Source organism: Thamnophis elegans, chromosome 16 (genome assembly GCF_009769535.1).
Source record: "Thamnophis elegans isolate rThaEle1 chromosome 16, rThaEle1.pri, whole genome shotgun sequence".
Taxonomy (NCBI): Eukaryota; Metazoa; Chordata; class Lepidosauria; order Squamata; family Colubridae; genus Thamnophis; species Thamnophis elegans.
In genome coordinates, this window is record NC_045556.1 from 6,778,048 (window position 1) to 6,848,673 (window position 70,626).

Here is a 70,626-nt window from a genome sequence, read left to right on the forward strand (position 1 = left end):
CTGGCGCTTCAGTGAGTGGCGCACGAAACTTCGGACGGGTTCCTCAAAAGTAAAGTTTGCAGGGGGCTGATCAAAGCAAACATTCATTCTTGGCTGTATTTGAGATTCCTAGCTGCAGCGGACAGCAAACCCAGGGGTGACCCCAGGTGCTTCTCTCCGCTAACAGGCGGCCAAACTAAGCGCCTGAAGGACCCCATCCCGACACTAATTCATATTAGTGGTCTGCGGGATTTAAAATTACAAATTTAATGGTTCCTTGAAGTCCGAAATTTGGCAACCCCTGAATCTTTGAGAAATAGGAATCTCCTGGCTCCACAGGATCATAAATAGGCTTTTGGGTGGATAATTTGTCCGCAAGAGCCTCTGTTTTGAGCCCAAGACAGAAACTTCCCTAGCCCCAAAGGAAGCAAGGAGGTGAGGCCACAATCTGACCAGGTGTTAAGAATCCGAAATGCACCTCTTCATCAACAGCAATTCACGGGAAAGGAGGAGGATCCATTCCTAGATATTATTATCTGATAAGCACACACTGGACCAGAGTTTGGAACACTGGTAGTCTCCCAGATGAAATATTGTGTAGGCCGGTCTTCCTCAATCTGGACCACAGTGGACTTCCACTCCCAGAATATCCCCAGCCAACATTCTGGGAGCGGAAGTCCACTCGTCTTAAAAGTAGCCCGGGTTGAGGAACGCTGGTCTAGAACCTCTTCTGCTTGACGTCAACTTTGTCCCTTATTTATTTTTTATTTTTTGCTCCAGGGTCTGTCTAGGGCAGGGGTAGTCAACCTTTTTATACCTACCGCCCACTTTTGTATCTCTGTTAGTAGTAAAATTTTCTAACTGCCCACCGGTTCCACAGTAATGGTGATTTTATGAAGTAGGGAAGTCAATTAAATTTGAAAAAAGGAAAGTGCTTCAGTATCGGACAAAACCCGTACCGCCCACCATGAAAGCTGGAATGCCCACTAGTGGGCGGTAGGGACAGTTCCACCACAAAACCGCGCTCGACTAAATCGCGTCACTGACGTCATCAACAGGGCGACAATAGCGCGGAGACAGAAGCACGCTGTAAATTCTAACCTAAAATTAATCCCTAACCCTAACCCTAACCCTAATCCTAAACCTAATCCTAAACCTAACCCTTAACCTAACCCTAACCCTAACCCTAACCCTAACCCTAACCCTAACCCTTAACCTAACCCTAACCCTAAAGCTAACCCTAAAGCTAACCCTTACCTTAAGTTGAATCGGCTTGCTTTCAAAGTGCTATTTAAAGCGCCCTTCTCTCTCCGCACTGGCTGTTGTCGCCCTGTTGATGACGTCAGCTACGCGGTTTAATCAGGCGCGGTTTAGTCGAGCGCGGTTTTGACGGGTTACAGGTAGGGACCAGGTTGACTACCACTGGTCTAGCTTATGAGGACTGGATTCCAGGTTCTTACCCCCCCCCCAAATTCCTAACACCACAACTTTTTCCCCTGAAAAATCTGAATTATCTCTCTTCCATCTTTCGTTTTCTTTCCTATCGGCCCTTCCTAAGACAGCATAGAGCACAGCAGGCAATCGTAAGTGGGAGGGGGAAGATCCAGGAGCCAAAGGGGTACAGGGACCATAACGGCATCTTCTCCTCATCCAAAAGTCCAAAACATACAAAGAACAGTTGCAGGATTTGGGCTTGGCTAGTCTAGAGGAAAGAAGGACCAGGGGGGGACATGATAACCAGTATTCCGGTATTTGTGAGGCTGCCACAAAGAAGAGAGGGTTAATTTATTTTCCAAAGCACCAGAAGGCGGGACAAGAAACAATGGAAACTAACCCAAGGAGAGACGTAACCTGGAATGAAGGAGAAACTTCCTAACAGGGAGGACAATTAACCGGTGGAACTGCTTGCCTGAAGAAGTTATCGGTGCTTCATCACTGGAGGTTTTTAAGAAGAGACTGTCTGAAATAGCATTGGGTTTCCTGCTTGAGCAGGGGCTGGACTAGAAGACCTCCAAGGCCCCTTCCAACAGTATTCTGATTCTGAAGTGGGCAACCTGCAGCCCCAAAGAACCATGCTAATTATGTTGGCTGAAACCCCATCGTGTTTTTTCTGCCATTTGCAGCAAATAAATCAAGTTGTCACAGTTCAGAAACAGCCAGATTCCCACCTCCCACACTGATAGGTTCATCAATATATGTGATACGGCCACTCCTCCTTCCCTCCCTCCAACCTGCCACCCCCCCCACCCCCCCAAAATGGTCAAATGCAGCCTTGGGTTTCCCAAAGATGGATTCCCCAGTCCATCTGGGCAGAGGGAGGTAGATTTCTATAGGGGGAGGAGGAATATATGTGAATAGAGTCCTTTTTTTCACGCACTCTGATAAAAGTGGAGAACAACAGGAATCCAGATCTTGGTATATCCTAAATCTTAAATCTGAATGAAAAACCGGATTGTTCGAAGGGCTGAGAGTACAATTGCAACAACCACAAAAACACCTAGTACCACTCTTATAAAACCCTAGTAAGGCCACACCTAGAGTACTGCATCCCGTTATGGTCACACCACTATAAAAAAGATGTTGAGACTCTGGAAAGAGTGCAGAGAAGAGCAACCAGGATGATGAGGGGACTGGAGGCTAAAACATACGATGGACGGTTGCAGGAACTGGGCAGGGCTAGTCTAGGGAAGAGAAGGACCAGAGGAGACAGGAGAGCATCTTCCAATATTTGAGGGGCTGCCACAGAGAGGAAGGGTCAAGCTATTTGGTCATTACACTATAAAAAATACGTGGAGACTCTGGAAAGAGTGCAGAGAAGAGTAACCAGGATGAGGAGACTGGAGGCTAAAACATATGATGGACAGTTGCAGGAACTGGGCATGGCTATCTAGGGAAGAGAAGGACCAGGGGAGACAGGAGAGCATCTTCCAATATTTGAGGGGCTGCCACAGAGAGGAGGCGGGGGGGTCAAGCTATTTCCCAAGGCCAGACGATAGAAACTGAACAAGGAGAGATTCAACCTAGAAATAAGGAATTTTCTGACAAGGAGAACAATCAACCCATGGAACAGAAGTTGCCTTCGGAAGTTGTGGAGGCTTCATCCCTGGAGGCTTTCAAGAAGAGGCTGGACTGCCTATCTGTCAGAAATGGTGTAGGGTCTCCTGCTTGGGTGGGAGGGGGGTTGGACTAGATGACCTACAAAGTCCCTTCCAACTCTGGTATTCTGTATTCAATGGAACAGGAGTTGCCTTCAGAAGTTGTGGGAGCTTCATCCCTGGAGGCTTTCAAGAAGAGGCTGGACTGCCTATCTGTCAGAAATCGTGTAAGGTCTCCTGCTTGGGTGGGAGGGGGGGGTTGGACTAGATGACCTACAAGGTCCCTTCCAACTCTTGATATTATTCTGTTATTCAGAAGTTGTGGGAGCGTCATCTCTGGAAGCCTTCAAGAAGAGACTGGACTGCATTTGTCAGAAGTGGCATAGGGTCTCCTGCTTGAGCGAGGGTTGGACTAGATGACCTCGAAGGTTCCTTCCAACTCTGATATTATTCCGTTATTCAGAAGTTGTGGGAGCTTCATCCCTGGAGGCTTTCAAGAAGAGGCTGGACTGCCTATCTGTCAGAAATGGTGTAGGGTCTCCAGCTTGGGAAGATGGGGGGGGGGGGGCTGGACTAGATGACCTATAAGATCCCTTCCAACTGTAATCTGTTAAACCTATTACACACACACACACACACACAGACACACACACAGACGGAGAAAGAGCGTGCAAAGGGAAGTGCGGCGCCGTTCTGCATAAACAAACGAGGAAAAAACCGCAACATCTGTTGGCGGCTTTTGAAAAAGGACGGGCGCAGGTGACACCGAGCATTGCTTCTTTTTTTTCCAAGAGAATTTTAATAAGCTAAAACCGCTTGCTTGCACGCGTGCGTACACTCTCTCTCTCTCTCCCTCTCTCTCCGGGGCTCTGTATCATTGTGGGGTGTGGGGTGGTTTCGTTTTTTTGCTCGTTTTCGCGGTTCAAAACGCCGCCGACGCCGCCAACGTGGGCATGCAAACTCTTCAACCATTCCGTTCGCAGGAATTGGTCCGGGTTCCTCCCACGCAACTCTACGGACGGGGAGGATGGAGCTGCCGCGCTTCCCCCCTCCAGGGCTGTCGTCCGTCCGTTCCCTCCCACCACACCCCTCCGCTCCCGGCATCCGCAGTCCAGGCGTTGTCAGTGGTTGCTCCCTCCGCTGGGTCTCGGTCTTCAGCCGGGCAGAGTCCCTTTATGGTCTCCAACAACGGTCCCTTTTCCTGCCCCCCGGGGACAGCGCCAGCACAGTCTGAAGGGAGGGGCTCCTCCACCCCCTCAGTTTGTATAGACCTGAGTGCCGATTACACGCATGATCTCCTTCTGAATTTTAGGGTCCTGAGTATTGATGTTGGCGTCCCCGACTTGGCCGTCTTCGTACCTGTGAGGATTGGCGGGAGGGGTGGGGGGAGAGAACTATGAAACGGTCTCTTTTCGGGGAGGGGAGGTTTTCCCGCCTTCCCATCAAGCCCGCTGCTGGGGATCTGGGCTCCCGAGCCATCCCACGGAGGGAGGGAGGGAGGGAGGGAGGGAGGGAGGGAGAGAGAGAGAGAGTGGGCCCTCCTCCCACGTGGTTAAGGAGACCGAGCTTTTACTCACACAAAGAAAAAGCGAGTGCAGACGTGGTCGGAGACAGGACAAACCCAGATGTTGCCATGCTTCTGGAGATCCTTTGATGTGATCACTGCAAGGGAAGAAGGTGGGTTCAACAAGGGAGCAGGGAGAAGTTGACAATGCTCGCAACCGTTGGCCCCTTTGTGGAATCGGGGTAGGAATCGCACTTAAGACTTGTATACCGCTTCACGGTGCTTTTACAGCCCTCTCTAAGCAGTTTACAGAGTCAGCATATTTTCCCCCAACAATCTGGGTCCTCATTTTACCCAGCTCGGAAGGATGGAAGGCTGAGTCGACCTTGAGCCAGTCAGGATCGAACTCCAGGCTGTGGGCAGAGTTTACCTCCAATACTGCATTCTAAGCACTGTGCCATTATGATCCCCCCTTCCTTCCTTCCTTCCCTCCCTCCTTCCCACTTAGCAATAGACTTATATACCGCTTCATAATGCTTAAGAGCCCTGTTTAAGCAGTTTACAGAGTCAGCATATTTTCCCCCAACAATCTGGGTCCTCATTTCACCCACCTCCGAAGGATGGAAGACCAAGTCAACCTTGAGCCATTCAGGATCAAACTCCAGGCTGTGGGCAGTTTGCCTGCAATACAGCATTCTAAGCACTGTGCCATCATGGTCCGTCCTTCCTTCCTTCCCTCCCACTTAGCAATAGCACTGAGACTTATATACCACTTCATAATGCTTAACAGCCCTCTCTAAGTGGTTTGCAGTCAGCGTATTTCCCCCAAGAATCTGGGTCCTCATTTTAGTGACCTCAGAAGGATGGAAGGCTGAGTCGACCTTGAGCGGGTCAGGATCGAACTCCAGGTTGTGGGCAGAGTTTACCTGCAATACTGCATTCTAAGCACTGCGCCATTATGATCCTTCCTTCCTTCCCACCTAACAATAGCACTGAAGACTTATATACTGCTTCACAGTGCTTTTACAGCCCTCTCTAAGCGGTTTACAGAGTCAGCCTCTTGCCCCCTACAATTTGGGTCCTCATTTTACCCACAAGGATGCAAGGCTGAGTCAACTTTTGAGCAGGTGAGATTTGAACTGCCGAACTGCAGCTAGCAGTCAGCTGAAGTAGCCCGCAGTACTGCACTCTAACCACTGTGCCACCTTGGCTCTATGACCTGCCCACTGTTATAATGGACTGCTGGAATAATTGGGACTTCAGATTAACTCAGCAAAGCCTGCATGATGCCCCAAAGGTTATTTTTTCCAAAGACAACTGGACTTCCTTGGTATTTCCCTTGAAAAGAACTGAAGAAGCTCATTGGATGAGAAGCGAAATGTTTTCAAGGGGGGGGGGGAAACTCCCCCAAGAAAGCTCCGTTGCCTTGTTGTCTGATGATTGAGAATCTCCATGGACAAGATTTTTTTCCACCTCTTTTCTTTCTGCGAATAATCCCATCGATTAGCATTTGCGCGAACAAGGAAGTCAGTTGACCGCGGTGTGTGAGTGGAGAGGCATGATGATCTCACAGGAGTGAACTCACCTTCACAAAGTGCGATGCAGTTCAGATTGCGACTCTGCAGGAATCTGGACTGGATGGATCGCGTCTGGGGACGAGAGCAGAGATCCAGAAATCAGCCCCCCCTCCCCCACCTTGCTTGGGCCTTGCCCCCAATTTCCTCACCCTGCCCTCCTTGAGTGCCTGTCCCTGAGCCCCCACAGGTGCTCTCTCTAAAGAAATGGGCGTCTCCATCACAACAAACGTGCAATGAGGAGAGAGCGTGGGAAATCGGGAAATCCAGGCGGTTCAAACAAATAGAAGGGTTTGATTTGCAAGCTTAAGTTCTCTACAAGAATCTGACCTACTAACGGTCAAAGCATATTGGCGGTAGAGAACTCAACGGAATTCAAGGTGGGCTGGACTTAAGATCTCTTGTGGGCCTGAAGGGGCTGGTGATTTGGCTGGCCCCCTCCTTTGGACTCGGCCAGGTCTCCTCCTACATTTGCTTAGGACACTCAATGTGGCAGGTCCACGGCAGATCCAAAGATCAGCATAACGGCAATCCGTTACCTGGGCAATCCGTTACCTGGGGAATCGTGTTCATTCTGTTGTACCTCTGAACCAGCTCATCCTTGGAGGGCATCCGGTGCTGCCCTTTCCCCATCCCTGCATGGGACAATAAAGGGGGTAAGAAGAAGCCGCCATGGGGAAACGCCAGGATTCGGTTGTTCTCCTAGCCCCGTGATGGCCAACCTATGGCACGCGTGCCCGAAGTGGCATGCGAAGCCATGTTGCCCGGCACATGCGGCCTTGCCTGTTTGTCTTCCGTGTTTCGGGCACGCACGCACGGACGACGATCAGCTATCCCTCACGCGTGCAGCAGTGCCGAAAACCGGACTGTGCGTATGTGCAGAGCCAGCTGATCATCGGGTGCACATGCACGCTAGAACTTGGGACTTTGGCTTTTCCGGAGCACAGCCCCGTTGAGCATGTGTGTGCGAGCGCGACATTTCCGCAGGACCTATTTGGCACTTGGTGCTGAAAAGGTTCGCTATCCCTGTCCTAGCACTCATGCGAGCTTTGTGGAGAGCAGAGTGATGCAAACAGTGAACATGATCAAAAGTGATCCCACATATCAAGAGAGCAGTGAGTCAAGCGCCCTTGATCTCACATGTGGCTTCGCAACAGATTCCTTGCTGCCTGCCAAGTTTCCCCCCCCCCTTTTTTTTTCTTCTTTTAATCCTTCCATTAAAAGAACATGAGCTCGAAGATAACACGCTGCAAAGCTAAACCCCAGCCTCACGGATATATTTTGTATCTCAGAAAGACTTCAGATTTTTAGAAAACAAAAGACATCATAAATGGCCACCAAGAAACAGGTTCATCGCAACTATTCTCAACTTAAGTTGTAAGGCAAGGTCTAAACCAGAGGTCTTCAAACTTGGCAACTTTAAGACTTGTGGACTTCAACTCCCAGAATTCTCCAGCCAAGTTTGCTGGCTGGAGAATTCTGGGAGTTGAGGTCCACAAGTCTTAAAAGTTGCCAAGTTTGGGGACCTCTGGTCTAAACATTCATTTGATGCCTGGTTGGTACCCAACTGCCTTCTTCAATTCCTACTCAGGAAGAGACCTCAAAGTCTGCATTCATCAAGCATATGTAACCTGGTTACCGAATTAACCCTTGTTCAGGCTTTGCACAATACATTAAACTTTAAAACTAATCAACAAGATGAGTTCACGCAGCGTGTATTTTGCACCTCTAACATCGGGCAGAAGACAACGAAGCATAGCTTAAATAGGTTTAAAAATAGTTTCTATCCTTGGGCTGTCAGTTTTAAACACAACCACAATCACTCCACACACACACGGGGAAACAAATGACTAGCTTTTTCTTTTTCTCCTAATTACTTGCATAGCGATTATTCTTTATGCTATTTATGTTGTTTGTATTTGTTGTCATGGATTTCACCAGTGAGGCTAAAACCAATTTTGTTGTATACATGATGTACAATGACAATAAAGGCTGTACTCTACTCTATTCTCGTACATAGTATATAGTATATGCCATACTATAGTATATACTACACTATAGTATATATTATATATTATATTCAGCTACAAAAAAAAGGTTAAAAATTAATTTAACACGTTGCCACCTGCAACCCTTTGAGCCCCTCACCTCCTCACTCCAGAACCACATCATGTCATTGCTGTGAAACAAAAAGCAGAAGATATCTATCTGTAGGTCTCCATTCTTGGGAGGATGAAGGGCATTTTAAAAAATAAAAATAATTAAAAGGACTTTGTGACACTGTCACAGTCGGTGTTTTTCAATTTTCATCCCTCTGCTTCAAGAGCCAGCCCACAGAAGGAGGAGGTTATCGCGTCTATTACCTCCAATAGGCCGATTAGATCCCACAGATTAGGCCTCCTCCGAATTCCATCTACTGGCCAATGCCGACTGGCGACCACCCGGAGGAGGGCCTTCTCTGTGGCTGCCCCGGCCCTTTGGAACGAGCTCCCCGTGGAGATTCGGACCCTCACCACCCTCCAGGCCTTCTGCAAAGCCCTTAAAACCTGGCTTTTCCGACAGGCCTGGGGCTAATGAGTTTTTTGTCCCCCCTCGAATGGTATGGTTGTTGAGTGTTTTAAATTGTGGTATTGTTTTGTTCGTTTTCTTTTCTTATTTGTACCCCCCCCCCCCTGACTTGGTTGTGAGCCGCCCTGAGTCCCCTTCGGGGAATAGGGTGGCATAGAAATATAATAAACTCAACTCAAACTCAACTCAACTCAACTATTCTTAATTTTTAAATAAATAAATAAATCGGAGGATAAAACAAAGGAGCATGAGGTCAACCCCAGCTTTTCCCTCCTGTTCTTGTTCCGTTAACTGCATTCCAAATGCGTTTCTCTCAGTTGCGGAGGGAAGAGTTTGGGGGAACCCAACCTATCTATAGGACATCGATTTCAGGAAGCTGGAGACGACCTCCTGGCAGCCAGCAGAATAGAAACGGTAAAAAGCAGGAAGTTCTAGGAGAGTCAAAGGCCAACCGCGTCTCACTTGAAAAATAAAGTCTCTGTGGCAAACGTGCACATTAAGGCGGTCCCCGGGTGCATGATGCAACTGTGACAGGGATCACACCTGTCCCGATTGTGCACCTGGGTTACTTGGGACGTTTACTGGCCGTCTTCAAACAAGCTTTACGCCAATCCACGCCGTATCCCCAACTTCATGACAAGCCGTTGCGGCAACACGGCAGAAAACCCACCCCTCCCGATGGTCTCAAGCTAGCAACCTGCTCCGCGCGAACGCAACCGTCTCAGGCCACAGCGGAGGGAAATCCTTCTCAACCTTTTCAGAAGGACAGAGAGCCCTATTGGGGGGGGGGGTCAGGCTCCCCAACACAAAAGAGAGAGTGGGGGGAGGAGGAGAAGATAGAGCCAAGGTTAGTACCGGCTGCCACCCCCAGTTCGAGACGCTCGAGATGCCCGCCAAAGGAATCGACCCCAGATGCGTGGCGTGAATGGTCCCTTCCCCGCCCTTGGGAGCATGTGGATGAAGAACACAGGGGGGGTGGGGAGGGGAGGGAGGGGAGAGGGGTGAGAGCGGCTCTTGGATGCAAGGCAAGCGCATGTGCAGGACATGAGGTGCACTGACAGATGGAGGGGACGACGGGAGAGCCGCTTACCTGAGTATCCAAAGGAAATACTGGAGATGGGGCTCAGATAGATGCCTTTGCCATAGGCTGCTCCATGCAGCTTGCAGAAAAACACCAATGTGAGCCAGAAAAAACAGAACAAAACAAAACAAAAACAAAACAAAAAAACAAAACAAAAAAACAAAACAAAAAAACAAAACAAAAACAAAACAAAACAGGCTAGGGCAGGGGTGTCAAACTTGATTTCCTGGAGGGCCGTCATCAGGGCTGTGGCTGACTGGGTGGGCGTGGCCAGCTTGACGCCTCTCCTCAAACTGCTGGCACGTTTCCTCTTTGCACTGGGTAGATTGGGCCGAAGCCACGCCGGCCCGATCTTTCCTCCTCGCATTGGGTAGATAGACCAGGACGGCCCCGTGGGCTGTATCCGACCACATTGCGGCCATGGGCCGTGAGTTTGACACCCCCGGGTTAGGGGAAATAGGACCCAAAATGGTCTGGTCCCTGAGAAACTGCAATGTTGTCTCCCTCTCTCTCTCTCTGGAATTATCTAGAAAGAATGGCATTCCTCCAGCCTGGCTGTGGATTTCCCCTGCCGAGACTAGAACTGTACTTTCCAGACTATAAGACGCATCGGTGTGTAAGACACACCAAGATTTCAAAGTGGTTAAGTAACAAAAAAAAAGTTTTTGGCTCCCCTCAGCGCCCAGCAGCACTCAGAAGGCTTCAGGAGGGCCGAGGGGAGGCAAAAACACCGCCGTTTTTGCAAAAAACGCCTCCGTTTTTGCAAAAAAACGCCCCCCCCCTTTTTTGCAAAAACAGGGAGCAGGGCTTCAGGAGGCCAAAAATGGCTGTATTTGGTGTATAAGATGCACCGACATTTCCACGCTTTTTTAGGGGAGGAAAGTGCGTCTTATACTCCGAAAAATATGGTAAGTTCCATTCTGTGCAGTAGCCAATCACTGGTCAGATCTTCCGATGCGGGGCTCTTCCCCCAGGCTACCTTATCTAGAGAAAGTCGGCTGCAACTGAGTCAGCCTTCCAGGCGGGGGCCCGGGATGGTGCATCCCAGCCCACCCCTCCCAGAGACAGATGTGGAGCAGGGCTCCCCTCCAAGGCCGCTGCTCCCTCTCAGCATATAAGCACGTTAAGGGCATGGCTTCGATCTGCTTGATGATAGAGCCGGCCCTGGGCACTGAGCTCTTCAAATTAGACGGGGATGGGGGGAAGCACGCACGGAAAAGGAAGAGTTAAAAACCTTTAGGGGAGGGTGGCTGAAACGGCCTCCTTCCCCTAGTATTTCCTTCTTCGCTCTGTCCCCTTTTAAAATAGTCAAGTCAAGAGTCTGTTCTTGGACACACAACCCCCTACCCCCGAATTACTTGGGTCTTTCCAGGTCTCCTTTTATGAACACAGAATCATCGCTTCCCCCCCCCCCAAATCTCCCCCCCCCAAATGCCTGCTGCAGCTATTCACTGTCTCATAATCAGAAGAAATTGTCCCTCCAACTGAACGGATTCCGTGGTTTAAAGAGAGATAGTTGCTGCAAGGAACTATTTAAACTATTTAAAGTTGTTGTTGTTATTATCGTGTTTCCCCCAAAAAATAAGACAGGGTCTTATTTTCTTTTGACCCCCGAAATAAGAACTTGGCCTTATTTTCGGGGAGGTCTTATTATCTTTGAGGTGCAGGAGGCGGTGAGTGTGGTCACCTCCTGGCTGCTACCGCATTGCAATATTTTTTTTGGGGGGGGGCTTATTTTAGCGCATGCGCTCAAAAACCCGATTGGGCTTATTATCCAGGGAGGTCTTATTTTCAGGGGAACAGGGTATTATTATTATTATTTTTAAGAACAGGGAGAACGACGTGTCCTCTTGAATTCCTCAGAAGAAAGGGTACACAGAATAAGACCAGATTTTTTAAGGCCATAACGCACTTGTATGGAAGAACTTGCATGCCTGTAGGTATGCGGGTGTGTTTATTTCAACGAACACAACCAGGAGGTGTGAAGTGCCACAGCATTACCTCCAAGAAACACCATTAGGGATGCGATGCAGTTAATCCACGCTGAGTTGCCGGCCTCAGGACGGGCACAAATGGCCCTGTTGCATTGAGCCGCATGATGCTACTTCCCCATGGCACCGAGGGGATTGAAGCTGGCTGTGCAGCCCAGCACACGGAGCCCTTATGCTCTACCAGGGGGAGTCAGACTTCTGAAGGGCTGGGAAGGAGAGGTCAGTATCCAAAGGGTCATTCCGAGAGAATCTTGGGAGGGGGGCAGGAGTACCACGGGGGCAGGACTGGGGGTAGATATCTAGAGCTGCCTGTAGCCAATTGGACAGGAAGAGATCCTAGATGAAGCAGGACAAGTCAGTGTCAGGCCTGCAATTGCATTCCTTTTAGAATTTTGGCCTGCCACACTTTCTCTTATTTCGTTATGCTGTTTCTTTAGTATATTTGATGGGAGGGGGGAATAGACAGGAGTAGGATTGTGGAATGTATTGTTTTCATTCTTTACTAGAAGCCAAGATCATCCTTTTGTCTCCACATCAGTACACCTGACCGGAAGAAGCTGGGTGTGGATGCCAGCGTGGAAGAAGAAGATTGGACCATGTGATGGATTGTGGGTTTGGGGACAAGATCATAAACTTTTAACTGGGTGGGATTCTGATGTCATTTCCAATATTGGGATTAACACAGATGTGCTAAGATGTCTGCTTTATTAAATTGGAACTTTAAGGATCGTTTTGCCTTTGATTCTGATTTAATTCTACATGATACTTGGAACGCTGACAGTCAGCTGGCTAGCTGTGATTATCATTTGAAGAATTGGGGTGGGGGGGAGTTTGTTGTTAGCCCAGGAAGCCGATAGCCTCCTGTGTTTTGAGCTGTCCCGCTGAGAACGTCAGGAGCCCGCCACAATCTCTTACCTGCAATTTGGTGTAGGATGCATTGACCAGGCCATTGCGCAGAATGGAATGCCAATTCTCAATGTGAGAGCCACTGGGTGGGTGGGGAAGAAGGGGGGTGGGGGGAAGAGAGAAAGAAACTAGTCACTTGCCAGTCCTGTCTGCTGCCACAGATAATCAAGTGAGCATCAATATTAAGACCTTGTGGCAGAGACCACCCCCCCTCCCCAGGCTAAGTGAATCTGCAGAAATTGCTTGCAAAACCACTGCGTTTCTCAAAGCAAAGGCAAAAAATGAGGAGAGAAAAAGAGGAAAAAGGAAAGATAAAAGGAATGGAAAGGAAAAAGGAAAGGAACGATAGAAGGAAAGGAAAGGGAAGGGAAGATAGAAGGGGAGAAAACAAAATGAAACAAAAGAAAGAAAAAAAAGAAAAGAAAAAAGGAAAGAGAAAAAGAAAGAGGAAAAAGGAAAGAGAAAAGGAACGGAAAGGAACGATAGAAGGAAAGGAGAGGGAAGGGAAGGGAAGATAGAAGGGAAGGAAAGGAGAGGGAAGGGAAGAAAACGAAACAAAATGAAAGAAAGAAAAGAAAAAAAAGAAAAGAAAAAAGGAAAGAGAAAAAGAAAAGAGGAAAAAGGAAAGATAAAAGGAATGGAAAGGAAAAAGGAAAGGAACGATAGAAGGAAAGGAGAGGAAAGGGAAGGGAAGATAGAAGGGAAGGAGAGGAAAGGGAAGGGAAGAAAACGAAACGAAACAAAAGAAAAAAGGAGAAAGGAAAAACCTAAACAGTCTCTTGCCAAAGCCCCCCCCCCCCACATCCCCCCTTCTCATCCTGGATAGACTGGGAGGGGGACTGGGAAACGGAGCCGGGAGACTTACTGAAAGGCGAAGGTGCTGCCGTACAGTTTCTTGGCCGTCCGAAAGCGAGCCTCCTTGGCAGGAGGACTGCTCAGCAGGAGAAATTGGTGTGAGGTGTGCATGAATTTCAGCTGCTACCAAGGGAAACGGACCCACGTGAAAAAGAGAAAGGGGGGGGGGGAAAGGGGCACAACAGCAGAGAGAGAGAGAGAGAGAGAGAGAAAGAGAAAAAGAAGGACCATCATGCAAGGTAGTTTTTTTGCCGACGAACTCCAGTTCCGATTAAACAGCCTGCCTTTTCCTAATCCAGGGGTGGTGGTTGTTGTTTTTAAAAAAGAGGTTTTAATGAGCATTTTGGAAGTCTTTTTACAAACGGTAAATTACTCTGGCTCATAAGATAGGACTTCCAAGCGGGTGCCCTCCCCTCCAACACGTTCGTTGACTCTTACTTTAAAAACCGTCATGTAACCGTGCTGTTCCGGGAGAGAAAGCTAGCCATAACTTAAAGATAATTAGCAATAAAATAACGAATCATTGGGAAGGATCCCAGACCCTTCCCAATGAAACTCAATTAACAAAGGCCATTGATACTGGCAAACTTACAAGCTCGTTATAAGAATGCTAACTCCAAAGGTGTGGGAGGCAGTGGTGGGATTCAATTTTTTTTTACTACCGGTTCTGTGGGCGTGGCTTGGTTTGGTGGGCGTGGCAGGGGAAGGATACTGCAAAATCTGCATTCCCTCCCACTCCAGGGGAAGGATACTGCAAAATCTCCATTTCCACTCCACTCCAGGGGAAGGATACTGCAAAATCTACATTCCCTCCCACTCCAGGGGAAGGATACTGCAAAATCTGCATTCCCTCTACACTCCAGGGGAAGGATACTGCAAAATCTCCATTTCCACTCCACTCCAGGGGAAGGATACTGCAAAATCTCCATTCCCTCCCACTCCAGGGGAAGGATACTGCAAAATCTCCATTCCCTCCCCATTCCTGGGGGAAGGATACTGTAAAGTCTCTATTCCCTCTCCACTCCAGGGGAAGGATACTGCAAAATCTCCATTTCCACTCCACTCCAGGGGAAGGATACTGCAAAATCTCCATTCCCTCCCGCTCCAGGGGAAGGATACTGCAAAATCTCCATTCCCTCCCACTCCAGGGGAAGGATACTGCAAAATCTCCATTCCCTCCCCACTCCAGGGGAAGGATACTGCAAAATCCTGATTCCCTCCTGATCAGCTGGGACTCGGGAGGCAGAGAATAGATGGGGGTGGGGCCAATGGGAGATGGTATTTGCCTGTTCTCTGAAGTACTCAAAATTTCTGCTACCGGTTCTCCAGAACTGGTCAGAACCGGCTGAATGCCACATCTGGGTGGAGTGGATGGGGGTTGGTCCCCAGGAAGTGGCTACAGGATGACGGCTTAAGGGGGTCTAACTTCACAGCATTTAAAAGGTCTGGATGTTTAGGGAGCCAGGTGGGATGGTGGCAAGGTAAGCAGTTGGCGGCATCCTTTTAACTGGGAGAGGTAGGAAAGGAACGCGGGACCAGCTGCCTGCGAAATCTGCCATTTACTACTGAGTTGCAGGGTGCTTGGCTGCTCTGATGCTTCGGCGTTGAGCGGGTTGGCTGCAAGCGAAGGAGTGGAGGCTGGAGACATACCCTGCTGAGAGGTAGCTTGACAATGTGAGATCTGTTGCTGGAAATGATCCTAGGAAGAGCAGAGAGAGAGAAAGTCAGAACAGGGAAAAGGCTAGAGATCATTTCATCCAGGGGTCTCCAGCCTTGCCAACTTTAAGGCTTGTGGACTTCAACTCCCAGAGTTCCTCAGCCAGCTTTGCTTTAAGGCTTGTGGACTTCAACTCCGCACACGCACACAAAAAATGGCGTGGCAGGGGAAATCGCCGTGGCTGTTTTTATTCGGCACCAGAGGAGGCCATGCCTACAGAGGTGGTTCCAAAAATTTTTGAAACCCACCACTGACACACACACACACAGACTCACAGAGAGAGAGAAAAAAAAAAGAGAAAGGAAGAAAGAAAAAAAGAAAGAGTGAGAGAAAGATGAAAGAAAAAAAGGAAAAAGGGACAGAGAGACAAAAGGAAGGAAAGAGAGAGAGAGAGAGACAGAGAGAGAGAGAGAAAACACATGGCCGGCAAGCCACTCCCACCAGGTCACATGGCCGGCAAGCCGCTCCCACATAGGAGGCCACACCCACAGAGTAGGTTTGAAAATTTTTTGAAATCCACCACTGATAGATAGATAGATAGATAGATAGATAGATAGATAGATAGATGATAGATATATATATATGGGGGGGCGCACGTGTGTGTGTGTGTGTGTGTGTGTGTGTGTATGTATATATGTATTAAATATATAAATATATAAACATATATTAATATAAACAATCCATCTTCCATTACAGTTTCTGGGTACAAATATTTTCTGCAATAACGGTTAAAATGTACAATTATATTCATGATTTAATCTATTCCTAGCTTAATACCAATACCTTAAATGTCTAATACTATAGCAATCCTCTCCTTGATTTATTGAACTCTATTAATACATTTTCTATATTTTACTCATTTACTTTTACTTCTAATTCTTATATTTATTCTCTAACCATCGATAAAACGATTCCCTTATAATATAATCACCATTTCGTTCTTTCTCTTTAATTGCCTATCTGTTCATTTCTGCACATTCTAATAATTTTCCTCGTCGCATTCTCCTCTGTAGGGAGGAGCCAAAACAATAAAATTTTCCTATGGGAACCAAGGACACGCTCACAGGGGGCTGGCCAGAGGAGGAGCAAAGACACCAAGCAACCAGCCAGCACTTTGATTGGAAGCATGACTAGTACTTGGGGGAAACCTTTACTTTTTTAATTAGGCGAAAGCTGCGGGAACTCTCAGAGTCGGCTTTCTCCAGTTGTGCCAATAGGATGTTTCCAATGAAACTGTCCTTTGAGGAATTTGCCTGCCTCAGAGTTCTGCTCTCTATGGGTGCGTTACTTGCAAGGCTGACATACCGCAGAGATAACTTTGCTTACTATATACCAGTGGTGGGTTGCTAATCCCGTTCCAACCGGTTCGGTTGGAACGGGGCCGGCGGTGTCCTCGTGCACGCGCGCAGTTCACGCATGCGTCTTAGCGCCTGTGCGATGCTCCAGCTGCTCGCGGAGAATTGCGCAGGCGCTGTATGTGCCATCCAGCTGCTCGTGGAGCATCGCGCAGGCGCTGTATGTGCCATGCGCCTGTGTGGAAGCGCAGAAGCCTTCAAAGACCGGTAAGGAGAGCGGGCGGGCGGGTGGGCCCTTCGCCGTTCCCGGAAGTTACTTACTTCCGGGTTCGCCGACCAACCGGTTCGCAGGGACCGTCGCGAACCGGTTGAAACCCACCCCTGCTATATACCAAGTCCAGTCTCATGCCTTACTCTTAGTTGGCTTCCCAGCAGTCTCTGCACCATAGTTGCGAACTGCTTGCTTACCACTGTAGGAGGGGATGGGCCAAAGGATCTAACTTGTCCATTTGCTTCTTGATCTCCAGGTAAGAACCCTGAAAAAAAAAAAAAGAAAAAGGAAAGCAGCCAATTCAAAGGGACGGCAAGGCTCCCTCCGAATGAGCCAACGTACTGATTTCACATCTCTACACAGGAATGTGTGCATGTACCAATTCCGTTGTATTTAAGTACAATGACAATAAAGATTACACTTATGTACAAACCTATGTCAACACATACGGGGATTCGTGTGCTCTAGTTTGCACAATTTCTACGCATCCCATCCAGTGGTGGGATTCAAATTTTTTTTTACTACCAGTTCTGTGGGTGTGGCTTGGTAGGGCGTGGCAGAGGAATGCTGTAAAATCTCCATTCCCTCCCCACCCCACTAACCTGCTTCCCAGCTCCCTTCTCCTGTGCAGAGCAACAGAAGAAGACCCAGCCGATCAGCTGGGACTCTGATCTGCTGGGACTCGGGAAGCAGCAAATGGATGGGGGTGAGGCCATTCAGAGATGGCATTTGCCAGTTCTCCAAACTACTCAAAATCTCCACTACCGGTTCTCCAGAACCGGCTGAATTACCACCTCTGATCCCATCAAGGTCAGAGCTCCACCCTGACGAGATGGGCTTAATCTAACCCAGACATAAAAGTGTGAATGCCTACTTGAGTCATCTCACGGATGGACATGACGCTGTCCAGGGCCTTCTGCAGCCTCTCGTAATTCTTTTTCTACGGGTCAACGAAAGAGATGCGGATCAAAAATACAAATAAAACACTCTTACAGTTATTTGCCCATAGCAAGAAAGCTCTGAGAACCAAAATGCTACAAGGATTCTGGTTCAACTGGTGGTTGAATTGCTGATAGGCTACAAAGTTCCTGTTGCTGACCATGGGCTTTGAGCCTCCTAGCTCAAGGCTTCTCATTCGTGACAGCTTTAATATAGCAATAGCAACAGCACTTAGCCTTATATGCCACTTCACAGTCCTTTACAGCCCTCTCTAAGCGGTTAACAGAGTCAGCCTCTTCCCCCAACAATCTGGGTCCTCCTTTTACCCACCTCGGAAGGATGGAAGGCTGAGTCAATTTTGAGCCTGGGAAGATTCAAATTCATGTCAGTGGGCAGAATGAGCCTGCAATACTGCATTCTAACCACTGGGAGGGAAGGAAGGAAGGAAGGAAGGAAGGAAGGAAGGAAGGAAGGAAGGAAGGAAGGAAGGAAGGAAGGAAGGAAGGAAGAGCACTTATACACTGCTTCGCAGTGCTTCACAGCCCTCTCTAAGCGGTTTACAGAGTCAGCCTCTTGGCCCCAACAATCTGGGTCCTCATTTTACCCACCTCAGAAGGATGGAAGGCTGAGTCAACCTTGAGTCGACGAGGCTCAAACTACTGACTGTGGGTAATACTGGATTCTAACCACTGGAAGGGAATGAATGAATGAATGAATGAGGGAGGGAGGGAGGGAGGGAGGGAAGGAATTGCCCCCAACAATCTGGGTCCTCATTTTACTGACCTCAGAAGGATGGAAGACTGGGTTAACCTTGAGCCTGGTGAGAGCTGAACTGCCAAATTGCAGGCAGCCGGTAGTTAGCAGAAGTAGCCTGCAGTACTGCATTCTAACCACTGGGCCACCACGGCTCATATGTGGACTTCAACTCCGAGAACCCCCAGCCAGCCTAGGTGGGAAATTCTGGGAGCTGAAATCCAGCCGTCTCTGATTTCAATTTTAGGAGTTGGTCCACCCACCCTAAAGCTTCCATGGTTGGAAGAGGCCACTCCAGCTAAACCATAAAGCAACAGGTGAGTGGCTTCTATAATGGGGACACTGGATTTGTAGCGTGAATGTTATTGGCGACTGTAAACCCTGTGGCAGATAAGAAGGCTTTATGCCGAAGAATCGCACCAACCTTGGGGTTGAAGGCAAGGGTCTTGGGGTCGCTGGGATCCACAACAGACGGGTAAGGCTCAAAGATGATGCTCTTGCGTGGGGATTCCAAAGCCGCCCGGCACATGGCCACCAGCAGGTCGACTACCTGAAGGAAAGGAGACATGGAGGAAAGACTGGGATAGGCTCATCTCCATTATAACATCTCTCCGACTCTGGCATTGTCAACTGATTGTTGTCCAGATTGTGAGCTGCCAAGGGGAGGGAAAGAAAGAAAGAAAGTAAGAAAGAAAGAGAAAGAAAGAGAAAGAAAGAAAGAAAAAGAGAAAGAAATAGAAAGTAAGAAAGAGAAAGAAAGAGGGAGGAAAGAAAGAAAGAGAGAAAGAGAAAAAGAAAAAGAAAGAGAAAGAAAGAGAAAGAAGGAAAGAAAGAAAGAGAAAAAGAAAGAAAGAAAGAAAGAAAGAAAGAGAAAGGAAGAAAGAGAAAGAAATAGAATGAAATAGCAAGAAAGAAAGAAAGAGAAAAAGAAAGAAAGAAAGAAAAAAAGAAAAAAAAGGAAGAGAGAAGGAGGGAGGGAGGATCTGATATTTCATTTCTATCATAAATATAGATGATGATTAGACAGAGCCAGACAGACAGACAGACAATGAAGAAGAAATAGATTCATGAATAGACAGATATAGATCAAAGAGAAAGATAGAAAATGATAGAGAATATGAGGGAGAGCGAGAGAGAGAGAGCAAGGGAGGGGGGGGAGAGAGAGAGAGATGATAGATGGATGGGATGGAATGGGATAGGATAGATAGAGCCAATCTGATATTTCATTTCCATCCTGATAAGCAAGAATTATGCAGAAAGATTAGGGACCCCCGTATGGAAATGAATATGTATCAGAATCACACCCTGAATTTTCTTCCCTGCTGTATACCAGGAGTGAATTTTTTTCCCCAGTCCTTTTATTTCTCTTTCTATTTCGCACATGACATCAATATTTGGGGAAACGATATTCAAATTCAAACTTCCGGAGGTGCTGTCACACTATTGGGTGGGTGGATACAGCATGTTTGAGTGAGGGCTTCATAAGAGACGAGGCCTAATGGAACTTGATGTTAGGCCTGCAAGTCATTTTTTTCTTTTGGCCCTTAGGCCTCCCACACTTTCTATTATTCTGCTATGCATTTTCTATCGTGGGAAAATGGGAGGGGGAGGATTGTACGGAGTTAGATGCTATGTAGCCATAACAACATTCTTTCTAGAAAGCCAAGGTCATCATCCTTTGTCCCTGCACCTCTGCACCTAACCAGACCTGGATGGGTGGAAGCTGCCAGCATGGGAGTGGGAGATTGGACCATGGGATGGACTCGTGGGTGTGGGGGGCAAGATCTTAAACTTTCAACTGGGGGGAGGGGGGACCGGAAAGCTTTCAGATTCGGGTTTTCCCAGATGTGCCAACATGGCTCTCTTAATAAATTGGAACTTTGAGCAATACTTTGCCTTGGACTCTGATTTAATTTTGGAACCCTGATACTTGAGGGTACCAAGTTCCACTAAAGGTTGTTATGAAGTGACCCTTGATGGAGAAGGCCAGAATTAGCCCAGGATTGAAGAAAGGCCTTTCCTGAAACCAAAGTTCTTCGGCCCAAGTTCTAACCCCGTACTGTAGATGCTTCCCTTCCGGGTTGACCTCCCTACCCTTGTACCTCTGCTCCTGTGGCCACTTCTTCCGCAGCACCGGACATCACCCCCAAGGTGTAGAAAGAGAAGACGCACAGCTCTCGTGTGCACACAGCTGGCTGAAAACAAAAGCCATGCCACTAGTGAGAAAAGACCCCAAAGCTTGTTCGACCGAGGCTTCCCGAGAGCATGAAACAAACTCCTTGTCCCGACAAAAACTCCCTTTTATTAATTGACTGTGAATTCCGCTCACTGACATCCAGCAAAGTCTTTTAAGGGAGGATTTACAGTCACGGACCTTATCTAGCTTGGAGAGCTGCCAGGCCGATATCGGCAAAACCTGGCAAGGCGTCTCGGAGAGTCACAAACCAATTCAGGGAACTAATGGTCTCCTGCAAACTCCACTCCCCTTTCGCTCCTCTTTTATTTAAAGGGCAGTACCTTCAGCATGGACCCATTCTGGAAGACGTGCTGTTCATCGCATACCACACAGTACTCATTCAAAGTAGGAATCCTCTGCTCTGCATATTTCATAATCTGAGAGAGAGAGAGAGAGAATGAGAGTGAGAGAGAGAGAGAGAGGAGGAGGGAGAGGGAGAGAGAGAGAGACTCCAGCGAAGTCAGTAAAACCAACTCCCCTAAGGGAAGAGAGCAGAAGAACGGAGGCTCAGCTTGGAGAAGGTTCAGAGTCGATCCTTTCCCATTAGTGGATCTCAAAGCAGTTTGGGAAAGCATTGCCAGACTACTCAAGTCAACCTCATCTCAGAAGCAAGGGATCCACTTAAGAGCCATGGTGGCGCAGTGGTTAGAGTAGGGGTGGGCTGCTGGGGGCTCACATGGGTTCGGGCAATCGTCTAGCTAGAATTCTGCCCAGTTCGGCGAACCCCCAAAGGCCACTTCTGGCTGGCCCCTCCCAGCTTGCCCTGCCCCTCCCAAGAGTCTCCACATGGCCCATTCATCATGCCAGGTAAATGCAGGGCCTGTGCAGAGGCTCGGGGGGGGGGGGGGGAAAGGCCTACCGGAAGTCTGGAAATGAACCTGTTTCCGGCCTCCGGGGGAAACAGTTTTCGCCCTCCCAGAGGCTCGAGGAAAGCCTCCGGAGGCTGGGGAGGGTGAAAAATCCCCCCTGCAATTTTTGAAGCCCACCCCTGGGTTAGAGTGCAGTACTGCAGGCTCCTTCTGCTGACTGACTGCAATTTGGCAAATCGAATCTCACCAGGCTCAAGGTTGACTCATCCTTCCATCCTTCTGAGGTGGGTAAAAGGAGGACCCAGATGGTTGGGGGCAAGAGGCTGATTCCTTAACCCGCTTAAACCACTGGGAAGCAGTATATAAGTCTAAGAGCTATTGTAAGTGAGCGAGAAGGAAGGAAAGAAGAAATGGAGGGAGGGAAGGAGGATCGCGATGGCACAGTAATTAGAATGCAGTATTGCAGGCTAATTCTGCCCACTGCCAACAGTTCAATTCTGACAGGCTCAAGGTTGACTCAGACTTCCATCCTTCCGAGGTGGGTAAAATGAGGACCCAGATTGTTGGGGGCAAATAGGCTGGCTCTTTAAACTGCTTAGAGAGGGCTGTAAACTACCATAAAGTGGTATATAAGTCTATTACTATTGCTACGGTTAATTCTGCCCACTGCCAGCAGTTCAATCCTGACTGGCTCAAGGTTGACTCAGACTTCCATCCTTCCAAGGTGGGTAAAAGGAGGACCCAGATTGTTGGGGGGCAAGAAGCTGACTCTGTAAACCGCTTAGAGAGGGCGATAAAGCCCTGGGAAGCGGTATCTAAGTCTAAATGCTCAAACAAACAAGATTGGGTTGAGTTGTGGTCAGTTGGGTCTTTGATCCCAATCAGGCCAAAACCAAACTGGTTTATTATGTGACAGGAGCGGGATATCACGCTTAGTGAAGTAGAATATGCTAAGGGGGATGCACAGATATTTTACCTGGACGAGAAAGCCGTACTCCAAGGTGGGGATGTTTTTGCAATGGCCGCCAACCTGTGGACAAAACACACATACACATAAAAAAGAGACCACCGCATGAGTTGGCACCTGCTCCCTCATCATCTGGGCCCCTTCATCCACAGCTATTGTCATTCCAGGAAGTCTTTTCAGGAAGGAACTCCGGGAATCTCAGCTGAGAATTTAGTCTATGTGAGCTCGCTATCTTTCTAGCAGCAGGGGGAATTCACTTGGGTTCACCACCGGTTCACAACTGTGAGCACACACACACGCCTTTCGCACATGCGCGCAGCCTTCTGCGCATGCGCTTCGCACGCACGTGGGGTTGAAAACGAGGCTACATAGGACATTTTGGAGCCAAGGTGGGTGGGTGGGTCCACCTTGCAGTTCGCCGCAACCAGTTCGGGCGAACCGGTCAGAACCGGCTGAGTACCACTTCTGCTCTCTAGGTAGGAGAACCTGTGCTAAGAACCTCTGTTGAGTGGAGGACCACCATTTCCATGATCTGCAAGCGTTTGGGTTGAAACTGGCACATCTGGAGAGGCAACTGGCTTCCCGTCACTGCAAATGTGCCAAGGAGAAAACTGCTTGTTGATCCCCACGGGGTGAAGGAGGACAATCGTTCCTTCAGATTGTAGAAAGGAGCACTTCGAGAGGATGTGTGTTCAAGACGCGTTTCGCAAAGTTTCGGATATCATCTGTCAAACTAACCCCCTAAAAACTAAACCCCCTAAACGGGAGGTGCACTGTTGACGTATACGACTGGGCAGCTTAATGCCAAGAAACCAACCTTACGTCAACAAGTCCTTTCTCCCGGTTAAAACACTTCATCGAGCCGGTAATGGGAAGGTGTCGCAGCCATAGATTAGATGGGAAAGGGGCCTTGGCGGCTCCCAACCATCTATGGCAGGGGTGTCAAACGTGATTTCATTGAAGGCCACATCAGGGTCGTGTTTGACTTTGGGGTGGGGGGCAGAGTAGACGTAGCCAGGGGGGACATGGCCAGCTCGAAGTCACTCATGTCAGGGGTACCTGTGGTGGCCCAAGTGCTCTGCCACCGAAAATGGGCTCTCGAGCTCCGTTTTCAGCTGCGACGGCCTCCTGCAGCCCTCTGCCAGCGAAAACGGGTGGCCTCCCTGTGCTCAGTTTTCACTGGCAGAGACATCGCGGGCCTTGCTGTTTCCAGGGCGGCCCAGCAGGCCAGATCTAAGCACCCCGCGGGCCGGATCCAGCCCCTGGGCCTTGAGTTTGACACCCCTGATCAATGGCACTTGCTTTGCTTTCCTCAGACAGCCAACCAAATCTGGCTTCCTACATCTTGGGGATATGAACATGGAAAGAGGGATGCTACCCGATTCCCTAGGCAGAGTAAAACAAACACACACAAAAAACGGGCCATTTCCAGCCAGATTCCAGCTGCGCTTGGTAGCTAAAAGAAGACTGAAAGTCTCTGTGAAACTCCAGAACGAAAACCCAGAATAAAAAACTCTGAACAGAACTACAGTCGCAGCAATGACTGGATGGTCCTTTTCCCAAGATTCCAAGTGAGGAATCTGTTCAGAAAATGAGGGATGGGCTTTTAAATTTTTTCTCTTAACCTTTAAAAAAAAAAAAAAAAAGAATTCAGAATAGAAAAGAAAATTATAATAAAACAGAATAGAAAAGAAAATATAGAATAGAATAGAAAATTTGAATAGAAAATTAGAATAGAACAGAAAATTAGAATAGAATAGAACAGAAAAGAAAATATAGAATAGAATAAAATAGAATAGAAAATTATAATAGAATAGAAAATATAGAATAGAAAATTATAATAGAATAGAATAGAAAATTAGAATATAATAGAAAAGAAAAGAAAATATAGAATAGAAAATTATTATAGAAAATTAGAATAGAATAGAAAATATAGAATAGAAAATTAGAATAGAATAGAATAGAAAATTAGAATAGAATACAATAGAAAAGAGAATGTATATATGTAAAAGGATGCAAAATGATTTATGTTGTTTAAATTCTGTTAGAAGGGAAAGCTGGACAAGATTTTTTTTTAAAACAGAAGTTTAACTGATTCTTGCTGAAAGTACTATCTGAATATGGGGAATGATCCATGCCATTTAATTCTTATTAGAAGGGAAAGTTTGGTGAAATTATTTTGAGTTAGATCTTAAACTAATGTCTGCATAAATTTGATAGTGGTAAATATCAGACAAGCAAGGGATGAGGGTAAAATGCATGCGGAATGATTTACGTTGTTTAAATCCTATTAGAAGGGAAAGCCGGTCGGGACCACCTTAAGATAGAATGTAAACTGATTTTTGTGTAAAGTAATACTTGATCTACGCTGCTTAAATTTTACTAAGAAGGGAAAGTTCGGTTAGATTATTTTGAATTACTGTTTGAAAACAAGGTTAAGAAAGATTATTTACGCTGTTTAAATTCTATTAGAAGGGAAAGTTTGATTATTCTTCTGTAATGTAATATTTGAATATGTGGAATGATCCACGCTGCTTAAATTTTACTGGAAGGGATTATTTTTGAGCTAGACGGTATATTGATGTCTATACAAATTTGTATAAATATTTATCTGAATACAAGGTTAAGGAAGAGGAACGGGAGAGTCTACAGGAGGTTGGGGTAAATAACAAAGAAGTAAGAGACGAGAATAAAATATAGATAGAATGACTTACACTATTTAAGCATAGATAAAGATGGGGGGCTGAGCTCAATACAAAGAGTTTTTTTTTCTTTTCTTTTTTTTTCCTTTTTCTTTTTTCTTTTTTCTTTTCTTTCCTTTTTCTTGTTTTTCTTTTCCTTAATATATTACTTTTATTTTTAATCCATACGAACACAAGATACTTTAGATAGAAGGCAGTGCCAGGTGTGGGCCCTGGGAAGTCGGGAGGATTAGGGATGGGGATTTATGGGGGGTGGGTGGGTGGGTGTTAACATAGTCTCAATAAGAACAAGAATGCACTTATATACGGTTGTTGTTGTTGTTGTTGTTGTTTTTTCTCTTTTCTTTCTTTATATTTTTTTTCCTTGGTTTATTTTACTTTTTATCAGATTAAACAACACTTGAACAAAGGCATACACCAAGGAGGGAGGTAGAGGGAAAGAAGAGGGAGGAGTAAGGAAGGAGTAAGGGGAATGTAAGGAGGGCGTGTTGGGAGTAAGGGGAGAAGGAAGGTTTGAGGGGAAAGGGAAGTAGGAGGGGAGTGTTAGAGGGAGAAAGGAAAGTTGGAGGGGGTAGATGGGGTGTATGGAGGATGGAAGTGTCAGGTGGGGTTGTGAATGATGAGTTGTGTTTTCTTTTTTATCTTGTTTTATTTTATCTTTTTTTATTTTTTTATTTTTTTCTTATAGCAAATACCCTGTATATAAGTGATTGTAAAATGGAATGTGAAAATGAATAAAATATATTTAAAAAAAAAAATACAATAGAAAAGAAAATATAGAATAGAAAATTAGAATAGAATAGAATGGAATAGAAAATATAGAATAGAAAATTAGAATAGAATAGAAAATATAGAATAGAAAATTATAATAGAATAGAATAGAAAATTAGAATATAATAGAAAAGAAAATATAGAAAATTATTATAGAAAATTAGAATAGAATAGAAAATATAGAATAGAAAATTAGAATAGAATAGAAAATTAGAATAGAATACAATAGAAAAGAAAATATAGAATAGAAAATTAGAATAGAATAGAATGGAATAGAAAATATAGAATAGAAAATTAGAATAGAATAGAAAATATAGAATAGAAAATTAGAGTAGAATAGAATAGAAAAGAAAATATAGAATAGAAAATATAGAATAGAAAATTAGAATACAATAGAAACTATAGAGTAGAAAATTAGAATAGAAAATTAGAATAGAATAGAATAGAAAATATAGAATAGAAAATTAGAATAGAATAGATTAGAACAGAATAAGCAAAAGAAATAGAATAGAATGAGCTGCAAGGGACCTTGGAGGTCTTCTAGTCCAGCCCCCTGCTCAAGCAGGAGAACCTATAAATAAATTAACAAGGCAGTAGAACCTTCACATTCTACTCAAGGTGCTAATTTTGAAATTGCAGGATGTTTCCCAATTGGGTAGTTTAGTGGAGGGAAGCCTTTCAACCTGTTCTTTTCCCACCTGCAACCCAAAGCGTCCAACCCAGGTCTCTGCTCCAGGAGTCTGCTGATCATCTCTTTCGATTCTAATTTCCCCAAGGGGAGAGGCACCAACCCCCAAAAAAGGGAACTCTACCCAACCAGCCCGAAGGGACAAGGGCAGAGAGGGAACCCACCAGGATGTTGAATGGGACGACACCTGCCTGGGTGCTGGGAGGGTAGCCAAAAACTTCCACCTTAGAATTCTTCATCGTGCAGGAGATAGAGCGGTTCATCAGGCGGTTGACCCTTAGATCTGGCACGCCAAGTTTGCCCTTGAGCATTGAGTCCTGGATGACGGGGAAGCTGGGAGACCTGTGGAGCCCAAAGAGATGTCCATCAGTCGAGGGATCAGCTGAGGGCACGGAAAAGGAGAATCGTGAGAAAGGTGACTGGGTAGAGAACAACCACCCAACCACCTTCCACATCCAATGGAGGCTTCCAACCACCTCCATGTTCTCTTGAGAAGAGAGGACAGAGAAAAGCAAGCCTATACCTTTCAACCACCATCCATGTCCAATGGAGGCTTCCAACCACTTCCATGTCCAGTGGAGGCTTACAACTACCTCCATGTCCAGTGGAGGTCTCTAACTACCTCCATGTCCAGTGGAGGCCTCCAACTACCTCCATGTCCAGTGGAGGCCTCCAACTATATGTCCAATGGAGGCCTCCAACCACCATCCATGCCCAATGGAGGCCTCCAACTACCTCCATGTCCAGCGGAGGCCTCCAACTACCTCTATGTCCAATGGAGGCCTCCAACCACTTCCATGTCCAATGGAGGCTTCCAACCACCTCCATGTCCAGTGGAGGCTTACAACTACCTCCATGTCCAGTGGAGGTCTCTAACTATCTCTATGTCCAATGGAGGCCTCCAACCACCATCCATGCCCAATGGAGGCCTCCAACCACCATCCATGCCCAATGGAGGCCTCCAACTACCTCCATGTGCAGTGGAGGCCTCCAACTATCTCTATGTCCAATGGAGGCCTCCAACCACGTCCATGTCCAATGGAGGCTTCCAACCACCATTCATGCCCAATGAAGGCCTCCAACTACCTCCATGTCCAGTGGAGGCCTCCAACCACTTCCATGTCCAATGGAGGATTCCAATCACCTCCATGTCCAATGGAGGCTTCCAATCACCTCCATGTCCAATGGAGGCCTCCAACTACCTCTATGTCCAATGGAGGCCTCCAACTACCTCCATGTCCAGTGGAGGCTTCCAACCACCATCCACGTCCCTTTAGGAAGAGAGGACAGAGAAGAGCAACCCTACTTCTGACCACCTTTCAAACTTCCTTCCATGTCTAATGGAGGCCTACAACACACACACACCCCGCCCAACCGCTCTTAGGAAGAGAGAAGAGAAGAAAACAGCCCTACTTGGGAATGGGTGAAAAGATGCTGAGACCGGCACGGAATTTTTTGATTGTGCCACTGGCTTTGAACCAGCTGTGCCGCTTTTCTTGCTGGGTCTTGAGGAAGTCGTTGCTGAGGTGTTTCCATTGCTGGGATGTGAACATGCCCAGGATTCTGTGAAGATGATTGACAAGGATTAGATAGAACGAGATGGTTCGAGAACACACAAGGCATACTCTGGAGGCTTTCCCCGCTCCATCGGAATGGAACTAACTGTCTCCTGCAAACTCCACTCCCCTTTGGCTCCTATTTCCTCTGGGAGGGGCCATTCACCGTCCACCTGTGGCCTTCCTCCCAAGTCGACCCCTGTTCTTTAGCTGTTCCCTTCGTCTGGCTGCTCTGCGCATGGGTACACTGGGAACAGGCTCCAGCTGTTCATCTGCCTCACTGATGTCTGAAGGCAGCTGCTAACTCTCAGGCGACCCTGGCCCCCTCTCTGCCTCCGACACAGAGCCCTCATCAGAGCCTTCCCCAGACTCAAGGACTGGCCCATGTTTCTCCCCAACCTCCTCATTGTCTGAGCTGGATGCTGGCGGCCACAACATTAGGCATTCTGGGACAGGAGAGGGACTTGTTTTTCCTTTCAAGAAATAATCCCTCGGTCCCACAGTCAGAGGCCTTAGGAATGTGGTTGCTATATCTCAGGATTCATAGGCCCAATCCCTGACTCACTTCTTCAGCTGCAGGCCCAGTCCAAACCCTTCCTTGTTGGATGGTTGGAAAACCTCGATGGACGGTTCTGGAGAAGGAAGCCAGATGTTAAATGGTTAGCATTTGAACAAGGAATCTAGTGTGAAACCCCCGTAACCCCAATGGGAAGTCACCGGTAGAAGGGAAGAGACCACAACCCTCCCTCAACCCCTTCCCCTTTCTGACACACACTAGTGTTTCCTGGTGTGTAATTTAAAAAAAAGCCATTTGATAAGGATGGGGAAGGGGTTTTTTTTCCCCTCTGCTCATAAGATAAAAGCAAAGGTTCCCCTTGCACATATGTGCTACTCGTTCCCGACTCTAAAGGGCGGTGCTCATCTCCATTTCAAACCCGAAGAGTCAGCGCTGTCCGAAGCCGTCTCCGTGGTCATGTGGCCGGCATGACTCAACGCCAAAGGCGCATGGAACGCTGTTACCTTCCCATCTGGTTGTCATTATATACATCTCTATTTTCAGTGCTAACATTTATAATTTACTTTCTCTAATTCCTACATCTTGCCTCTCCCCATTCAAAGAATTTATTCCAAATCATACAATATTCTGTATCTTCTTCATCTTTAATTTTAAAGGTCAGTCTAACCATTTCGGCACAATCTAAAAATTTTTTGAAGTAGAGCCACAGTTGTTAAGTGGATCCCTGCCGTCGTTACATTGCCAACGCGGTTGTTAAGTGAATCTGGCCTTGTCTTGGCTTGTCCAGAGGTGAATCACATGACCCAGGGATATATATTTTTTCTCACCGCCGTTGTAACTTCGAAGAGTTACTAAAACGAATGGCTGTTAAGTCGAGGGCCACTTGAAATGGCGGTTCACCGACAAAAGCGCGAAACCCTTTTCCACACCGACAAAACCGTGGACGTCTAATCCACGCCGTCTGAAGCGCTAAGCAAAATGCGACACTAGCGCGCCGACATCTGCGCGCCGACACAATCACACGCAATTCAAAAGGCTGTCAAACTTCCGTGCTTAAGACGTGAAAACGCAGCTACCCTCGCGCGCACGTTGCAATTCAAATCTTTATTCCATTTGATGCAACAAAATAAACTTTTACCAGCATTCAAAAGCTAACCTTAACCCTAACCCCTAACCCTAATAATAAAACTGATTGATTTGATGCAACAAAATAAACTTTTAGTACTACATTTTACTGTCTGTAATCAATATCTTTATTCCATTTGATGCCACAAAATAAACTTTTACTAGCATTCAAAAGCTTAAAATAATAGTACATTTTACATTTGACTATTTCTTCCTTCGTGGTTAAAATAAACTTTTACTAGCATTCAAAAGCTTCAAAACAAAATAATAGTACATTTTACATTTTACTGTTTCTTCCTTCGTGCTTTCGTCGGCGCGCTTATATCGACGCGTTAATGTGGGCGCGCTAATGACGTCGCTATTTTGTCAAGCGCGCTTTTGTCGGGTCACGGAAATGGCTACTTAAGGACCGGACCTGCATTCCTCAAATTAAGGATATGTCAGATAACACTCGGCTAACGGTGCCCCTAATCTTGACCAAAAGGTTAACAAGTAAAAAACGAGACTCTTTCATTCTCCTTCCGCGTCTCATCCAGACGCCTGTTACTCACCGGGGCCATCCAGATACTGGGAAAGGGAGAACCGCAGTCGGAGGACGATGGGCTCAGTCCGGAGGACCTTCCAGGCGGTGGCGACCTCTTCCTACAATGCGAAACAATAAACTTTGAGGTAGGGAGGGGGATTATTTCTCATTTACCAGTTTTGATGAGGGGCAGAGCAATTCCAGATCCAAACGTAGATAAAGGTTCCCCTCGCACCTATGTGCTAATCGTTTCCGGCTCTAGGGGGCGGTGCTCATCTCCGTTTCAAAGCCGAAGAGCCAGCGCTGTCCGAAAATGTCTCTGTGGTCATGTGGCCGGGGTGACTAAACACCGAAGGGGCACGGAACGCTGTTACCTTCCCACCAAAGGTGGTTCCTATTTTTCTACTTGCATTTTTTACCTGCTTTCGAACTGCTAGGTTGGCAGAAGCTGGGACAAGTCACAGAAGCTCACTCCATTACACGGCGCTAGGGATTCAAACCGCCGAACTGCCGGTCTTTCTGATCGACAAGCTCAGCGTCTTAGCCACTGAGCCACTGCATCCCTTAGACTAAACATATAAGGTGTCTTTCTGGGCAAAAATTTGGCAAGTTTCATCAGTGCTTGCTAGCTCAGGGTCTACGAGGTGCCACCGGAAGAAAATGTTTGCAGCTCAGGGTTGAATTGTGGAGACCTGGGGCTCCCTGTGGTTGGCTGTTTTGTTGCAGACATTTCATTACCCAAGCAGGCAACCTCATCAGGGCTAGTAGGGAGTGGGGTCTTTGGAGGAGGAGGAGGACTGTGAAGTCCTTGGGGCCCTCTGACCTTGGCAGTTTTCTTGCAGAAGTTTCATTACCCAACTAGATAACCTCATCGGGGCTAGAGTGAGATAGCAATAGCAATAGCAGTTAGACTTATATACCACTTCATAGGGCTTTCAGCCCTCTCTAAGCGGTTTACAGAGTCAGCATATCACCCCCACAGTCTGGGTCCTCATTTCACCCACCTCGGAAGGATGGAAGGCTGAGTCAACCTTGAGCCGGTGAGATTTGAACCGCCGAACTGCAGCTAACAGTCAGCTGAAGTGGCTGCAGTACTGCACTCTAACCACTGCGCCACCTCGGCTCTTTTGCAGGAGGAGCGTTGTGGGCTCCTTAGGACTCCCTGAGGTTTCCTGTTTTCTTGCAGATGTTTCATTACCCAACAAGGGAACATCATCAGTGCTAGAAAGGAGTGGGATCTGCAAAATTGGGTAATGAAACATCTACAAGGGGGGGAAAAAATCAACCTCAGAGAGCACCAAGGGCGCCAGACTGCGTGCTACATACTGCCCAGTGGGGGGTTCTGGATCCCGTTCTGGACCGGCGGGGTCCACATGGACGCGCGCATGCGTCTTACCGCTTCCGCGAGCCTCGGTGACGCTCCAGCTGCTCAGCGGAATGTCGCACAGGCGCTGTATCCGCCGTGCACCTGCGCGGAAGGCCCGAAGACTTAAAAGACAGGTAAGGAGCATGGGCGGGCAGGTGGGCCCTCCAGAGCATCATCCGGTGCTCCGGGCAGTCTCCGGTATCCGCGTACCAGGGCGTACCGCCTGTAACCCACCACTGATACTTCCCCCTTACAGCCCCCCTTCTGATTTCACCAACTATTTTAGTCCATCTTGGCAAGAACGTTACTCTCTGTTCGTGACTAAATGATACCAACCAGGAGAGGAAAGAAAGAATAGAAAGTAGAATAGAATGAAATACAGTAATATTGTCAATGGTATATAGCTAATCGGATGTGAGGGAGACAGATTAATATTATTAATTGTGGGTAATTAATGAAGTGGAATGTTTACTACATAAAATTAGATTTGAGGCTATATGGTACTGATAGTAAAACAGAATCATAGATGGAAATGAAATGTTGCATTTGATTAACTTGGAGGGGTAAAGAACGATATTATTTATATATTAAGAAGAAACTAAAGTTAAATTGGAAAATAGGGAAAGAAAATAAGATGGTTGAAATTTGAAATGAAAATATGATGTAAAAAAAGAACGATGCTAAAGAGAAGATGTAGAGGGGAGAAAACACAGGCAGCACTTTGTTCATAAAAGAAGTTAAAACATGGAACAAAAAATTAAAAATAAAAACTTTGGGGCAAGAATGTCATTCTCTGTGCGTGACTAAATAACACCATCCTGGGTTATCTCCACTGTGTTAGAAATGTGGAAGAAGGGATGGCACATTCTACCATATTTGGTAGTCCTGTACTGAGGCCACGAAATACTGGAGAAGGATTCAAAACTGGCTAAAAGAGGTTACCGAGGCAAGCATGGAATGGAAACCCGAGACTTTTTTTTTACTAAGCATAAAACCAGAAAACATGAGTAAATCTGTATGGCATTTGAGCCTACATATAATTGTCGCCGCAAGAATAACCTGTGCGCAATTTTGGAAATCTACTACCATACCATCGGAAGATGCCATAATTAAGAAGATTTATGAATGTGCAGAAATGGACAGAGTGACGGGTTGGCTGAGGGACAAAGGAGAAACGGAACATTATCTTAGCTGGAACTTATGGTATATGTGGGCGACAAGGAGAACAGCAGGGACTTAAAACGGGGAAAAGTTAAATAGCAGTTGTTAACAATGGGAACTAAAAGTGAACATGGGTATTGTAATAGATCCCTGAACTTTGTAAGAAGATGCTGGTTAGAGACTAAACAATGAGGAAGAAAAAAGGTTGGGCTGTGAATGACTGTCACTGCGGGAGGAGTGGGAAGTTGTATGTTTAAAGTTGTATTTGTATGTCTTATTTTAAAAAAAATGTATAACCAACAAAGATTATTTGGAAAAAAAAAATAACCCCAACCAGGGGAGGTAAGAAACCCACAAAGGGGCAACCTGGGAGCCCTTTGCCAACCTCTACCCCTTCGGCGCAAGAGAGGCACTGGCACGGCGTGCAACTTACATCTAGGAAGCCGATGTTGATATGCAGGTCGATGTCCACATCATCAATGGTCCCATATTCCCTGCAGGGGAAAAGAGGAGGTTAGGAAAAAGGTCCATTGAAACAAGGAAGGCAGGGAAACCAAAGCTGCGGGGCAGAAGCCGAAGAGGAAGCTGGCCTAACCCACAGAGGTTTTCTCCCCGTGTTATTGATTTAACGCCTTAAGATGAAAGGTTATAGGAAAGAGAGAGTTAAGTTGTCATCACAGAATAAGTGACAAATTAGGTCCACATCCTGGACAAAAAATGTTTCAATTTCTACCTTCAAAACGATGCTATAGGGCTGTGGTCTCCAACCTTGGCAACTTTAAGACCTGTGGACTTCAACTCCCAGCAAAGCTGGCTGAGGAACTCTGGGAGTTGAAGTCCACAAGTCTTAAAGTTGCCAAGGTTGGAGACCACTGCTATAGGGCAATGCACACCGGAACAACTAGACCGTGGCACGACAAAACCAAGCTCGACTACAGCGTGCCCGATTAAACCGCGTCGCTGACGTCATCAGCAGGGCGACAACAGCGAACGCGGAGAAAAAAGGGCATTAGGTTAAGGGTTAGGTTTAGGGTTAGGTTAAGGGTTAGGTTTAGGGGGGTTAGGTTTAGGGGTTAATTTTAGCTTTAGCGATTACAGCGTGCTTTTTTCTCCGCGCTGTTTTTGCGCTGTGATGACGTCAGCTACGCGGTTTCGTCGAGCGCGCTTTAGTCGAACACGGTTTTGTGGTGGAACCCAACTAGACACAAGGATAGTTTTTCCCCCCAATGCCATCACTCTGCTTAACAACTAATCCCCACAACTAGACACAAGGATAGTTTTTCCCCCCAATGCCATCACTCTGCTTAACAACTAATCCCCACAACACTTTCAAATTATCTACTAAGACTGTGTTACTGTTGTTCTTCTCATCCTTCCTAGTGCCTATCGCCTCCCACTTATGACTATTCCCCTGTTGCTTATATTTTTACAATTTATATTGTTTTGTTTCCTAGCATGATTTGATTGCTTATTAGTAACCTGTGACTATGACTAAGTGTTGTATCTTGTAATTCTTGATGAATGTATCTTTCCTGACAGTGAGAACAATTAATCAGTGGAACGGCTTGCCTCCAGAACAGAGGTGGGTTCCTACCGGTTCGCACCAGTTCGGTAGAACCGGTTCGTCAAATCTACCAAACCAGTTAGAAGACCTGGAAAGCAGGCCACACCTGCAGAAGAGGTTTCAAAATTTTTTGAAACCCACCACTGCTCCAGAAGTTGTGAACGCCCCAACACTGGAAGTCTTTAAGAAGATGTTGGATAGCCATTTGTCTGAAACGGTATAGGGTTTCCTGTGTAAGCAGGGGGTTGGACTAGAAGACCTCCAAGGTCCCTTCCAACTCTGCTATTGTATTATTGTATTATTCTATTTTATTTTTCTTTATGTACACTGAGAGCATCAGTTATGTGCACTTATGCACCAAAGACAAATTCCTTGTGTGTGCAATCACATTTGGCCAATAAAGAATTCTATTCTATTCTATTCAGAATAGTTCTTGCAACTGCCTTAAAAATATAAGGGAGGGGAGGGGAATGGGGAAGGAAAAGGGGAAGGCAAGGCAAGGCAAAGCAAGAAGGGAAGGGAAGGGAAGGAAAGGAAAAGGAGAAGGAGAAGGAGAGGAAAGGAATGGAAAGGAACGGAAAGGAAGGGAAGGGAAAGGCAAATATCCCTTTTGGGAACCTTTTCCCCCACAGCTCCAGCTTAGGCTGAAAGCTCCAGTCCACGCACCTAGCTCTTTCCCAGCTCTGCGGCCCTCATCCCGCTCCCCTCCGCTTTTGATACGCTTCACTAAAAATCCTCCCTGGTTTATTTCTCTGACCTTAACATTTCTGCTGTTGCTATCTAATAATTGCTGCTTCTGCTTCAGAAGGCAACAAAAGAAGCAACTTGTCCTCAGGGCACTAGCAGCTCACAAATACACACACACACAGGCACACACAGACAGAGAAAGAGAGAGAGAGAGAGAGAGAGAGAGAGAGAGAGAGAGAGAGAGAGAGAGAGAGAACATTGTCCTGGAAGTCACCTGAGAGAGATTTTATTGCTTCTCCAAGGAACTATATTTAGACGGGAAATTAGACAGTTCCTCTCCATTGCACGTATATAAACTCGGCTTTGCATTAACCAGCACATTGTCCGGGCCTGCAGCCATCTTTTCTTTTGGATCTTTGGCCTGCCACACTTTCTATTATTCTACTATGCATTTTCTATGGTGGGAAAATGGGAGGTGGGATTGTAAGGAGTTAGATGCTAGGTAGCCATAACAACATTCTTCCCAGAAAGCCAAGGTCATCCTTTGTCTCTGCGCCTCTGCGCCTGATCAGGATGGGAGGAACTGCCAGCATGGCAGTGGAAGATTGGACCATGTGATGGGCTGGGGGGGGGGAGGGCAGGATCCTGAACTTTCAACTGGGTGGGGAAAACCGGGAAGCTTCCAGATTTGGGTTTTCCCAGATGTGCCAACATGGCTCTCTTTATCAATTGGAACTTTGAGCAATACTTTGCCTCGGGCTCTGATTTTACTTTCAGATGCTATTTGGAACCCTGAAACATCTGCATGTTCTTCAATGTTTCAACCTGAAAGCAATTCTTGTTTTGTCTCATCTTGTTTAAAAGGAAGTTGGTACAGGACTCACCGGACAGAGACGGAGTTCTCGCTGTAGAGCTCCTTCACGGCTTCGATGTCCACATCCAGTTGAGGATGCCGATAGAGGTCTGCAGCACAGGTGCCCTGCAGAACGACAGAGAAACCCCCCCCCATGGAGTTGTTTCCAGAGACGTTGGCCGGTTTGCACGTTACGTTAGCCATAGTTTGGCGGGCAAGCCGCGACACTTGGTTTACACAGTGGGCTAACCCAAAATTTCATCTCTCCACATTGTGGTTTAGCCTAAAGTGTCCAGAGTAAAGACAGTGAGATGCCAAATCCCTAGACATTTAATCGGGATTCGTGATTAGACTTCACTACGAAACGATAACATTATTTCTACTTATTCCCAGTCAGAAAAGGCCAGCATTTGAAAAACTAGAGAGCTCTGCATTGGGGATCCAACAATCCAGGTGGGATATACAGAACGGTTGTTATTTTATTTGAGTGAGTGCGGTTTTGTGCTGTCCCAATTTTTTCTAGGAAATCCTACTCGCTCCCACCTTAAGTTAGCCACCACAACTCATCATCTTGACCCTTCAGAGGTCACAGGGGCCTGACCTGTACTCCATATAAAAATTCCTCGGACTCATTTTCTCCATCAGAATCATCATCGGTCCAGTACTGGCCTTTGATGTCCTAAAAAGACAAGAAAGGTACCTGAGAATGAAGAGCTGGAAAATCAACATGTTCACCCTCCGCTAGAATTGCATATCCTGAATCACAGAAGCGCTTCATCTTGTCTTCTTGCGCTTCATCTCAAAAATATTGTCCCCCTCCCCACCACTCAGCAATGAATTTAACACCCATGTTAAATTATCTTAAAACTGCATGTAAAACACAAATTGGCATATTCCCATCACACTCTTCTACTTCCTGTTTGTTCTTCCATCTGTGGAATCAGAAATTGCATATGCCTCAACGAGACCTCCAGCTGCCTTCTTCTGGTTACAAAGAGTTAACCAGGAATCACCATCATTAGCCACTATGTCCTGAGCTGACTCATTCACACACACGTATAAATATATAACTTTATTTGCATATAACTTATAAATATTGTTTATAATAAAGTAATTGATTTATAAATAAAAAAAATTAATTGATTTATACACACTTAAACAAAAAGGTTGAAAATAACAACAATAAAATAATAATAAATGTTCAGTTGACTGAGTTTCATGCTTAATGAATAAAGGAGATTATTATGTGGTTAATCTTTGGTGAGATTCACAGCCTTTGGGGCTGGTTGGTAGCCTAACAGCTCGAGTCCTAACCAAGGACCTAGGAACTGTTAAGGTAACGTCGGAGGATATAAGCTGTTCCAAGTAGGGAGGTTTTTTGTAGAATCCGAATGTTCAAGTCTGATAAATTTAAAATTTCCAAATAGTGAGGTAGCCCTTTAGGTATTGCTCCAAGGGCCCCAATTACAATCGGGACAACACACGATTTTTTTCCCCACAGTCGCTCAACCTCAATTTGCAAGTCCCGGTACTTTGTGATTTTTTTCTTGCTGTTTATCTTCAATTCGTGCATTGCAATGTAGGTATTGCAATGTCAATGAACCATACTTTTTTCTTTTCAATTATTGTTATGTCAGGTGTGTTGTAGGCCAAGTGCCTGTCAGTCTGGATTCTGAAGTCCCACAAGATCTTGACTTTCTCATTCTCTAAAACCTTCTCAACCTGATGGTCCCAGTGGTTTTTGCTGTACTCAAATCCAAACTTTTGGCACAATTTCCAGTGAATGATCTTAGCAACACGGTCATGGCGTAGTATTATTATTAATATAACAATAATAAAATCGAAACTACACAGCTATGGATGAATCATGTGATACCCATTGTCATCGGGGAACTTGGTACCATGTCCAAGAATTTTACAAAACACATCAAGAAATTGCAGCTTCCTGCAATGACACCAGCGGAACTGCAAAAAACTGTGCTGCTCAGAACATCATATATTTTAAGAAGATACTTGGTTGATACCTAGGACGCTGGCAGCAACCCGTATCAACCATTAGCACCAGTCAATGGTATTTGTGACACATTTTTAAATGTTCAGTATATAATAATAATTATAATATAATCCTATGGGACTTTCAGATCCAAAGAGACAAACATTTTGGCCCACAACACGCCTGACACCACTATTATGGAAAAGGAAAAAGTCTGGTTCATTAATATTGTAATGCCAAGCGATGCACAAATTGAAGAGAAACGGCTACAAAAAAATAACAAAGGATTGTGATTTGCAAAATGAAGTTGAGCAATTATGAAGAAATCAATGGTTGGACCAATAGTCATAAGGAGCCCTTGGAGCAATACCCAAAGGGCTGCCTAGATGCATGGAAATTTTAAACTTAAATTTTAAACTGAATATCCTGACTTTGCAAAACAGCCCCACCTTACTCAGAACTGCCTATGTACTCAGAAGCTACCTTAACAGCTCTTAGGTCCTAGGACTTGAACTGTTAAGTTTTTGACAGCCCCAGACTGTGAATTTAATAGAAGATTAATTATTATTATTGGTGGTGGTGGTATTATGATTATCTCTTTTATTCATTAAACATGAAACTCAGTCAACTGAATATTTAAAAATGTATCACAAATATCACTGACTGGCACTGATGGTTGATATGGGTTGCTGCCAGCATCCTAGGTATCAACCAAGTAGCTTCTTCAAATGTGGTGGTTGTTGTTATTAACCTGGATGTATTATTATTTTATTGCCCAGATTATTTATTATATCTATTATATCTATCTATCTATCTATCTATCTATCTATCTATCTATCTATTATCCATCTGTCCATCCACTCACTATCTATCTATCTATCTATCTATCTATCTATTGTCCATTCGTCCATCCTCTATCTATCTATCTATCTATCTATCTATCTATCTATCTATCTATCTATCTATCTATCTCTATCTATCTATTGTCCATCTGTCCATCCTCTATCTATCTATCTATCTATTGTCCATTCGTCCATCCTCTATCTATCTATCTATCTATCTATCTATCTATCTATCTATCTATCTATCTATCTACCTACCTACCTACCTACCTACCTACCTACCTACCTACCTACCTACCTACCTATCTATCTACTGTCGGTCTATCTATCTATCTATCTATCTATCTATCTATCTATCTATCTATCTACCATCCATCCATCCATCCATCCATCCATCCATCCATCCATATCTTATCTCACTCCAATTGTCTAGCTCATCCTCCATCCATCTGACCATGGACCAGAGAGGGCTAGCAAAAACTAGGCTGCAATGCTCACCATGGGCACTAGAGGGCAGCAAAGGCAAGCCGGGCACGGCCCCCTAGCGGAGCCTCGGGGTACTGCAGCCCATGATTGCCCTTCCGGAGGGTCCCTTTTCCTCTCTCCCCGGCTGCCTCCCCAGAGCCCAGCCCCGGGGGGCAGAAAGTGCTCCTCCCCGGCGCCGCCCCTTCCCCTCCGCCTCCGCCAGCCCTCCGCCTCCCGCCGCTCACCATTTGCCTGGCGGGTTCAGAGGCGCTGCTTTCTGCTCAGGGCCAGGCCTCGCCCCTCCATGCCACCCTCCGCCAGCCTGCGAGCTGCCAGACGGGCATCCGGGCTGGGCGAGGGGAAAGGAGGCCTCGGGGTCAGGCCGGGCGGCCGATTCCTCCGTCGCCCGGCAACCAAGGCTCCGTCCTCGAGGAAGCGGCGGCGGCGCGGCGGCGGTGACGTCACTGCTTCCTCATTGGTCCGGGGAAGCTCCGCCTCCTGGAGGTGGGGGGAAAGAGAGAGCTAGAGAGAGAGAGAAGGGGGAAGCCCGGGAACGTTGGGGGGGGGGCTTGCTGCGGGGGCGCATGGGAGTTGTAGTCCCATCTCATCTGGAGCTGGGATAAGATGCTGCCTGGCCCTGAATTTCTCTCCTTTTCCCTTCATTGGCCATTCAGAATGAATCTGGGGCTTTATTATTATAAGGTAGAGAGGAATGGTCAGATGGATGGAGATGAGCTAGACAATTGGAGAGAGACAGATGATAAGAGATAGATAGATAGATAGATAGATAGATAGATAGATAGATAGATAGATAGATAGATAGATAGATAGATAGATAGATAGATAGATAGATAGATAGATAGATAGATAGATAGATTAGATAGACAGACAGACAGACAGACAGACAGACAGACAGACAGATGAGAGAGAGATTAGATAGAATAAACAGAGAGACAGATCATAAAAATTGAGATTGGGAGAGAGATGATAAGAGACAGACAGACAGAAAGAAGGAATAAATGAGCTAGGTTGGTAGGTAGGTAGATGGATTAGATTAGATGAGAGGGAGAGATTAGATAGAATAAACAGACAGACAGATGATAAAAATGGAGATAGGGAGAGAGATATATATATAAGAGATACAGTCAGACAGATAGAATAGATTAGATAGATAGATAGAAAGATAGATGATAGATGATATCGATAGATGAGAGAGAGAGATTAGATAGAATAAACAGACAGACCGATGATAAAAATAGAGATAGGGAGAGAGATGATAAGAGATAGACAGACAAAGAATAGATGAGAGGTAGATAGATAGATGGATTAGATTAGATGAGAGAGAGAGAGAGAGAGATTAGATAGTATAAACAGACAGACAGATGATAAAAATGGATAGGTGTGTGTGTGTGTGTGTATGTGTATGTATGTATGTATATATATATATATATATATATGTGTGTGTGTGTGTGTATATATATATATATATATATATATATATATATATATATATATGAGAAAGACAGAATAGATGAGATAGATAAGTTGGTTGATTGATTGATTGATTGATAATGGATAGATAGGTAGATGATAGATAGATAGATAGATAGATAGATAGATAGATAGATAGACAGACAGACAGACAGATAAATGGATAGAGATGGAAAGATTATATAGAGAGACAGAGAGATATAAGATATAAATGGACAGATGATAAAATAAAGATGGAAAGATAAGTAGATGAAAGACATAAATTGGTAGTGTAATAATAGGTGATAGATTGATGATAGATTAATAGGGAGTGCAGTGATAGATGATTAGTAGATATGTAAACAGAGAGGTAACAATTTCGTTTTATTTATTTTGCACAATGACAATAAAGGCTATACTATAACAAAAGAGAGACTAGAGAGAGAGTGAATTAGAAGTTGGAGGATAGAGAGAGTGGACTAAACAGGATAGGTAATAGAATAGGTAGGAGCTAGACAGAAGAGATAAAAGATGTATCTTCTAAGTAGATAGAGTAGACATTAGATACATTGATATAAAAGCTAGAAAGAGAGGTGAGAGTTAGGCGTATACACGACTTACTCTGCACATATATTTCTATCCATATATTTGTATTCTTCAGAGCAAGGATAATATTAAAAAAAAATAAGTAAAATGGATACAGAGACAAAAGTGGAAGGAAACTCTGAGGCACAGTGTTGGAGAATGAATTAAGCCAGTGTTTCTCAAACTTGGCAATTTTAAGATATGTGGGCTTCCCTTTCCCAGAATTTTGGCTGGAGAATTCTGGGAATTGGCATCCGCACATCTTACAGTGGGCAACTTTGAGGAACTCTGGATTAAACAAAACTAACATTTTTATAGCTCGGGTTAGAACAACAGTGTTCCCTTCCCCTGTCATAAAATCTAAACAGGTTGGAATACGATGCAGGAAATATCCAAAGCCTCCTTGGCCATAAGAATGTTATAATAGTTAATTCAATAGCCCAATTTCAGAAAAACAGAAAGGAATAACAGAGTTGGAAAGGACCTTGGAGGTCTTCTAGTCTAACTCCCTGTAGGAAACCCTACACCACTTCAGACAAATGGCTATCCAAACTCTTCTTAAAAACTTCCAGTCTTGGAGCATTCACAATTTCTGGAGACAAGCTGTTCCACTGATTAATTGTTCTCACTGTCAGTAAATTTCTCCTTAGTTCTACGTAGCTCCTCTCCTTGGTTAGTTTCCATTTATTAATTCTTGTGGCTTTGGAGAATAGCTTGACTCCCTCTTCTTTGGGGCAGCCCCTGAGATATCGGAGACTGCTATCATGTCTCCCCTGGTCCTTCTTTTCATTAAACTAGACATCCCCAGTTCCTGCAGCCGTTCTTCATATAGAATCATTTCATTCTCTTGATATCCTGCAACCTTCAGATCAAAATGATTCTTCCCCTACGTCGGAGGGTACAGCCGCTTTCAATTAATGTTTTAGAAATGAGCAAGGACTCATTTCCTGGCCTCAAACCCTGATGTGACACTCCTTCGTTTTCAACACAGCCCCTTCGCACGCTCCAGTTGTAGGGAAAGGATCTGGATTTCAAAGCCGTCTCAAGGTTCCTTGCGGTTAAATGTCACCTTCTAATTCTTCAAGATCCTTGATTTATTCCTTAGAAGGGGATCAGGAAGAACTGTGAAGCCATTCCCTGGAGTGTTACTAACGGACAGGACCCAATCCTCTTATTATTACGCACGAAAACTGGAGACCATCCCCACTTTTCCTAGAAACCCCCCCCCCAAAAAAGCTATCCATATGTGCATGAATATGCATGAACAAAAGCAACCCCCCATCCTTTGTGCGAGGTTTACAACACCAGATTGTGGTTTCCCCCTCTCCGGGAGTAACCGTTACAAGCCAAACAGAGGCAACGGTTGTGGGGAAAGAGTTGCTATGTAGCAGGTGGAGGGTGGGAAGTGGTTAAGGATCCTGGCTCCCCCCTGCCACCCGCCCCCCAGCAACTCTTCTTCCAGCCTGATCCATGAGCCTGAGCCAAGCAGGCTTCCCAAACCCTGCAAACCATCCTCCCCTCCTGCCCTACTCACAGCGATTGCCACCCTGATGGCGGGACCCTCTGCGAGGAGATGCGCCGGGGGGGGGGGAACCTGGCCAGGAGGCGCCGAGTGTCAAACGGAGACTGTAGGATCAGCCTCCCTGCAGGAGGAGGAAGCGGCTCACGAGAACATCCCCAAGCGGGCCTGCCTGCCTTGACGGAGACAAAAGGCTTGCCTTCGGCCAGCTGCTGCTGTTGCTCTCTTTGTTGTTCTCCGAATGCACCTGCCTGGCGGCCCAGATGGTTGTGCCCATGCTCGGTGCAACTCCAGGCTGGGGGGAAATCACGTGATGGTTCCCTGTCAGCAGAATGGAGCTCTGGAGAGGGTCTGCTGGCAAAGGAGCAGCCATACACCGGGATCGGTGCACGCACGGGGGGTGTTGCCTGAAACAGCGCCAGCCGTTGATCAGCCTGATCAAAAAACGCAGCCTGGTGGCTCACAGATCCTCTGATGTGGTTGGCCCAGGTGTGCCACAGAAGAGGAGAACAGGTGTCAATAGTATAGACCCCGTGATGGCAAAGCTATTGCACGGGTGCCACAGGGGGGCACGCAGTGCCCTCTCTGTGGGCACTCGAGCCATCACCCCAGTTCAGTTCCACCATTCATCCGTGGGCACCTCCCGCCAGCCATCTGGTCTTTAGGTCTCTGCTGCGCATGGGCAAGGGATGGGGGCACATGTGCAGGGGAGATGCGCATGTGTGGGGCGTGTTTGCAGACATGGGGCATATGCGGGACACGCAAGAATGCACGAGGATGCGCGGGGGGCTATGCACACATGCACGGGGCAGGGTGCATGCAGGGGGGCAGCACGCGCATTGCATTTGGGGGGTTCGGGCACTTGGTCCGGAAAAGGTTCGCCATCACTGGTACAGCCTTTATTGTCATGTATACAACGAAATTGGTTTTAGCCTCACTGGTGCAATCCGTGGCAACAAATACAAACAGCATAAATAGCATAAAGAATAATCCCTATGCAAGTAATTAGGACAAAAAGAAAAAGAAAGAAAAAGAAAAACTAGTCATTCATTTCCCCGTGTGCGTGGAGTGATTGTGGTTGTGTTTAAGAGTCTTGACAGAGTCTTAAACAAATAAGAGATCAAAGCTTAATGCATATAAAGAGGATATATAATGTATTAATACAGATGGATTCGGAAACAGAATTAGTTAAAGATTGTATGATAAAGTGGGCTCAAAATATTGAAGAACCAATAATGTTGGATACATGGGAAAGAATATGGGTAACAAATGTGAAATTTACACAGCAGCGAAGAAGGCAGCAATCTAAGTATGCCATTTTGCATTTTTATTATTATTATTTGCTTGAAGGAACCAACAAAAGACCACTCTTACTAAAGAAAAGGTTTCACAATGCATCCTGGATAAATTCATAATACTGAGAACTGTTTCTAGCCACATGCAAAGACTTCCATAACAAGCTATCTACTCCAGGCCAGCTTCTTCGTCCATCTAGCCCACACTGTTGATGCAACCAGTAGTAGCTTTCCAGCAATCCGGCAGGAGTTTCCCACATCATACTATAACTTGATTCTTTTTTAGTGGAAGTTCTTGGGAATTAGATCTGCAACCTTAGCCCATCAAACATCCGTTCTGGCGCTGAGATATGGGCTCTGTTTTCTAAATCCTTTCTGTCTAGCTTCCCAGCACATTAGCCATCACTCTAGGTAGCAATCTTCTCAACGCATCTGCTTTCCAATTAAGCAAACAGAAGAAATCCATCAGTACTGAGAATCAGGTAAAATATCTAAGAGAAATCTGTTCTCTTAAGCTGAGAAATTAAAACAGCCTTCTATATCTGTAAAAATAAAAAAAACCGTTCCAATGGTGGGATTCATTTTTTTTTTACTACTGGTTCTGTGGGCATGGCTTGGTGGGCATGGCAGGGGAAGGATACTTCCCCTGCCATGGGTACCCCATTCTCTCCCAACTCCAGGGAAAGGTTGCTGCAAAATCCCCATTTCCTCCAGATCAACTGGGACTCAAGAGGCAGAGAATAAATGGGGGCGGGGCCAGCCAGAGGTGGTATTTTACCGCGTCTCTAAACTACTCAAAATTTCTGTTACCGGTTCTCCAGAACTGGTCAGAACCTACTGAATACCACCTCTGCCCCGTTCAATCATGGGATGGAACCCACCAGAATTAATCTCATAGCTCACTAAACCTAGTTATGTTGATCTGGGTTTCTGGGCTGGCTATCAAGTTACAACAGACCATGATCTAAAGAGGGGCACAGATGTATAAATGACCCGGTGAAGGGATGACATTTCCAAAGTCAGGGATGAAATAAAGTGGCAGCTCAGGCGTTAGGTCTTCTTATGATGTCCTCAAACATTCAAGCTGCCACCCAAATTTTTTGGGGGGGATGGACACAATATTAGAGCCTACAAACATTGGATCTGCAAGGCCTCCATTGCAGAGGCAGCCATGAAGAAGTAGAAGAGATGTACCCAAGAGGCAGGAATGGATGAGCACTGACGGGATTCAGGATTTGGGAGGCGAGCAGGATGGATGCAGGGGCATCGGTGCAAGAGTCTGGATTTGATGATGCTCACAAGGTCCATCTCAGAACTGGCCACTCCCTACATGGAGAAGAAGGATGATCTGGAGCCCTTGAAGAAGGCTTTGGAGTCCAACATGCAAAGTGTGGCTGCATTGGCCACGACGGAGCATATGATGCAACCATTCTTGGATCTGCAGACCTCTGGTCCACCAATGAACGGTTTCCAACCTCAGGGGCTTCTTGCCTGCTCCATGCAATGAAGGGCCTGTAGACCACACATGGTCCACCCGACCTGGGATTTTCATGCATGGCTCCAGCCCATGCCTTTCGGGCCCTTCAGTGCAAGTCACTGCTCCGCAGCCAGGCAACTGGAGGGCTGAGTAGAGACCGGGTAAAGCAAGGACATGTGTTCAGCCCCCTGGATGGGCAGCTTGTGGCTGGCGTAGTGGTGGATCACTTCCGGGACGTTGTTGAAGGGAGGGCTGTACTGGCCCAAGACAAACTTGTTGTCTTCTGTCTGCAAGAGTTTCATGTGAAGGAACCCTTGGCTGCTCCTAGAGAAAAGAGGAACACAGAACATATGTGCGATCAAGGTACCAGCTTATTCCCTTTTAAGGATTGTGATACCCCCCTAAAAGGGACACGGTGGCTCAGCGGCAAAGACACTGAGCTTGTCGATCGGAAAGGCCGGCAGTTCACCGGTTCAAATCCTTAGTGCTGCGTGACGGAGTGAGCTCCCGTCACTTGTCCCAGGCTTCTGGCAACCTAGCAGTTCGAAAGCACGTTAAAAAATGCAAGTATCTGCCTGACTTCTGAATGTTATCTGGGTCTTCTGGACTTAAACAATGTTTCAATCCCTTTTACCTAGGCAATAGTCCCTGCATATCTTCGTGAAGTTATCTTCCTTACTCTCTACACAAAGTTTCTCAGCTTCGCCCTTCAACTCCCAGCATTCTCTGGCAAGCACGGGAGCCGAAGTCTGCCTAATTTTAGAAGTTGAAGTCCACATAATTTGGGGAGTTGAAGTTCATTCTGGGAGTTGAAATCCTCACTCCAATTCTGGGAGTTGAAGTCTCTCATATGCTGCCTGGGGAATTCTGGGAGTTGAAGTCCATTATATGCTGCCTGGGGAATTCTGGGAGTTGAAGTCCCTCATATGCTGCCTGGGGAATTCTGGGAGTTGAAGTTCCTCATATGCTGCCTGGGGAATTCTGGGAGCGCTGGCTCTTGGGCTTTGAAATGGAGATGAGCACCGCCCCCTAGAGCCAGGAATGAGGGGAACGTTTCTCTTTACCTTACCCCCTCCTACCAAGCGGAGGAATCGTTCGTATGATTACACTCACTTGAGGGAGAGGGAAAAGGCATCGTGGCTACTTTCGCTGTTCCGAACCAGGTAACTGGCTTCCCGGCAGAGTCGGAGAAGGGTCTCAGCATCCGCCCGACTCAAGGTCCCATGATACCACCTGCAAAGAAGAGATTCCCTTTTTTAAAATTATTTTTAAAAAGTTAAACTACATTTTTTTTTGTCGTTTAATGACCCCCATAATCCCTTGTGGGGTGGAATCTGGGCAACTGAATGAAGCTGAGTTTTTACTGGCCGGCTGCTCTTCCTGTCACTAACGCGGAGTTTTGTTCGGCGAATATATTCTCATTCTGCCCAAAGAGAGAAATATCAGCCTCTACCTAGGATCGAACTCACAGCCTCCGGGTTGTGAGAGGTCCACCCCTAGGCCACCGCATCACAAAAAGTTAAAATACAAATCCCGAAAAATAAAAGAATTACAAGCAACACCCCCCTCCCCCCACCCTGCAAACAAAAATGGACAAAATGTTTTTAAAATGCCCTTTTTAAAAAAGATTTTTATTAACAAACGTGTAAAACACACACACACAAAACTTAGACGTACACCACATTTACACAATACAATACGAACAGAAGCTTCCTGTTCTTTCTAATAGCAATTATCAATCGATATTGCTCACCTTATATTATTTCCCCTTCTATTGTATTTCATTTGGATTTCACCATTCTTAACCCTGGCGCAGTGGTTAGGGTGCAGTACTGCAGGCCACTTCAGCTGACTGCTATCTGCAGTTCAGCGGTTCAAATCTCACCGGCTCAAGGTTGACTCAGCCTTCCATCCTTCCGAGGTGGGTAAAATGAGGACCCGGATTGTTGGGGGCAATATGCTGACTCTGTAAACCGCTTAGAGAGGGCTGAAAGCCCTATGAAGCGGTATATAAGTTGAACTGCTATTGCTATTGCTATTGCTCTTATTTTACTCATAACTATTATTTTTTGAGTTTTGCTATATTCCTTCATTGAGTCTTGTTTCTTTCCTCCATCCACCTATACCTCCATTTATCCCATATCTGGTAGAATTCTGATTCTTCTTTTCCCTGGATTTCTTTAGTTAGTTTGTCCATTTCGGCACAATCCAGAACCTTTCTTATTATTTCATTTTTGCTTGGAATTAATGTGTTTTTCCATTTCTGGGCAAAGGCAATCCTTGCCGCCGTAATTATATGTAGTATTAAATACTGGGTTTCTTTTTTGTATTTCGCAGATATAATTCCTAATAAAAAAAACTTCAGGTTTCCATTCTATTTTAACCCCTGTTATTGCCTCCAGCCAATTTTTGATCCTTTTCCAAAAATCTTTAGACAAATGGGAAAAAAATTTGGGGAATAAATTTAAAAATGACACTATCGGTTGCATACAAGGAAAACCAGTGCGAAATGTTTTACAGATGGCACCTGGCACCAACAAGGTTAGCTAAAATCTTAACAAATGCCTCCCCCAAATGTTGGAAATGCGAATCAATGCACGGAACATATTATCATTTATGGTGGACCTGTGAGGAGGCTAAAAATGCCCTTTAAAAAAGAACAGAAAAGAAAGACAGCGAAGAAGAGATTCCTCTACGTAGGTCAGGATCTCCCTGGAAATGAGAGGGGTGGTCTCTAAATCAGCCTACTTACGCTTGGCTCTCCAGCGGCAATGCAGGATTGACATATTCGCCAAAAGCGACCCCATCCTCTGGGCTCAACCAACAGGGGGCACTCTTTCCCTCTAGGCACACGGGCACGTGGTCTTTCGCCGTGGCTGCACCTTGGAGCAGAAGCACATAATGGAATGTGAAAGGTGGAGCTGTGGGAGGCGGCTGCGGGACAAGAGGGAAAGGCAGGATCAGGCCACGGGGGATTATGGGAAGGGGCGCATAAAATGGAGATGAAAGAGATAGCCAATGTGCTGAGGATTCGGCAAAAGCAGGAGGAGCAAGGGGGCCTTTACAATTAAGGATCTTTACCCCTTTTGACACATTATATAATTGTGATAGGCGAGGAGGTAGATTTCCCCCGGAGGGAGGAATGGAATTCCAAAGGAGCAAGAGGCAGCCCAGATATTTTGTGTGAGGGAAAGAGGGTGAAGACAGTTTCTCCTCAATCGTTCCCAGAGTATATCATAGATGGAGATAGGAGAGTTTACAGGGAGAAGATTCTATAGGCGTGGCACAATCAAGAACTCAGCTGGGTAAGGATTGTCATGTGCCATTCTTGGTTTTGGGTCTGACACATGATGACTGAGGTGTTCTGGGACTTGAAGTCCACACACAGTAGCTGATGGATTCTGGGAGTTGAAGTCCACAAATGAGGTGAGGAAAGGCAGTGAGGAGGTGGATCCCCAGGAGGGAAAGGGTGCAATCCAGAGGAGGAAGAGGCAACTGAGCCCAGATATCACGTGTGGGAGAAAGAGGGTGAAGACAGTCACTCCTTAATAGTTCCCAGATGCAGATAGGAGAGTCTTCAGTCCGACAAGATTCTGTCTGTAGGTTTGGAACAATAAAACACTCAGCTTGCAAGATTCACGGTGTGTCACTCCTGATTTTGGGCCGGACACTCGCATGTGAAAAATGTGTGTGTGTGTGTGTGTGTGTGTGTGTGTGTGTGTGTGTGTGTGTGAAGCTTTGAATAAGTTGCAACTTCCCCCCCCCCTCCTCTCCTGCAAAGAGACCCCCTTTCGGCACAGGATGAAGCCCCAATTCTGTCATTAAGCAGCCGTTCATTAAGCAAGAACTACTTATAGCTCAGTGGTGGGATTCAATTTTTTTCCCCTCCGGTTCTGTGGGCGTGGTTTGGTGGGCATGGCATGGCTTGGTAGGCATGGCAGGGAAAGGATAGTGTAAAATCTCCACTCCCTCCCCACTCCAGGGGAAGGATACTGAAAAATCCCCACTCCCTCCCCACTCCAGGGGAAGGATACTGCAAAATCCCCATTCCCTCCCCACTCCAGGGGAAGGATACTGCAAAATCCCCATTCCCTCCTCACTCCAGGTGGAAGGATACTGCAAAATCCCCATTCCCTCCCCACTCCAGGGGAAGGATACTGCAAAATCCCCATTCCCTCCTCACTCCAGGGGAAGGATACTGCAAAATCCCCATTCCCTCCCCACTCCAGGGAAAGGATACTGCAAAATCCCCATTCCCTCCCCACTCCAGGGGAAGGATACTGCAAAATCCCCATTCCCTCCTCACTCCAGGTGGAAGGATACTGGAAAATCTCCCTTCCCTCTCCACTCCAGGGGAAGGATACTGCAAAATCCCCATTCCCTCCCCACTCCAGGGGAAGGATACTGCAAAATCCCCATTCCCTCCTCACTCCAGGGAAAGGATACTGCAAAATCCCCATTCCCTTCTCACTCCAGGGGAAGGATACTGCAAAATCCCCATTCCCTTCTCACTCCAGGGAAAGGATACTGCAAAATCCCCATTCCCTCCCCACTCCAGGGGAAGGATACTGCAAAATCCCCATTCCCTCCTCACTCCAGGGGAAGGATACTGCAAAATCCCCATTCCCTCCCCACTCCAGGGAAAGGATACTGCAAAATCCCCATTCCCTCCCCACTCCAGGGGAAGGATACTGCAAAATCCCCATTCCCTCCTCACTCCAGGTGGAAGGATACTGGAAAATCTCCCTTCCCTCTCCACTCCAGGGGAAGGATACTGCAAAATCCCCATTCCCTCCCCACTCCAGGGGAAGGATACTGCAAAATCCCCATTCCCTCCCGAAAACCTACATGCTCGGTTATACCATTTTAAGGGCCGAAATACACACACACACACACAGACAGACACACACACATACACACATACACACCTTTGTTTAATCAGCTTACTCACCATTGACTTCCAGGGGACAGGACAAAGCAGAAGAGTCCGGAGCGCTGGTACTGGCATTCTGGAGGCCCGAAGGAGCATCTCTGGAGCTGGCGCTTTGGAGAAGGAGGTGTTTCTCAGGTTCCAAGTGGTTAGTTGAGCCATCAAGCTGTCCAACCGGCGGAGGCCACGGCAAATCTTTGACCCCTTCAATCTCCACTGGGTGAACCATCAAGAGGAAAAAAAAAATTAGGAGGAGGACGGGGTGGTTGAAGATGTCCAGGGAGCAGGAGGAGACCCCCGGGGTAGGCAGCCTTGCAACTGTGGGTGGGAGGAGACCAGCCACTGAGTCCAATTCTCAGGACCTCTCCCACTCAAAGGAAAGAAAGGTGGAGGGAATCAGATGCAGATTCTGCAGGCTGCAGATAATGTGTTTTGCAATTGTGGGGGTGGAGGAAGGGAGGTGAAGGAGGGAATGAACAGATTGGGTGAAAGGTTTTGACCTCCTATTTTATTCCTGCTCTGATCTACACCGAACCAGAGATGCCTCATGAGAGGGAGGGAGGGAGGCGAGAAAGGAGGAGGATGAGGATTATTCTGACCTAGGCTTCCCCAAAAAGCAGGAGGCAGAGTCCTGGTCCCAACAAAACCACTTTCATTAAACAAATGTAATTTCCTCTCATTCACATTCAGCCAAGGCCTGGTAAACAGTCTTTCAAAGGAATATTTATAACCACAGACCTTATCTATCTTGGAAAGCTGCCATGGAAATATTTTCCAAATGAGGTACTGTGCAAGGAAAGACTGGGCACAGAGTCTCTGAGATTCACGGACAGATCTTCACACTCCTGAAACGAATCTAATGACTGAATGAACGAATTGTTTCCTGCAAAAGCCCACTCCTCTTTCGCTCCTCTTTTATGTCCTATGGGAGGGCCAATCACCTTCCACCTGTGGCTTTACTCCCAAGTCGACCCTGATTTCTGAGCTGTTCTTTTCTTCTGGCAGCTCTGCGCATGCGCCCACTGGGAACAGGCTCCAGCTGTTCCTCTGCCTCACTGCTGTCTAGCTCCATAGGCACCTGATCACTGCCAGACAGCCTTGGCCCCATCTCTGCCTCTGACACAGAGCCCTCGCCCAAGCCTTTCCCAGCCTCCAGGACTGGCCCAGGCTCCTCCCCGACCTCCTCACTGTCTGACTCTGCTGCCAGCTCCACAGGCCGCTGATGGGCCACAACAAGGAGGAGGAAGAGGAGGAGGAAGGGAAAGAGGAGGAAAAAGAAGAGGAGGAGGAAGAAGAGGAGGAGGAGGAGGAGAAAGAAGAAGAGGAGGAGGAGGAAGAGAAAGAGGATGAGGAAGAAGAACAGCAGGAAGAGCAGGAGGAAGAGAAAGAGGAGGAGGAGGAAGAAGAGCAGGAAGAGGAGGAGGAAGAGAAAGAGGAGGAGAAAGGAGGAAGAGGAAGAGAAAGAGGAAGAGGGGGAGGAGAAAGAAGAAGAGGAGGAGGAGAGATTTTGCATCTCTGCCAAATGGTGGAGCATCTTATCTTGGTTTACCAGCAAAGACTCTGGAGATCCGCTCCTTCTTCCACTCCCAGGGCTGGTCATACTCCTCTGGAGGCCTCTCATCATCTTCTGGCAACCACGAGTAGCGGCAGGAGACAGCAGGCTGAGAAGAAACTTGGTCCTCTGGGCCTGATTCATTCTCAGGGGCTTCGTAGGGCGTGTCATACAAGTGCAGAGGCTTCTGAGTGGCCAGTTCCTCCTTGGACCCGTTCTTCTGAACCTCTAGGTGGCAAAGAGGAGAAGAGAGCCCGCTTGAAGACTTCCCATGCCTGGATATGCAAGCGTCCGACACCAACTCTCCCCTCCAAGTAGAGCTTCTCTTAGCACCTTAGAAGGACATTCTGCTGTGGAGGAGGAGAGGAGGAGGAGGAGGAATAAGAGGAGGAGAAGGAATAAGAGGAGGAGGAGGAATAAGAGAAGGAGGAGGAAGAGAAGGAGGTGGAAGAGGAGGAGGAGGAAGAGAAGGAGGAGGAATAAGAGGAGGAGGAGGAAGAAGAAGAGGAGGAGGAAGAGGAGGAGGAAGAGGAGGAGGAAGAAGAGGAGGAGGGGAGGAGGAGGAAGAGGAGGAGGAAGAAGAGGAGGAGGGGAGGAGGAGGAAAAGGAGGAGGAGGAGGAAGAGGAGGAGGAAGAAGAAGAGGAAGGAGGAGGAAGAGGAGGAGGAGGAGAAGGAAGAAGAGAAGGAGGAGAAAGAGAAGGAGGAGGAAGAGGAGGAGGAGGAAGAGGAGGAGGAGGAAGAGGAGGAGGAAGAGGAGGAAGAGAAGGAGGAGGAATAAGAGGAGGAGGAGGAGGAAGAGGAGGAGGAAGAAGAGGAGGAGGAAGAAGAGGAGGGAGGAGGAGGAAGAGGAGGAGGAAGAAGAGGAGGGAGGAGGAAGAGGAGGAGGAAGAGGAGGAAGAGGAGGAGAAGAAAGAAGAGGAGGAGGAAGAAGAGGAGGAGGAAGGAGGAGGAAGAGGAGGAGGAGGAGGAAGAAGAAGAGGAAGGAGGAGGAAGAGGAGGAGGAGAAAGAAGAAGAGGAGGAGGAGGAAGAGGAGGAGGAGGAAGAAGAGGAGGACTGTGGGGTCCTTGGTGCTCTCTGAACTTAGTTGCTTTCTTGCAGACATTCCACGACCCTACTAGGTAACATCATTAGTACTAGAAGGGAGTGGGGTTTCCACTGGGAAGATGGAGGTGGTGGTGGAGGAGAAGGAGGAAGACTGCGGGGTCCTTGGTGCTCTCTGAGCTTGATTTTTTTCTCAACTAGATAACAGCCTCTGTGCACTGATGGTATTACCTCCTTGGGTCATGAGACGCCTGCAACAACACAACCAAGCTCAGAAAGCAGTAAGGACCCCACAGTCCTCTTCCTCCTCCACTCCGGAAAAAACCCACTCCCTTCTAGCACTGACGATGTTACCTCGCAGGGCCCTGAAACGTCTGCAAGAAAGCAACCAACCTCAGAGAGCACCAAGGACCCCATAGTTCCACCCTGAGTGACCCAAATCCTCTTCATCTGTCCATTAAAACACCTCCCTCCTTACCAGCCAGCATCTTCTGAGCTTCGAAGGGCTCCACATATCCGTCATTTTTATCCCGTTGCTGCTCCTCCGTCTGACTGCGAGTGTCTTGCCGTGTGTCGAACGGGTCTGAATAGTCTTGCGGAATAATGGCCATCTGCAAAAGGAAAGGGGGGCATTTAGCAGTAGCAGGAGAAGACCCACTTTGGCTTGGGAACAAGGAAGAAGGACCCTCCTCCCAGCCAAGATGCCTCCATGTCTAACTCCAGAAGATCTAAATCAGTGTTTCTCAACCTTGGTGACTTTAAGTCCTGTGGACTTCAACTCCCAGAATTCCCCAGCCAGCACAGCTGTGCTGGCTGGGGAATTCTGGGAGTTGAAGTCCACAGGACTTAAAGTCATCAAGGTTGAGAAACACTGATCTAAATTAACAACGTCGGCCTCATACAAAGAGAATTTACATAACATGTTCTACTGTTGGCATCTAGCACCGGCAAGATTGGCAAAAAAATCTACCCAAATTTGAGCCCCAGATGTTGTAAATGTAAACATGAACATGGGCTCATACTTTCACATATGGTGGACCTGTCCGGACGCGAGGAAATATTGGAGTAAAATAAGAATTTGGTTGCAAGAAATAACAGGGCTTCAAATCCCAATTTAAATCGGAGATATTTTTTGCTAGGGATATAATTAAAGGAACATTTACAAAGGAAATCAATTATACCATTATTCATATACTGACAGCCGCAAGAATAGCCAAAATTGGAAAATAGATGGCATACTCTCCGAAAACACGATAATTTAAAAAATAATGGACTGCGCAGAAATGGTTCAATGAACTCTCAAACTGCAAGATAAAGAAGAAAAAGAATACTATACATTATGGGGGAAATGGTATCAGTGGTTAGAGAATAGGAATAACGAATGAAAATAGAGTAGAACGTCTAGAAAGACGTGGCTATTCCAGCAGGCCTGGGGCTGTTGACTCTTGATTGAGTTCCAGCCCCACTAAGGTTGAGTGTATGTTGTGTCCTTTTAATTTGCCTTGTCTTTGTATTTTAATATTTTTAGTATTTTTAAAACTGTTTTTATGTAAGCTGCCCAGAGTCCTTCGGGATTGGGCGGCATACAAATTCATTAAATCTTGAATCTTGATATATGTAAATATTAGGTTGTTTTTTTTAAATAATCTTTATTAGTTATACATTTTTTTAAGAGTAAAACATACAAATACAATTTTAAACATACAACCCCCCCTCCCCTCCCCCCCCCTCGGTGACAGTCATTGACAGCCCAACTTTTTTCTTTCCTTCCTCACTGTTAGGTCTCTAAGCCGCATCTTCTCATTACAAAATTCAGGGATCTATTACAATACCCATGTTCACTTTTAACTTTCCCCGTTTTACGTCCCTGCTGTTCTCCTTGTCGCCCACATATACCATAAGTTCCAGCTAAGGTAATGCTCCGTTTCTCCTTTGTCCCTCAGCCAACCCGTCATTCTGTCCATTTCTGCACATTCATACATCTTTTTAATTATGGCATCTTCTGATGGTATGGTAGTAGATTTCCAAAATTGTGCATAAGTTATTCTTGCGGCCACAATTATATGTAGGCTCAAATGCCATATTGAATTGCTCATATTTTCTGGTTTAATGCTTAGTAGAAGGTTCTCGGGTCTCCATTCCATGCTTGCCCCGGTAATCTCTTTTAGCCATTTTTTAATCCTTTTCCAGTATTTCGTGGCCTCAGTACAGGACCACCAAATATGTATACGTAAATATATGTATATGTAAGATATATGTAAATATTAGGTTATAGGAATTCCAGAAGATCCAATTCGACTTATTGTGTCCTGGCCGTGCTGGAGGATTTCCACCTTGTTCATTCACCAGCAATCTTTAATTAATGCCTAACATGGAGGCAAAATCTATAGCAATATATCTGCTTGTATATTCAAAAGAAAGGCCCCAAAATCAGCAGCTCTAAAATCTACAAAAACCTAAAAGACCAAAGTGTAGGTAGGGCTTTCTGTCTAAGCAGGGGGTTGGACTAGAAGACCTCCAAGGTCCCTTCCAACTCTGTTATTCTATTCGATGTACAAAACGCTAAAAGAGGGTTGAGCAGTTTGCAACTCCAGGGTTGTCTGTGCATGTTGTGTGAACACCAGTTCAAGCTACTGGGTGCAAACCCAGCATTAGTTGTTTTAAGGAAGATTTAGCATCTGAGCCCGTGAGTTTATGGGGTGTTTTTTTTTTTTGTAGATAAAAGGCTGCCGTTAATTAATTCGTGTATATAAATGCAGCCCAACTGCGTGTTTCGACTTTTCTAAAATGCAAACAAAATACCTGTTTAATTTGGGGATATATTTTTACAGCTTTTTCTTTTTTGTGCCTGTTTAATTGAACTTTTTTTAAAATTTATTGTAAATAAATTTATAATAAATATAATTGATCTTTATTTTGCTTTCCTGAGCGGCCCTAAAAACCCATCACCCACACATGAATTCCAGCCGATACAACCAAACCAGTGGTGAATTCAAATTTTTTTTACTACCGGTTCTGTGGTGCGGTGTGGTGGGCGTGGCAGGGGAAGGATACTGCAAAATCTGCATTCCCAGCCCACTCTGGGGCCAGCCAGAGGTGGCATTTGCCGAATGGCGGTTCTCCGAACTACTCAAAATTTCCGCTACCAGTTCTCCAGAAGCTGTCAGAACCTGCTGGATTTCACCCATGGTTCAGTTCCCAGAACCTCCTAATTAGAATGGCCATAACTGAGGAAGCCTAGACTATGAAAGGGAACAGCGAAGTTCCACATAGCTCTATCATTGGTGGGCGTGGAGTGGGTGGTGGGCATGGCTTGGTGGGTATGGCAAGGGAAGGATACTGCAAAATCCTCATTCCTAGCCCACTCTGGGGCCAGCCAGAGGTGGTATTTGCAGGTTCTGCAAACCACTCAAAATTTCCGCTACCGGTTCTCCAGAACCTGCTGGATTTCACCCCTGATCCAAGCCCCCCGCACACCTAAGGGCACCATCCCTTTGCCAGCTACCCTCCTGTCTCTCCCCCAACGGGAGGGGCATCAAAAGCAGACTGTGCCCCCTCCAGCGACTCCCAGATGCTTCCCAGGACCAACTCCACAGACCCCTCTCCCTTTAGCAGTGACCCATGGAGGTTGGAATCCCCCAACAGCCCAGCCAAAAGCAACCAACGCGGATTCCAAACCCACCCACCCCAATTCCCCCCCCCCAGCCCTGGAAAAGCGAATTGCTATTGCTATTGCTCTTCTTTCCCTCGCCCCCCCCCCACTCTTCCGCGGGAGAAAAAAAGATGGGCGGAGATGCCCAGCCCCCCCCCCCCCCACCTCCCGCCGCAAGACCTTGTTCTCCTTCTGGTCCGGCGGGTCTCCCAGCCCGAGGGAGGGGGGCCCCGCCGCCGCCGTCGCCGTCGCCCTCTCCGCTTCCACCCGGATGAGCCTCCGGCGGGGCGAGCGGCAGCGTGGCGGGGCGGCCGGAGGGTCTCCGGAGCCCCCGCCGTAAGGATCCTCGAAGTCGCGCTCGCGTTGCAGGCGGTAGGCGGCCAGCAAGTCCGGCTGCTCGGGACCCGCCGCGTAGTCCGGCTGCGGGGGCTCCGGCTTGGCGCTGCGGAAGAGAAGGCGGTCGCGGAGCCAGCGAGCCATCATGCCGGGCCCCCTCCGAAGACCCCCGGGCCCGCTCCGAGCGCAACGGCCCCCGGGTAGGGGGGGGGGAGCTCAGCCGGCCGGCTCCACCGCCATCCCCGATCCCGGCTGGATCGCTCGGCTGCGGACCCCCGCGGGCGATGCCCGGCCGGACCGGAGCCCCTCGCCCAGCTACCCACCCACCCAGCCGCCCAGCCGGCCCGCTCTTGCCCGGCCCGGATGGTCTCTCCCCCAGGCGCCCAACGCCGCCTTTAAACCCGCATCCTCCGCGTCTCTACCTTCCAGATGCTGCGGGACTACAAAGCCCGGCGGCCCCGGGCGGGCGGCTCTTAGTGAGGGATGATGGGAGCTGTAGTTCGCCACTTCGGAGTAGTCTTCCTCCTCCTCCTCCTCCCCCCAGCGCCCAGCCTCAGTTCAAGAGCAGGGCGAAGGGCTGCTTGCAAGACGCGGGACCCTGCCAGAGGTTGTACCGGCGTGCAGTTCCATGGGGCGCGGCCATTTGGCAGTGGCTGATGGGGATGTTTGAGTCCCAAAGTGGTGTCCATCGTGCAGGACTGGTTCGGTCCGAGCGACCCCAAGGGCCGGCGAGCCCTAAGATGCAACGCTAGAATACATTCAATGCAGTTTGTTCCCTTTGAGGGGCCTTGAGATTTATGTTGATTGTTTCCTAGTGTGATTCGAGGGCTTAAAAGTAACCTCTGACTATCATTCAGTGTTGGACCTTATGATTCACCACGAATGTATCTTGTCTTTTTAGGTACCCTGAGAGCATCTGCACCAAAGACAAATTCCTTGTGTGTCCAATCACACTTGGCCAATAAAGAATTCTATTCTATTCTATTCTATTCTATTCTACAATCACTCCACACAAGGAAACTATGATTATTTTTTATTTCTTTTATTTTTTTCTTTCCCCATAATTACTTGCATTGGGATTATTCTTTATACTATTTATGTTGTTTGTAATTGTTGTCACGGTGTTGCACTAGTGAGGCTAAAACCAATTTCATGGTATTTATTTTGTACAATGACAATAAAGGCTATTCTATTCTATTCCTATTCCTATTCCTATTTCCATATTCCTATTCTATTTTATTCTATTCCATTCCATTGCTATTGCTATTCTATTCCATTCCATTCTATTCCTATTCCTATTCCTATTTCCATATTCCTATTCTATTCTATTCTATTCTATTCTATTCTATTCTATTCTATTCTATTCCATTCTATTCTATTGCTATTGCTATTCTATTCCTATTTCCATATTCCTATTCTATTCTATTCTATTCCATTCCATTCTATTGCTATTGCTATTGCTATTGCTATTGCTATTCTATCCCTATTCCTATTTCCATATTCCTATTCCTATTTCCATATTCCTATTCTATTCTATTCCATTCCATTCCTATTCCTATTCCTATTCCTATTCCTATTTCCATATTCCTATTTCCATATTCCTATTCTATTCTATTCTATTCTATTCCATTCCATGCTATTGCTATTGCTATTCTATTCCTATTTCCATATTTCTATTCTATTCTATTGTATTCTATTCCATTCAATTCCATTCCATTGCTATTGCTATTGCTATTCTTATTCCTATTCCTATTCCTATTCCTATTCCTATTTCCATATTCCTATTCTATTCTATTCCATTCCATTCTATTGCTATTGCTATTGCTATTGCTATTGCTATTGCTATTCTATCCCTATTCCTATTTCCATATTCCTATTCCTATTTCCATATTCCTATTCTATTCTATTCCATTCCATTCCTATTCCTATTCCTATTCCTATTCCTATTCCTATTTCCATATTCCTATTTCCATATTCCTATTCTATTCTATTCTATTCTATTCTATTCTATTCCATTCCATGCTATTGCTATTGCTATTCTATTCCTATTTCCATATTTCTATTCTATTCTATTGTATTCTATTCCATTCAATTCCATTCCATTGCTATTGCTATTGCTATTGCTATTCTTATTCCTATTCCTATTCCTATTCCTATTTCCATATTCCTATTCTATTCTATTCCATTCTATTCTATTCTATGGGCTTGATGGGTCCCCTGCTTATCTGTGTCTGTTAACCCTTCCATGCACCTTGCATCATATAAATACAGCAACATATTATATTACGTCTGGATTTGTTGGAAGTGCCAATTAAAAAAAAGATCTGTTTAATTTTATCGAACATTTACATTTTTATTCCTGTGAGTAATTGTTGTAGGGGACCCAGTACACTGCCTTTCTTTTGGGGAGGGGAGGGCATAATGCTGTTTTTTTTAGAGCAAATGTTTTTTTTTTATGTTTTCAATATTTTTATTCATAAACATTTTGAATACAGTATGGTCAGGGATACCATTTACAAAAAAAGAAAGAAGAAGAACCAGAGAAAATACAGTAATAAACATTAACACATGTACTAATGCTGTTAAGACAGCCCCGTGCATTGGAGTAACGTGTGAACCAGCGATAGAGAAGGTAGGAGGCGTGTTTGGGATCATCATGTACGCCCCCTGTAGGCAGGTTTATGAAAAAGCAACAGGCTGATAGACTACCTGGAGTGAAGCTCGACTACATTTGTCCGGAATTTGGTACAGGGTCTCCTGCTTGGGCGGCGGGTTGGACTAGAAGACCTTTAAGGTCCCCCTCCCAACTCTTCCAAATGCACGCAGAATAAACATTCAGAAGCAATTCACTCCGAATCTAGAACCGGATTCCTGCCGGATCCCAAGCTCCCTTTCCGACCCGTTGCGCTGCATTTTGCAAGAGGCCATTTCTTTTCCTTTACTGCCGAATAATTTCAAAATAATTTCAAAAGTACGTTGTTATTAAATGTTGGAAATCCGAATTTAGAAAAAAAAAAAGGGAGCGCGCCCTTGCCGTGACTCGGATTCGAACCGAGGTTGCTGCGGCCACAACGCAGAGTACTAACCACTATACGATCACGGCGAGCCACCCAGGCGCTGGGGAGAGAGCTTGGCAACCACCGTCTTCATTTCTGCGGTCCCTGACGTCATCGCTTCTTCGAATGGGAATTCCTGCCTGTCTCGCACAGCGCCACCTTTGGTGAGTAGGCTGCAGAACAGGAAGGAAGGAACTAAACTGAATTTTTGGGACAATAGATAATTTGCAGTACTTTTAAACAGTACTGCGGAGTCCCGACGCCCCACTTAGGGATGCTTTGCCTCTTTCCATCCCTGTAATGATTTCCCCCTCCTACATCTTTAAGAATTTTGCATGCTTGGCTTTGCATATGGCTGCCACAAAGAAGAGGGGGAGAACCTATTCTCCAAAGCACCTGAGGGCAGGACAAGAAGCAATGGGTGGAAACTAATCAAGGAGAGAAGCAACCTAGAACTAAGGAGAAATTTCCTGACAATCAGAACAATTAAGCAGTGGAACGACCTGCCTCCAGAAGTTGTGGATGCTCCAACACTGGAAATGTTTAAGAAGACATTGGACAGCCATTTGTCTGAAATGGTATTGGGTTTCCTGCTTGGGCAAGGGGTTGGACTAGAAGACCTTTAAGGTCCCTTCCAACTTTGTTATTATGTTATTTCTAACCCATGGCTAAAGTTCAAGGCACTTTGCTCAGGATGGAAACACACATTCCACCCCATGTTACATACACATTCTCTTAGTTGTCACTTATTGTATCTACGATAGTCCCAGATGAGCTCCTATCGCAAAGAATTTAGCTGTAGTTGTAAGTGTTTACTTTGTGCAGCTTGGTGGGTTGTGGTGTTGCAAATTGCATAGATAGATAGATAGATAGATAGATAGATAGATAGATAGATAGATAGATAGATAGATAGATAGATAGATAGATAGATAGATAGATAGACAGACAGACAAGATAGATAGATAGACAGACAGACAGACATAGATATAGATTAGATAGATAGATAGATAGATAGATAGATAGATAGATAGATAGATAGATAGATAAGATAAGATAGATAGATAGACAGACAGACATAGATATAGATTAGATAGATAGATAGATAGATAGATAGATGATAGATAGATAGATAGATAGATAGATAGATAGATAGATAGATAGATAGATAGATACATACATACATACATACATACATACATATATATGTATTTAGTGTCACAACCCCTGGTATGCCCAAATATGGGAGGAAGTCTATTGCTTCCATTCTCTGTCTATCGGCTCGTCACAAGAGACCATCCAGACAGAAACCCAATATTTTTACTGTTGCCTTTGTTACATTTGTGTTGTATTTGTGCTGATAAATAAATAAAGGGAGACTAGTATAGATCTATTTCAAGCTATTTAGCTCTCATCAGCTAGCCATACCCTTACTGGGATTCAAACCTGGGCTGTATTACATATGCCTAAATTTCCCTGCCTCAGCTGATAAAGGAGGAGAACCTTGTGGCTTAGTGGTTAACACATCTGCCTAAGATGTAATACAGCCCAGGTTCGTAATCCCAGTAAGGGTATGGCTAGCTGATGAGAACTAAATAGCTTGAAATAGATCTATACTAGTCTCCCTTTATTTATTTATCAGCACAAATACAACACATATATATATATAAAATTGAATGTTTTAATCTTTAAAAACAATGAAAAAGACACAACGGGAAAAAACAAAACACAAAACATACGTAACAATATACAGTAATTTTACAGCTTTCTGTATCGACTTTCCCGCTTAGCTTTTATAATTCTCCCTTCTGCACTGCCTTCCTATTGCTTTAACCTTGTCCTATAATATAGAAAACATAGTATTAACACTTATAATAATATTAATTATTTGTATCACCATATCTTTATTTTCTCTCTTTTATGTTTTGACTTCTGATTTCTAGCCACTTATACATTTTATTCCATACTTCCATAGAAGTCCGATTCTTCTCTTTCTTTTAGCTCTATTGTCATTCTATCCATTTCTGCGCATTCGACTGTTTTCCTGATTATAGTTTCATCTGTGGGCGTACTGATTTTTTCCCCAGTTTTATGCGAAAGCAATCCTGGCTGCAGTGGGTATGTGTATGATTATGTATTGAGATTGTTTATCCGTTTTGGGGGTCTAGTAGTCTTAATAAGAATGCTTTATTTTATTTACTTATCAAATTTCTACGACATCCATCCCATCTGCGTGACTTTGATAATATAGCACAGAGGAATTCAAGGCTTAAGAATGAGATCTTGCCTGATTTCACTCGGTTTCTAAAGGTTGCCAAATACAAATTCTTGTGTTTGCATAATATGAATACAGGTAGTTCTCGACTTACAACGGTTCATTTAGCGACCAATGGAAATGACAATGGCACTAGATAAAGTGACTTAGGACCATTTTTTCACGCTTAGCGACCGTTGCAGAATCCCCATGGTCACGTGATCAAAACTCAGATGCTTGGCAACAGACTCGTATTTATGACATTTGCAATGTCCTGGGGTCGTGGGATCTCCATGTGCGACCTTCTGACAAGCGAAGTCCATGGAGAAGCCAGTTTCACTGGACAACCAGGCTACCAAATTAGCAATAGCAATAGCAGTTAGACTTATATACCGCTTCATAGGGCTTTCAGCCGTCTCTAAGCGGTTTACAGAGTCAGCATATTGCCCCCAACAACAATCCGGGTCCTCATTTTACCCACCTTGGAAGGATGGAAGGCTGAGTCAACCCTGAGCCGGTGAGATTTGAACAGCAGAACTGCAGTCAGCTGAAGTAGCCTGCAGTGCTGCATTTAACCACTGCGCCACCTCGGCTCTATACAAATTAACATTACAGCCAGGGATTCACTTAACAACTATGGCAAGAAAGGTCGTCAAATGGGACAAAGCTCACTTAACTGTCTCGTTTCAACGCCTACCCTCAAAACGACACTATAAAGCACTGCACACCAGAACAACAAGACACAGGAGCAGTTCTCCCCCCCGAACGCCATCACTCTGAGGGAAATAATTCCCTCAACACTGTCAAACTATTTACCAAGTCTGCATTACTAGTAATCTTCTCATCGTTCCTATCGCCCATCTCCTCCCATTTATGACTGCAGGACTGTAACTTTCTTGCTTGTATTGTCCAATTTATAGTGATATTAATTGTTTCCTGATTGCTTACTTGTACCTTATGACTATCATTAAGTGTTGTACCTTATGATTTGTGACGAATGTGTCTTTCGTCACTGAGAGCCTATGCACCAAAGACAAATTCCTTGTGTGTCCAATCACACTTGGCCAATAATGAATTCTATTCTATTCTATTCTATTCTATTCTATTCCATTCCATTCCACTCCACTCCACTCTACTTTATTCTAGGTTTCTATTCTATTCTACATTCTATTGATATTGAATCTTCACAAATGTATCTTGTCTTTTTATGCACACTGAGAGCATCTGCACCAAAGACAAATTCCTTGTGTGTCCAATCACACTTGGCCAATAATGAATTCTATTCTATTCTATTCCACTCCACTCCACTCCACTCCACTCTACTTTATTCTAGATTTCTATTCTATTCTACATTCTATTGATATTGATTCTTCACAAATGTATCTTGTCTTTTTATGTTCACTGAGAGCATCTGCACCAAAGACAAATTCCTTGTGTGGCCAACCACACTTGGCCAATAAAGAATTCTATTCTATTCTATTCTATTCTATTCTATTCTATTCTATTCTATTCTATTCCATTCCATTCCACTCCACTCCACTCCACTCTATTCTACTCTACTTTATTCTAGATTTCTATTCTAATCTACATTCTATTGATATTGATTGTTTTCTGATTGCTATTCTATTGTTTAACAAAAGATATTTGGGGCTTCGTTGTGGCCCTAGGTTTGAGAACTGCCTGTACCGATCCGAAGGTACAAGGTTGGGTTGTGAAATTGATTAAGAAGCCTTTTTTTTTTATCTGGGTGGCACCCGAGTGTAAAGTCTATCAGACATTATGGTGCCTAAAATTGATATGGGTAAGTCAATTCCCTCGTAATTGGTTGTATTTCTGGGATCTAGTTGTTATCTCCACTGTCCAAAGTTGATGGTTATGCAGTTGGCACCTACAACATGCAAATAAAATTTTGCAAGGAAGTTTTGCCACACTGTTTTCTCCTTGAACAACTATTGAGGAGCGTGAAGGTCATTCTTTGGCGTCTGACTGCATGTTTGTGTCCTTATCATTTTCTCGTATGCCTTTGATGTAGTAATTTTTGCAAGCCAATGTGCAATTTTTGTTTATTCTTGGATTTGGCACAGCCGCTGAGAACACATAAACATCAGATATTAGAGTACTACGATAATACATTTATGACTCATCATCATAAAAGTAAGAATGGGCACAGTTAAAGGAAGAACGGAAGAAAATTAAAGCTAATCTTAAGGACTAGGGGAAAAAAGAAAGGGGGAAAAAGGGGGGAAAAACACGTTTTGCAATCAAATTCACCTCTAATGGTATAAAAAGCTTCAAAAAGAAAAAGGATCTCCCCCTAAAACCTGAGAAGCCAATGAATTCTGGTAAGAATAGACAGCAGTGTGCCAAAAATGTCTGACTTTCCCCCACTCTGAGAGTAGAAGAAATGGTTGAATGAATTGAAAGAACTCCGGCGTGTTTCTTGAAGACAAAGTTTGTAGAGTTGATTTTGGTGAGCATGGAAGGGCCATTAAAGGAGGAAGGAAGGAAGGAAGGAAGGAAGGAAGGAAGGAAGGAAGGAAGGAAGGAATCATCAAAGAGGAGGTGGTTCAGAAATAATTACACAGACCTGAGATGGGGAAAGAGCAAGAAAGAAACTTGAACGAACCCCGCCTTGATTCTCCTTAGTATAAGATTCATCAGGGAGTCATATGGAGATTCTCAATCATGCAGGTCACGGCTACCACAAAGGTGCTTTTCCAAAAAGGCAACTGGACTTTCTTGCTTTTTCCTTGCCAACTTTTTGCTCCTCAGCCAAGAAATTTCTTTAGTTCCTGAAGAACTGAAGAAGCTTCTTGGATGAGAAGCAAAACGTTTTTGGTTTTTTGCCATAATTTTTTTTAATTTTCCATTTTCATAGCATATAATCACATGTATACTATTACATAGTCAATATCATGTTGTATTATTAAGTAATTACATCAATTCATCTTGCCATCAACTACCAAAAAAAAGAAAAAAGAAAAAAACCCAGTTATTGGCTCTTCTGCTCTCCATACACCATATTTATACCTTATCCAACACTTTCTTCCCCCTCTCTCCTCCCCCTCTCTACCTCCTTTCCTCCCTCCATCATCCTTTTCTACTCTACTTCCCCTTCCTTTCTCCTTCTCCTCTCTCCCCTTACCACTCCTTCTTATACACCTCATCTACCCCCCTCACCCTCTCTCCTGTCCCTCTCTTCCTATCTTTCTTCTCTCCTCTGCTTCCCACTCTTCCTCTAATTCACTTGGTGTATTTCAGCTTCTGAGCAGACTCCCTTTTGTGTTGATGGTATTTATAATTCCATTTCAATATACATAAAAAAGAAAAAATAGCAGTATACATATACAATCATATTACCTTAAAATCCAACACCCCTCCTCCAACCTAGTATACTCCCCTCCCTCCCACCCCCCCAACCTTCCCCCTCTGACTTCCTAGAACCAATACAAGGTATAAATCTTTAACAAAAACAGTTCAAAATATACTTAAAGAGAAAGTAGAAAATTAATAATGTCTTTAAATTGAGCTTAGCTCCTCCTTGTTAGGCTAACTATAAACAATTTGTATCATTTCTGATCTTAATCATAAGCTATCTGAAATTTCCTAGACCCATATTTATTTTGAATATAGTCCATCCATTTTTTCCAGTCTTGTTTATATCTCTCGTTTGAATAGTCTTTAAGATATACAGAAATGATATGCAGAAATGAAAGGAGGAAATTTGTTTAGCAGAGTGATGGCATTCGGGGGGAAAACTGCTCTTGTGTCTTGTTCCAAATCACTGTTGGCAATTTTCATCTAGTTTCCTTATATTGTACACATACATACATACATACATACATACATACATACATACATACACACACACACACACACACACACACACACACACACACACACACATTTATATATATATATATGTTGTCATCATTATCCCTCCTTTATTTGACTATATCCTGTATTGTAACATTTTCCCCCTAATAATCAAAACTTAACTGTATTTAACTTAATTCTTTTTTTATTAACCTTTGTATATAATCCAAAAGGATTTCTAAACTTCCTTTCATGGTTACCATTCAATATTCATATCCAATTATTACTTATCACAACACTACACATTGTATACATTATTATCATTATCAATTATTTCTTTAACTATATCTGTTATCAACGTGGTTCCTTCTTGTCTATCTCCCTTTCTTATCTGTAGAGTAGATTCCTGTCTTTTCTCGTCTTCAGGCATGGCAATTTCAACGCAAAGTTTGTGAATGAATTGTCCATTGTTGCAGATCCATCCTGGGCTTTTCTGAGCTTTATTTCACCCAGGCAAAATTTATTTTGCCTTCTGATTGTTTTCAAACTATCTGAGAGTTGAACGGTTTAATGTGTAACTAATCACCAGAGCAATCTCAAAGTTGTTGTTAAACCATCAGCATGTTTTACGCTACCTGGAGTACAAGGAACTGTCCTTGCTGAGCACATGATCTAAAATTATGGGATTGTGGTGGTTTGGTGACCATAATTAAAATGAGGCCAGATCTGACTGCAATGGGGTATTGCCAAAATGGTGTTCCTAATAAATGACTGGATTTCTTTTGAAACTTGGCTCAAGGCTCATGAATTAATTAGGGCATTTTTTCGGAAACCTGACAGATGATTTACAGGGTTTTCTGTTTTTTAAGGAGATCCAGGCATTGCAAGGACTACTGGGATTCCACTTTATTGTTATAGCTTATAATAATTAGAACCTCGAAACCCTGCCAAAGTCTACTTCTATTCCTTCTTCTATCAAATAAAATCAAGGCAGGGTTATTTTTCTTTTCTTTTTCTTGCTTTCCATTTTTCCAACACTGAACGAGCTTTTCTTTTCCCTCAACTGCTCCTGCGTACCGAGGTGATCTTGGAAAGAAAAAATCAAGGGGATTTTTGCATTTCTCTACAAGGGTTACACCGAAGGCTCTGCTCAAAAGATGAAGAAGCTATAGAGAGTGAAAAGGCTGACATCCATTCTAGCCCTTCTCTGCTCCTGACCCTAACTTGGATGCGTCGTTGGCATTTAATCCTAGGTAGCCTTTTCTGCTTCTACCTGTTCTGTGTTTAAGGAGTAGGGTCCCTTTGCAGTCTAAAACCAGGTGTGTTTCATATCTGAAGGACATCAAGAGGACCTCAGGAGGACTAAGAAGCCTCCAGCAAGCCCTCCTGCAGATTCTTTCTGCAATCTGCTATGTCCTCATCACCCCATTCCTTGGAAAATGGATTTTGACTTTGATTGCATTGGAATCTTTCTTCTCAGTTCCCAAGGGGAGAAAATGAAGTTCTTCCTGGAAATAGGTAGGTAGAAATAGTGGGATGCTGAAAGATAATAAAACTCTCAGATGGGTGGGAATGGGGAGGAGAGTAGGATTTTTTTAATGGGCTAACAAATCTATCTCCAGATCTTTGGACTATGCAGCTAAGTAAGTTAATTGATTACTGATTTATGATCCGGTCTTAAGGGTAAGTAGTAACTAAAGGACTTCTTCTTGGTTCTGAGGGAAGAGACTGATTTCACTGGGATTTATTTACCATGGGTAGGATTACTGTCGGGAAGAGAACGAGACCCACTAAAGAGGGATTAAGGAACAACTGTTTCCCCTAGGCGAAGGAGCCAGATAGCAAAAACTGTGGGGCCAGCTTGTGACCTCCTGCACTTGTGAAAGGAAATACAGTGGAAAGAATCACAGTGCATGTTTTCGGTTGAGAAGGAGAGCGGCACACTGTGATAGCAAAGGTGTAACCAATACACTATCCGATACACTCAATTGAAACAGGTAGGGTCAGGTAATTGATTAACCCATCGGATGTGTAGCCCCTACAGATGTTTGTGGCCCATGGATAGAAGCGCTCTGCCTGGAACTAGAATTATAGGATTGAAGTGCTGGAGGGAGGGAGGGAGGGAAGGACAGGCTGGTCTGACAGTAGGAAGATGTTCTGGGGACCTTCTTATTTATTTATTTAGTTTGCCAAACCTGTACGAGATAACATGTATAAGTATAAACACGTAAATGAACACAGGAAATGGGTATGAATAAATGGGGACTACAGAGACGATAGGCACGCTGGTGCGCTTATGCACGCCCCCCCTTTTTTTCCCCCCAGTTCAAAAGTTTTATTTTCTTTTAAAACAAACATTTCATCATTCCTCAATCAGTAAGACATCGGAGTACAATTTTTTTTGTGTGTCAAAATAGTTCTAGTTTACCACCAAATTCTTGTCTAGCCTAATGTATACCCCTCCCTCCCTCCCAATGTGCAGGACAGAGCCTTTTTTAGTTGAAAATAAATACTTGGCAAGCTGACAATGGATCTTGTCTTCCAGAACAGGCCAAGGTGGAGGTAGCAGTTTCAGAACCCCAAGACAATCGACAAAGTCAAGATTTCACCGAAAAACAATCATAAGGGCTTGGCAAACCCAACATTTGAGGCTATGGTAAGTTTTTCTTCCTCTTCTTAGCTTTGTCCTTCATACTTTCCCTAAAGTTGGTGAATGGGGTCTGTGTTTTTGGCAGGAATCAGAGAGAAATGGAATGGGGGAAGTCAAGATTTCACCTAAAAACAGTCATAAGGGCTTGGAAAACCCAACATTTGAGCTTATGGTAAGTTTTTCTTCTCCTCCTTAGCTTTGTCCTTCACACTTTCTGCAAAGATGCTAATGGTGTCTGTGTTTTTGGCAGGAATCAGAGACAAATGGAAAGGAAGCACCATCTCTTGAGGAAGAAAATCCTGTCCAGGACAGTCATTTTGGGAGGTACTAAATATGGACTACCAAGGAAATGTGTTGTTTCAGCTGGAGAATCAACTGTTGTTTAAAACTAGTAGATCCCCAGATGTTCCCCTTCTTAGATGTTTTGTGTGAGCCCCTGTAGATTGGCAGCCTCAATCTGAGCTCCCAGTTTGTCTTTTCATCCCAACTTGTGCAAGGAAGGAAGAATAATTACCTCTCAGAAATGCCACAGAAATATGATAGCTCCTTTGGATATTGCTTGATATTATTGCTATCGTTTGTATGCTGCTCCATTTCCAGAAACTCAGAGCTGTTTACTGTACTAATGTAGTGAGATTTTTAGAAAAGAAGAATGAAGTCATGGGATTAATCAAGGTGATGTGGTCCCTTATGGAAAAAGAGCCTGATTTTACTCATCCTTGAAGGTCTTTGGGGAAAGATCTTCAAGGATGAGTATCAGATCGTTAGTATTTCTTATATTATTATTACAACACTCTGATGCTAAGGAGTTAGTCGTTCTACTCTCCCTCCCCACCTGAAAAGAACTCTGTTCCAACTGCCACTCGGATGTGGGCGTGGCCAATGCGCAACTCATCCAGCTGGGAGTTTAGACATTCTATTCCCCCTCCCAACCTGAAAAATGCTCTGATGCTAAGACTGAAGAAGAGAAGGGGATAAGATAGGAGAGGAGAGGCTTACTTTTCAAGCTATAAGTGTCAATTTATCAACCCCGATCACCAAGTTTCGTAGCAGCGCACGGGTATCCAGCTAGTCTAATCATAAATATCCAAAATGGGGCTCCACAAAATGATGTATAGGATCCCTTCCAGATGTTCTGTAACATTGATTTTCTTGACGTCCCTTTCAGCAGGCTCAAGAATGTGACCCGGCCTTTCTCTAAAGCAAAGAGATTCTGCAAGGCTCATCGTAAATTATTCCACCAGGTATTCTTAGGCATCTTAATCGCAGGTAAGTCTTTCACTCTCCGGGCCACAAGTGGTGACCACAGGACCCAGGGCAGTTGCAACTGTTATAAGTACATGTCAGTTGCCAAGTGCCTGGATTTTGATGGCATGACCGTGAAGATCCCACCATGGCTGTAAGTGCAAGAATCGCTTGTAAGTCCCTTTTTTTCCAGTGGCGTCATAATTTTGAATGGGTCACTAAATAAATGGTCATAAAGAGGGGACTCCCAGTATTTCAGCCAGTGCTGGAACTTCTGCCCCAAACCTTTGTGAATGGCACTAATCTAAATGAACTGTATGGATCAGCTGTGCCTAATTTGCGGTGGTTTCTGAAGACTTGAGACCTTGGCTGTTCAATGCTTTGAGGTCTTGATGT

At 45.4% G+C, this 70,626-nt stretch overlaps 3 protein-coding genes and 1 non-coding gene across 9 annotated transcripts in view; 1 reads left to right on the forward strand and 3 right to left on the reverse strand.

The window, feature by feature from the left end:
• Window positions 1-3,850: 3,850 nt before the first annotated feature.
• Window positions 3,851-39,814, reverse strand: PARP6 (poly(ADP-ribose) polymerase family member 6). Of its 6 annotated transcripts, XM_032233338.1 has the most exons (22): window positions 39,599-39,814; window positions 36,655-36,732; window positions 36,085-36,179; window positions 33,383-33,443; window positions 30,451-30,541; window positions 28,823-28,889; window positions 28,115-28,264; window positions 26,866-27,043; window positions 22,550-22,603; window positions 21,046-21,141; window positions 20,631-20,723; window positions 18,953-19,078; window positions 17,711-17,776; window positions 17,034-17,101; window positions 15,204-15,252; window positions 13,564-13,676; window positions 12,708-12,780; window positions 9,811-9,880; window positions 6,708-6,787; window positions 6,164-6,227; window positions 4,652-4,736; window positions 3,851-4,433 (listed from the first exon to the last, which is right to left on the reverse strand). In XM_032233338.1, exons 1-22 carry the CDS (start codon window positions 39,599-39,601, stop codon window positions 4,331-4,333), a joined length of 1,863 nt encoding a protein of 620 aa, XP_032089229.1. In that variant the 5' UTR covers window positions 39,602-39,814; the 3' UTR covers window positions 3,851-4,330. The 6 variants fall into 6 exon arrangements, 5 of the variants coding, with proteins under 5 accessions (XP_032089229.1, XP_032089228.1, XP_032089227.1 ...); XR_004256652.1 differs by lacking the exons at window positions 3,851-4,433; window positions 9,811-9,880 and having other exon boundaries at window positions 4,703-4,736; window positions 6,164-6,787; XM_032233337.1 differs by lacking the exons at window positions 3,851-4,433; window positions 4,652-4,736; window positions 9,811-9,880 and having other exon boundaries at window positions 5,773-6,227; window positions 13,564-13,673; window positions 26,893-27,043.
• Window positions 39,815-45,430: 5,616 nt separating this feature from the next.
• On the reverse strand, window positions 45,431-57,356 carry SHF (Src homology 2 domain containing F). Its single transcript, XM_032233121.1, has 7 exons — window positions 57,042-57,356; window positions 53,703-53,835; window positions 52,179-52,409; window positions 50,651-50,845; window positions 48,452-48,581; window positions 46,813-46,932; window positions 45,431-46,023 (listed from the first exon to the last, which is right to left on the reverse strand). Exons 1-7 carry the CDS (start codon window positions 57,354-57,356, stop codon window positions 45,816-45,818), a joined length of 1,332 nt encoding a protein of 443 aa, XP_032089012.1. The 3' UTR covers window positions 45,431-45,815.
• A 2,887-nt stretch (window positions 57,357-60,243) lies between these two features.
• Window positions 60,244-60,315, reverse strand: TRNAH-GUG. The gene has a single exon. It is a non-coding gene; the product is annotated as a tRNA-His (tRNA).
• An 8,229-nt stretch (window positions 60,316-68,544) lies between these two features.
• SLC28A2 (solute carrier family 28 member 2) overlaps window positions 68,545-70,626 on the forward strand; it is a 20,141-nt gene continuing 18,059 nt past the window's right edge. Inside the window, exons 1-4 of the mRNA XM_032233122.1 lie at window positions 68,545-68,562; window positions 69,071-69,157; window positions 69,236-69,309; window positions 70,154-70,254. Of these exons, the coding sequence (XP_032089013.1) occupies window positions 68,545-68,562; window positions 69,071-69,157; window positions 69,236-69,309; window positions 70,154-70,254 (280 nt within the window). The remainder of the gene's footprint in view (window positions 68,563-69,070; window positions 69,158-69,235; window positions 69,310-70,153; window positions 70,255-70,626) is intronic.

What these genes read in the sequence shown, in the direction of transcription:
- PARP6 (XM_032233338.1), bottom strand. An exon ending in CCATCCGTGAGATGACTCAA is followed by an intron (nt 17,102 to 17,710) that starts GTAGGCATTCAC and finishes TTTTTTTTTCAG; the next exon opens with GGTTCTTACCTGGAGATCAA. An exon ending in GGCAGCACCTTCGCCTTTCA is followed by an intron (nt 12,781 to 13,563) that starts GTAAGTCTCCCG and finishes CCACCCACCCAG; the next exon opens with TGGCTCTCACATTGAGAATT.
- SHF (XM_032233121.1), bottom strand. Translation starts at nt 57,356, where the DNA reads ATGGCTCGCTGGCTCCGCGACCGCCTTCTCTTCCGCAGCGCCAAGCCG. An exon ending in ACAAGGTCTTGCGGCGGGAG is followed by an intron (nt 53,836 to 57,041) that starts GTGGGGGGGGGG and finishes TTCCTTTTGCAG; the next exon opens with ATGGCCATTATTCCGCAAGA. An exon ending in GCCTTTTCCCTCTCCCTCAA is followed by an intron (nt 46,024 to 46,812) that starts GTGAGTGTAATC and finishes TCTTTTCTCTAG; the next exon opens with GAGCAGCCAAGGGTTCCTTC.